Source organism: Rhea pennata, chromosome 12 (genome assembly GCF_028389875.1).
Source record: "Rhea pennata isolate bPtePen1 chromosome 12, bPtePen1.pri, whole genome shotgun sequence".
NCBI classification, from domain to species: Eukaryota; Metazoa; Chordata; class Aves; order Rheiformes; family Rheidae; genus Rhea; species Rhea pennata.
In genome coordinates, this window is record NC_084674.1 from 17,564,978 (window position 1) to 17,637,066 (window position 72,089).

General features: G+C 40.1%; 2 protein-coding genes and 2 long non-coding RNA genes across 6 annotated transcripts in view; 3 read left to right on the top strand and 1 right to left on the bottom strand.

Moving 5' to 3' along the window:
* Positions 1-320: 320 nt before the first annotated feature.
* Positions 321-21,699, top strand: PTPDC1 (protein tyrosine phosphatase domain containing 1). Of its 2 annotated transcripts, XM_062585689.1 has the most exons (10): positions 321-351; positions 10,463-10,555; positions 13,351-13,522; positions 14,302-14,382; positions 14,605-14,723; positions 15,481-15,618; positions 16,370-17,580; positions 18,353-18,538; positions 20,160-20,270; positions 21,111-21,699. In XM_062585689.1, the coding sequence occupies exons 2-10, from the start codon at positions 10,471-10,473 to the stop codon at positions 21,225-21,227; spliced, it is 2,220 nt and encodes a 739-aa protein (XP_062441673.1). In that variant the 5' UTR covers positions 321-351; positions 10,463-10,470; the 3' UTR covers positions 21,228-21,699. The 2 variants fall into 2 exon arrangements, with proteins under 2 accessions (XP_062441673.1, XP_062441674.1); XM_062585690.1 differs by lacking the exons at positions 321-351; positions 10,463-10,555 and adding an exon at positions 12,579-12,792.
* On the bottom strand, positions 9,804-12,774 carry LOC134145800 (uncharacterized). The gene is made up of 3 exons (XR_009959690.1): positions 12,592-12,774; positions 10,899-11,014; positions 9,804-9,979 (listed from the first exon to the last, which is right to left on the bottom strand). It is a non-coding gene; the product is annotated as an uncharacterized LOC134145800 (long non-coding RNA).
* Positions 21,700-40,256: 18,557 nt separating the features above from the next.
* On the top strand, positions 40,257-48,022 carry LOC134145901 (uncharacterized). Of its 2 annotated transcripts, none has more exons than XR_009959708.1 (3): positions 40,257-40,318; positions 40,777-40,877; positions 47,969-48,022. It is a non-coding gene; the product is annotated as an uncharacterized LOC134145901 (long non-coding RNA). The 2 variants fall into 2 exon arrangements; XR_009959709.1 differs by lacking the exon at positions 47,969-48,022 and adding an exon at positions 41,584-41,599.
* Positions 48,023-68,901: 20,879 nt separating this feature from the next.
* Positions 68,902-72,089, top strand: part of WNT7A (Wnt family member 7A) — a 34,263-nt gene continuing 31,075 nt past the window's right edge. Inside the window, exons 1-2 of the mRNA XM_062585486.1 lie at positions 68,902-68,972; positions 69,729-69,955. Coding sequence (XP_062441470.1) covers positions 68,902-68,972; positions 69,729-69,955 — 298 coding nt within the window. The remainder of the gene's footprint in view (positions 68,973-69,728; positions 69,956-72,089) is intronic.

The following is a 72,089-nucleotide window of genomic DNA, read 5'->3' on the forward strand; positions in this document are numbered from 1 at the left end:
CATCACAAATTGGATTACTATATGGTAGCTCATCAGAAATTATAAAATATATGAAGGAAGGATTTCTTCTTAATTTCTCCATTTCCAAAAACCTGACATTTGCTGCCTACTTCAAAAGCAGTGCTTCTAGCACAAAATAGACCATTTCTGGATAAGGAGTTTGCAGCCACACGGACACCACTGTGTCATATAGTCAGAAAATGAGGCATCTGAAAGGGGTTCCTACAGCTTTACAGCATCTCTCCTTTCCTTTTAAAATCTGTATTTAGTTGTGAATTTTCTTTCATTTCTAGGTCTGTGGCTAAAAAGTGAAGTTCTAGGCTATTTTCCTGGGCTTACAGTGAACAGCTTGTAAGTAATATTTGATACAATTCTTCAGTTTTAAAACTGTCTTTTGAATTGAAATCTTTGTAATTATGCTCCCTCTTCCTAAAATGTTACTACCTTTCCATTTTATCCTTTATCGACAGTTTTAACTAGCAGTGGAACAAACAGAAGAGGGGAATAGAGGAAGTACAGGTGACAAAAAAGGAGAGGGATCATAGGTGGGCTGTTGCTCTGGGATCTCATCAGGCACCTAAACAGCACACATTTAATCTCACAACTGTAACATAGTTACATATAACTAGTTACATAGTTAACAAAGTATATACTATGTTATACGTATAACTGTAATGATTACATAACTATCAATGTAGGCTAGGACTGGGAACCAAAGACAGGCTTAAACGTTGCTTTTATGATTGATTTGTTGTGTGATACTGCATTATATTTAAGGGACAGGATTGTCAAAAAAAAATCTAAAAGCAAAACTTGTAAAAAGTCTTTACTAAAACTTCATACAGTTTTAAAATTACACATTTATATGTGTAATTTTATTACATATTTATACACACTATACCATTCCCTGCAGTGTTTTAATGTAAGCATTCGGGACCTGAATACAGAGCAACATTAAAAGATTTTTATTACCTAAGCTATGAGAAGCGCAGAAAGCAAAAAGTAAAGATGGAAATGTTCAAAGCCAGCTAGGAGTCTAAATACATAGTTTGAACTAAATTAGCATAATCCTTAAAGTAAATCAGGTTTTAGTAAAATTTAAATTGTAGTATAATTTCAAGTTCCAATTCTATCTATGTAGCAGTGGAAACAGTGCAGTCTTAACAATGGTCAAACTTTTTAATTGCATTCATCTTATTATGAGATGTAGTTTTCTGCCTGCCTAATTTGATAATTAGTACCTAAAGCAATGGGACAGGTGGATTTACTAAGTGCAGTGTAAGGTAGCCATGAGATAGCCCATACAGTTCTAGGGAAATACGCTGCCAGAAGCCTACTGATCCTGTTCTACTCAGCTAAAAAGCTTGTTAAGATCTTTGAACAGCAATGATAGGTCAATAGAATTTTCCAGAGGACTTGCAATTCTTCATTTTGTTTCAATAGGAAAATGCCAAGCTTAAAGATATAAAGACTATTAGTCTAGTCACTGGCATCCCGCCTACTCTGCGTATTCTTTCTTTGAAAATGGCACGTTATTTTAACCTAGTGGTTAACACCCCCAAAAAGTCACACTCAGTTAACACAAAACCTTGTCTTGATTAAAGTATGATGACATAGCCTATTTGAACAAGCATGGTTGGCACAGCTTCCTGGAACTAGCTAAACTTGGCAGATCACTAGAAAAAAAAATAGTTCTTTAGCTGCTCCACTTCTTGTCACATATGGACCCTTATGGACCAGTTTTTCAGAGATTCTGAGCACTGCAGATCCACCAACAGTAAGGGGAAACTGGGGTGATCGACACATTTAGAGCTGAAGCTTAAACAAACACATTAAAGAAAGAAGTGCAACACAGTATTTCAAACTGCACAATCTGATCAGGTTTTAAATAACAGAAGGGGAAAATATTCAGAATTTTAAAAACTTAAATCATTTTGCAGTTGGAATAATATATAATCTTAGTATTTAGATGTTGTTTAAATGGCCAAACTTAATTTTGCAGTACAGCAAGTCCTAAATTTCTACCTTAAAGTTCAAAATAATGAACCTGATTTCAGTCACATTTTTAACAATATATATTCGCATTACAGGTTACCAAAACAGGAGTATATGGCTACTTAGATACACCTTAATTAAAATGTTTGTTCCTCAACAAGTTATTCTGCAGCTTATATTTGTAGCTACAGAACTCCTTCAGTCCTAAAGGTGAATTTTAATACGCAGGTTCTATAAGAAACACTGCACTGGAGAAAAATGAAATTACATGCCCTCTGATACCTGCCTGTTGTAAATAACAGACTTACAAGTATAATACAGCTGAGAGGGCAATTATTAAGGCATCTCACAAAATTTTTTGATTCTATTCAAACCCTCCTTTAACAGCAAAGACTCACTATCCAAAGCAATAGCTGTATTTTGCCATACAATTAAAAATACTTACAGGCTTTTAAAACTTTTCCATTGTATGTTTCTATTAATATATTTTTCAGCTAAAAGATAATCACTTCAAAAAAAATAAATCTATGTTATAACTCTGGCACACAGTTCACCTTGGGTTCATACAGTACTCATGTAGGATGGTGAATGTGTTTGAAAATTAAACAGGTATTGAACATGGAAATTCTTGGTTTCTTCATGAGACACACAGTCACAGAAGGAAACTGTATTCATCTTTTCTCTTTGTAATTAATGCACAAACTATGTGAGCAGACTTTTTAAAAAATAATTGCGCTCACTTGAAAACAGCTTATTTTCCCCAGAAAGAATTTTTGTGTTTGGATTTTATCTCACTTTACATCCACTCATGACCAATTACTAGCTTTCTAAGAAGATATATTTACCATGGCACGTGGCAAACAATGGCTGTAAACTAAAACGGATACTTGTAGAAGAGGGATTTTGAGAATAACCATGATTCTAAGCTACTTTAATATGTTTTTCAGAATTGTGCACAGATCTTTTGAAGCCCAGTTTTTTATATAATACTTTTTTTGCCCAAGTGTGCATAAATGCATGTATATGATGTATGCTGTTTACTAAAATGACTGGAATGCAGTTTAGTTCATGCACAGGACTTCTTTTGTCCCTGCAAGATTATTAAGAAGCTAGACATATAATTTTAAGGATTACTTTTGTAAATTTGTCTCTGTTCTCAGTAAATGAGTTTTTGTATAAAGGAGTATTTGGATTCTTCTTCAATCTGAATTTTATTAGCAGTACACAGCACAAACACAGTGCAATCTGATTATAAAATTGTTTCTGAAAACTAACCAAACAATTTAGTCCTGCTACACGCTCCATTTCTCTGCTGGCCAAATTAAGGCAGGTGTTTAGCTGAGATAGCATCTTTGGAATTAATGAGGTTGTTGGCATCAGCCTTTAGAGAGTTGTCGCCTGTAGCTCCTTGCTTGTTTAAATAAGACACCTATCCCATCCATAGAAGTTTGTACAAATATTTGTTATTTTGTTTTTAAATAACTGGGAGGAATTTTTAATGATGATATTTTACTTGATTACCTCTGCTTCACTTAGAGATATTTATTTTTTCTATTTTCTGATATTACTTTTAGTCCAGTTAATTTCTACTACATGTAAATACTTTAGTGATATTCTATGCTATATTGGGTGAGAAAGGAAATTCTTTGTTCAGGATGTAACTACAAATATGAACAACAAAATATTTATCCATGATTTTCTTTTCATGCTGTTTCAAAGTGAATTTATTAGGATAACTTTGTTTAATATAACTTCACAAAATTATTTCTGTAATTATGTGCTTAGTCTGACACAGCTGGACATGTATATATATTTACTTGTGGCTAATAATACGAAAATGAGGTGAACAGAAAGAAGAGATGCAGGATTTAGCTATTAAAACATCAGACTGGTGTGGCCTGTTTGCCTCAATCCCTTTAAAATCTAGACAGCAATAGAAAGCAGTTTATGGGATGATTATCTGCATAGTCCGTACGGCATTCCACATACAGTCTTAAGTTAAAGAAAAGATAGTTACTGGCTCCTCCCAGATTACCATCATGAATCCAATTAACTACAGGAAATACTGTGGCAACATCATTCAGCTTCTCTTCTGTAAACGTGAATTTCCCTAGAACATACTTCTTGTGGTTAATGCTGCAATAATGAAGGGATCAACAGTCACTCATTCTTTTTGCTGGGTAACAGGTAAGAGGTTAAATTGAAATTATTGAAAATGTCTATTAAAATGCATGTAAATTTACTCACTATGGTTTTGATTATTTGATATTTAAAAATAATCCCTCTGACTTGCAGAAGTTCAATTTTAAAATTTTTCCACTTCTGAATGCTATTAAAATTCCTTACTGACAGTATCTCACTCTTCTGTATATAGTCAGTCTTACAAATCAGATAGACTATCTTAGTAAACATGCTATTCATGATCAAGAATATATGAGTCACCAGTTTCGTTGGTAGAATGGTTAATGTATTCATTTTTATACCATCTCCTTTATAATTCTCAATAGTAATTACTAGTTGCCAGCCTGTTCAAGGTAGTTTAAAGTAACATCTGTTAACTATTGTGCTAACGCTACTACAGAGAGCTGACGTGACTGAAACAGTATGAATCAAGTCCATTGACCTGTCCATCAGTTTAGGTTGCGATTTCTTACTATTTATGTCAAAAATCTATTAATAGCAAACACTGCATCACCAGGCCAACACCTACATAATCTTCTAATGAATTATATTCTTTTGTCTCTTTAAAATGTGTGTAAGCAGCTGCATTCCTATGTAAATACCATGTTTAATGATAAAATGACATTCACGTTTTATGAAAACAGATGGTGAATATTTTTTCCCAAAGGGGAAAAACACATATAGAAATAATAAATTACTGCTGGTTGTGTTCCCAGTGAAATCACCGGAGTTTTACAATAGCTGTAGGATTGCCCATGTGTGTAAATTGCATACAGCTAAACTATCTTTATTTAAATTATAACCTTATCCTCTCTCTGTCCTATATCTATGTGTTATTTACTTTTTTCCTTTTTTTTTTTTTTTTTTTTTTTTTGGTGTTAGCTCATAGGTAGTAAACATTTCAAGTTTCAAATGAGCCTAGGGAATTGAGATGTGTGCCTACTGAAATGCATTTGCTCCATGCTGAATACTGCCTCAGAGTTTTTTGCTAATTGTACCTTAAATATTTGTGAAATATTTTATATCAATACTTTTTACTGTAATGTATGTTAAAACACCATTTTCTTTCATTATTCATATAAGCAAATTTAAGGAAAAATAGTTAGCTACCACTTTTACAAAACTTTAGAAATAAATGTTTTGTTATTTCTGGCAATGTTAAAATTAGATAGTCTATTGTAGTTTGAAATGTGATTTCATCTACCAGTGCTTCCTGCAGAAGTGACTATCTCTTAACATTTTTTTGTCAAAAACTTTCATAATCTGCCTATCGTAAAAGAAAGTTAAAATCTGAATTTAGAGAGCAAGTTAGAATTTAATAACCATTTTTGTATATTCTGTATTTTTATATTTTAATAATCTCTTTCAAATAACCACAGCCTTTTACTATTTCATTAAATACAAACAATTCTCATTACACTACCATATATTTGCTTAGTTTTAGTTATCTAACTAAAAATCAAATTTAAATTTAACAGCAACAATTTAAAAGAATTAAATAAAACATCTTAATTACTGCAATTTCCAGAAGTTTGCCTTCTGGCAATGAAACATTGTCCCATATAATTTTCTGTTTAGATAAATATCCTGTTGACTCTGTGAGACTACCCACAAAATCAGAATTTCCCATATAGATAAGTTCTTATAGAATCAGGCCATGGACTAAATTTTAGTGTACTCATACATGGAGCTAACTGAGTGATTGGTACTAAGCTAACCTAGCCTCTATCTACATCTGCAGTCAACTATGTTCCTTTAAAATTTGGCCACTGGCTAGTTACTTATATAGGAATGCAATAGGGAAGAGAACAAATGACTTTAGAAAGCAAGAAAATAGTAAAATAAACCCCATATTTTATGTGACAGGTGATGACAGGTCATCAGCATTTGCCTATATTGTACGAATATACTTGAGTTTTAAAACAGCTTTTCTTACACGTTGATATCTTAAAATTGACTGCTTATCAAAGTTTTTTTCACGTTAATACATGAAAGTAATTTTTTCAAATGTGTGATGTGCTCTCGTATTCTAAATTACCCAAATGCACATAGATCTGGAGAAATGGAATCTCACTAGTAAGTGAACTAGTAGTTTCTCGGAAATGCGGTGAGAAGCTTTCACAGGGGATTACTGCTCGTGCTGGCAGCTGAACTTGCACAACTGGAGTCATTCCAGTCTAGAACGCAAGCTCTACTGTCTGTTTTGAAAAATGTGTTCTGAAGTAAAAGATAATAGTTACATATATTAAATAACTGTATTAATTGCTAGAGTCAAGTGTGACCAATGTCTTGTTATTGCATCACTTTTTGGCTATATAATTCTTTTTCTGGCTGCTAAAAACCTTTGATGTTATTCCTTGCTCCCATTTCAATCTGGTGCAAAGATCGTGCCCAGTGATGGAAGCCAGGAAGACCTTCCAGATCCTGAGATAGTAGAAGGTCACCTTCCTCTTTGCAAGGCAGGGTGATACCTAAGCCAGTTTTGAGGTGTGGAGTAGTTTCTGATGTGGTCCTTCCTTCCTTCTACCAGATAGTAAAGGAAAGGCACTACCAGCACCTAATCCTATCCTAGCAGTGGCTAGTCTGCTCAGTCCGTACTGCAGCCTGACCATGTGAACCAGCAGCAGAGCTCTCCTCTGTGCTCTTTCTGAGGAAACCTGCACCACAGTTAGTTGCAGAACCTGTTTCACTGTGGACCACTGATATCCCAATTGGCCTACTTGCTGCATGGCATTTTACTACTCAACCTGTATCTGTGCAAAGAGAAGCGCTCTTATTCCAGAGGAAATCATGACATGAACAAGAAACTACTTCGCTCCTGTAAAGTGGATGCACAAACTGAATCTCACCTATGACAGCACAGTATGACTACACTAGTTCCTCTGCAAAAAAGCCACCTCTCTGCACGTATGAAGCAGTGAGTAGGATCTGACAACTACTCATCTGTTATCAAATGCAACATGTGAATCAGTGGTGCAACTAATGGTCAACAAAACCAGTATATCCTTTCTGTTAGGAACTGGTTGGCTCAAATGAGGAAAAAAAAAGCCTCAGAAATGCATACAGTGGGACAACAAAATGAATACAAAAAACACACTGGAGGGAGAAATAAACCTTTTGAAATATCCCCTTAATGCTTGATACCATGATTTCAAGAGACCCTTTTTGCCTTGGGCAATAAGATACTGCTCGTTACTTCAATCAGCCAATAACACAGATACTATTTTCACTCTTAAGTTACACTACCTGTGTTGTTTATGCAGGCTTAATAACATTGCTTCCTGTGATAAAATACAGAGATGGAACATCACCTAAGATACTGTTCCTTTTTTTAAGATTGTGAAACCAAGATTAAAAGACCAGCTTCTTTGCTGTCATGGCAATAGAAATGCATGTCACACAGATAACATAGTGAATCTGATTAAGGTGATACGACTGCCACAAGGTATGTGACTCAATTCCCTTAGAGAGCTAATAAGGAACATGACCTAGAATAAGATTTCAGGATTCTTGCTTTTTTCTGTAGCATCTGAGAGTATCAAATGTGATGAACAAAATGCTGAAGAGACTCTTTTAAAAACTAAAAACATACGATACATAGAAGAAATGAGAGTTGTTTCTTTTTCTCAAGCACTTGTTTTAATACTATTTTGATCTGCGTACAAATATAATAACCCTCTCCAGTAACATCAACACTGAAAGTACTTCCTGTCCAAAGTTATAGCATTTTACTTCTGCCTGAGGGAGTGCAATATTACTCTATAAAAAGTTCACAATTTCCCTCCAACCCCCCCCACCCCCCAGATAATTACAAAGAAACACTGCTTACATTGTGGAATTCAAAATACTTGTCAGGCAGTAAATTTAAGGAACTGAAAAGCATGCAGACAAAATATTTAAGTTAGTCGGAACTATACTGGTTGTATAGAAATGGAAGTATGGATTTAGTATATCTTCTGAAATAAATTTGAGGAGAGCCTAATTCATTAAAAGGCAAATAAACACATTGTTTGTCTCTGACATTTAGAACAATATTGCTTGTATTTTATAAAACTACAGGTACCTTATCTTCTGCATTAATCTGCACCTTTTCTCTTTTCAGTTAGGCGATCCTGTCAACCTGAATTCAGGTTACTTTAAAAAAAAAAAAAAAAAAAAAAAAAAAAAAAAATGGAGAGAGCAAGAGAGAGAAAATAGTTTTGGATGACAGAAATACTCTGACATTTTGACTCACTTTTTTGTACCACTTTCATGTGGGCAGTACAAATAAATAAGTATACAGAAACATCTGTTAAATAAATACAATAACTGACAAAAGCTGTTTGCTTTGATTTACTCACTTTCAATTATCCTTATTTTATCAGTAAGTTGTAACAAAAGCAGGCAATGCTGTTGCAGAAGGCAACATTTTTGAATTAAGACTTTCTAGAATACAGTATTCATTCTGACAATGTGTCCTGTAATGTACATCTGGAAAAATAGGCATTTCCCACTATTTCAGATGTAGAAAAGACTGGAATTTTAAGTTAATCTAAACCAAATTTATATTCTTTATTCAGTATTCCAAGAGTATTGTACTTCATACTCTCAAACTTTGTTTTTTTTAAAAAAAAAAAAAGGTAGTCAAATACTGCTATGTTAGGAATGTCGGATTTATAACTTGACTTGAACCATTAATTCTGGCACATTGTAGAAAAACATTCTGGATAGAGACTTTTCAGGATATAGCTGTTTTCCCAATGCAGGGTGTGGGTGGGTGGGTGTTGCTGCCTATTTATTAAGTATTTGACTTTAAAAGTGCAGAGTTGGGTGGTTAAATAGCTGAGTAGAAAACATTCCAGATACTCTTTAATATTCATTAAGATTCATCTTAATTAGTATTCTTACTAATATATATATTTACATTAGAAATGCATTTCTTGGCATCACTGAAGTTTCAAAAGGCCACTTGTTCTCACAAACAATAGCAGTGCCTGCTTTTCTCATTGTTTCGAGGCCATTCTATACTGATGCACCAGTTTTAAAGGGTCACTGGTGAGTATGTTTATTCTGTTCCTACCATAAAGTATCCTGGAAAGGGATACTAAGGGTCTTTGAGGTAAATGGGAATGAAGTCTACTAGCACTCTTGGAAGAATAATCTCAATTTATTCAAGTATGTGGTCAGATAATGTGATATCTGAATAACCGAAATTCTATTTGGATCTATTTAAAAATTATTTTTGAAAACAAGCAGAATTATAGATGAAAAGTGGATATTGAACAACAAACAGTTGAAACCTCTTTTTATCGCAATTTAGGATTGTTATACCACCTCATCTCCATAAACATTTTTTTAAGCAAATCTCCTGTCCTTTAAAACACTATTTATGCTGCTGAATCCTAATACCATTTTAACAGAATGTGGGATCTGAGTTTTTTCTATGTAGAAACGTTTTACTAGTTACGCATATAGTGTAGCCATTTTGGTTTAGTATGAGAATGATGCTGCCCCCCCCCCCCTGTTTTTTATAAATGCAACTATTTTTCTATTGAGGTAAGAAATTGAATACTGGGTAAGAATTTCCACACAAAATCCTTATAAATGGTTTATTTAAACATCACTGTGATGGATATGTTCACCCTTACTGCTTTCCTTTAGCTTTCTTTTTGTCAGGTGTGAGGTCTTCATGGCAAGGCATACCTTGTATTAGCAATCATATTAAAACATCAGAAGAACTGTTTTCTGTTCAGGCAAAGACTTGTGTTTGGATTTCTCATTAGAGAAGGATCTTCATATATGTGCTTTCAAACTTGTCAACGTACTAGAAACGAGTGGAGGAAAGAGAACAGAGAACACATATATTTTGGGGATGGTCTGCTTGGATATTATAAACTAAAACTATAAATGGTCTGATCTAGAAACAGTGCTGTCATAATGATACCATTAGCATCATCGAAACTGTCCCCTGCAGGATTTCAGTTCAAGATTTCCAGTCATATGTTTAAGGTGACGTTACCTTAAAAACTTTTAAGTTGAATGACTGTCCATATAAAGCACAAATTATAAAGGCCATGCTCAGCTAAGCTCTAGCGCTAGAAATACACAATCTGCTAAACTTCAATTGTGCTGGTACAGACTGCCAACCTCTTTTAAGATGACTGTACACCAGAAAAAAAAATGCAGTCCATGTCTGACTGCCCAAAGAACTTTGGACAGTTCTATGATCAGTGACAGGCACTCACCTTATTTTCCATTTTTGAACTTGTGCTCTAGATTTACAGTAAACGTATTACTGTTTCAACAGGTACTGCAATGGCTGCAGGAGTTTTGCTGCAAAATGAACTACCATATTCTTCATTGCTAGAAAGCAGTGTGTACCTTGCAAATATGAACTCAGGTAATCATTTCCTCTCATATGTTATTCATAGAAACCACTTAGAGAAATTCTGAAAAAAACACATTTCTACAGATAATTAAAAATAGATATATTATTCACCAATTATAAGCACAAAATGTCTATAACATAAAAATGAATTGCATTACTTAATCATCACCACAATGCATTATTATGCTGAACTTTTCTGTAGCTTTCATATTGCCAGGTATAACCTCTTAAGCAAAAGAACTATGTCATTTTCACGTTCAGAAACTGCCTAGCACTCTGAACAAACCTTCACCACCACCACCAACAAAAATCTAAGAAAATACTTAAAGTCTTATGGGATATAATTATGACTTACTAATTTGAGTGAATACTTGCAAGTCCTACTAGATTCAATGGTAAAATAACTGCATGTAGCATTTTATCTTGCTCATTTCTGCCTCCACTAGAATTTGATACGTACTGAAGAAAACACTGGGAAGAGAAAGAAAAAGAAATAAATATAAGAAAGCAATATAATTAATTAAAAAACATTTTTCATGCTCATGGGATATAGGAAGCTCTTGAAACAGCCTTTTCATCTTCCTTTCTTTCACCTAATCCCTAAAATAAAAGCCCATTTAAATATTCCCTCAGCTCTTGATATCATCATTAGTGTTGAATCAGAGTAGTCAGAATTTTGAGACAACAGCTAACAGTATTGGCTTTAATATTTCCTTTTCTCATATGACATCACTACTAATGTTTCAGGCCTAGTATCTACAGAAGACCTTACTATGTCTTCTTAATAGCAGGGATGCAGTATTAAAAATTCAGTTACTTAACTCCTGTTCAGTACCTAGAAGAAACAGTAGATTTTTGCCTTAAAAAAAAAATCAGAAGAGAGCTTTCTATTATGATGCAAATTCCTCTTAAGAGGACTGCTTTCATAGTACAAAAAGAAATGTCAAACGCAGGCTAAGGATAGTATATATGCTTAGGAAAATGCAACAGGATTAATTTACTTAATGAACAAAGTTATAGTTTTTTTTCCCCCTTTTCCCTGCCTCAGAATCTTTAGCACCTAGTCTAATGTATAGACAAGGGATGTTTTAACGTAGATGTTCTAGCCCTTCAATAGATGTTTCTAGACATTTAATTATTTTAACATTGCTACAATCTGTTCTCCATATAATTGCCAGCATGGGAATTCTGTGCTTTTGAGAACCTTGCAATCTTTCTGGCCAGCTCATTCTCCTCCTTAGCACACTAGAAGCAAAGTAGGAGGAAAATTGCCACCTAATATCTACCTTCAAAAGCTTAAAGCACTCCACTGATATGTCTTCTTCTCATAATCTGCTTTATCTCAGTCTGTAGGGCTAACAGCTTTGGTTAATAAAATAGCTGGGCCCTGACAAAATAAGCCTTTTGTTTTGAATAACAAATTGTGTTTTGTTAGAAGATATGAATGGTCCAGAGTGAACAGTCTACAATTCATCATGTACTGAACCATTTCAGTAGGAACACACTAATCCCAATCATTACAGAACTAATGATGCATTTTGGAACAACTAAGCAGAGGGAGAGAGGTGGTTGTGGAATGTTAAACCAAAAGGTGGGGGAGTATAATGTTCCTGCTTACGGATTTCTCAGAAAGCAGTATCCAGCTACATTTTGATTGTTCTTTTGAATATCGTATTTTATGTCTTAGCAAATTCTGAATGTGTGTAATTTACATACTCACATTGTTTATAGAAAATGTTTTGGTTGTTCCCAGTCCATTTTCAAAATTATCTACTTGAAATGCAACTGTTTTCATCAGCAGTGGAACAGTTTGTCCCAAACAGAATCAATTCATATAGAATTTAGCTGCCACAAGGATAGCTGGCATCAGTGGTTCATTGTGTGTTTCTATGGAGACAGCTCAGCCTATCCTGAAGAGCTGCCAGATCATACACAAAGATGCACAGCTCTGTGCAACTTCAGCACTGAGCAACTTGGCTTTCGTATCAGAGCATCTTCGGCAGCCCTTCTGAACTGTAGCTGGTGTGGGGCAGTCATGCAGGACTCACCCCGAAGGTGGTCAGCGGCAAGTATTTTTAGCAACTTTTTCCAGGGTCGGAGGCATTCTTCCTCTGATCCCCTTCTTCGCATAATCCAGAGGCGCCGGAGCTCAGTTGTAGAGGTACTGTCATCATCAACTCACCGGGTTATGGTGGCCATATCATCTCTGAGCCCTGAGGAGCTGAATGCAACTTTTCCTGAAAAAAAAAGTAAAGTACTTTTCATTAAGACTGTAGGCAGTTCTGTTTCTCTTGTGTGTGTTAAATTCTTGTACTTTTGTTCTGTCAGCTATATTTTAGATATATTTGTAAAATAGGGATTTTTAAATGCTTTTTGCTGTATTTTATATTAAATAGTTGCTCTCTGTTTTTTTTTATTCAGGGTTTAATATATTCTTTTTATTCTAACAGCTCAGTTACATAGATAAAATAAAACCCAGCAGTATATGTGTGAAGGTGTGCTAAGTATTTTTGTTTTCAGATAGATGATCATGACATTTGTTTCGTTGCAAAGGATATCACATACCTGTAAATTCATCAGAAGAAAGAAAAGTTACTGTGAAAAAAAACCCAACTTCTGCAGTAATTCAAACAGTTTTTCCCTAACAGTCCTTACTAAGTCTGTATTGAAAAATGAATCTTAAATATATATTTCATATATATTTATGCTGTTTATAACTTCATCAATTTAAGATTGAATTGATAACTTTTAAGATGGAGATGAATTTGTAAGCTTCCTTACTAAATCTGTTTTTGCCTGTGTTCTAGGGAGTTCAAGGCGTCCAACGGCAAAATACACTAAAGTAGGCGAGCGCCTTCGCCATGTCATTCCTGGTCATATGCAGTGTTCAATGGCATGCGGCGGCCGTGCTTGCAAGTATGAAAATCCTGCTCGATGGAGTGACCAAGAGCAAGCCATTAAAGGGCTCTACTCTTCTTGGTAATATGCAGCATTTATATTCACTATGTGTAACTGCATCCATTATATTTATTAAAAGAGAGAATTCAATTAAAATAAGCTTCTACTTATTGCTTTTTAACTCAAATATTACTAAGTTAAGTAAAAAACAGAACAATGGGTTGATTCAGAATTACCACTTAGCAATAAACTATAGCAGCCATTGTACATAGTCCTGTAAAGTTATTGAAGGACTTCTATTTACTTCAAGAGTTTGGTTCAGATCCAAAAGAAGAAATACCTATGATAAATTAAAAAAACTACATTCTGAGTTATAGATAATTCTTCCTAAGACTTAACATGTTCACAACAGAACTCGAAAGTGAAAACATTATTAAGGTGAAATAATACAAGGCATGTATTTAACAGAAGCATATTCATAATTAGTAGCATTCATATGAAATGCATCTTTAAATTATTATTGATTTTTGGTAACAGTAGCTGCTATTGAGAAGTATACAAATCTTAAGGGCCAAACATAGATCAGAGTCCAGATTTCAGAGGAGTTTTCTAATATGTTAATCAGTTTGGCACTTAAGCATTTCCAATAATGATCTTTTGATATATAATATCTGTATCAGCTGAACAGGATTTATCACTAACACTATATATGATAGTAGAATTTTTTGAAAATAAAGTTTCTACTTAATCAACAAGGTATTTCTGTCTTTTTTGAAAATGAAATGCTGTTCTTATTCAAGTAGACACGTACTCAAGAAATTATGATAGTGACATTATTATCTACCTTTTTAATTTCTCAGGATAACAGATAACATATTGGCTACAGCTCGACCCTCAACAGAATTAATTGAAAAGTACAACATTATTGAACAATTTGAAAGGTAAAAAAGTTAGTCACTATTTATTGTAGGTATTACTCATGTAATTCCTGATCCATTTTCTCTTTCAACATAGATTTGGATTGTTGGTAAAGATCCTTTCATTTTAACAATATACAGGTAAAAATTTATTCTCCTCTAAGAATAAATGTGTGTTTCACAAAATATGGAATAATGAGATTTTGGCTGCATATAATACTTTGACTCATCTATTCCTTGCTTAAGATGCAGCATAAAAACCATAATTAACCTTCAGCGTCCTGGGGAGCATGCGAGCTGTGGGAATCCACTGGAACAAGAAAGTGGCTTCACCTACCTTCCTGAAGCTTTCATGGAGGCTGGAAGTAAGTTAGCTCCTGCTGCCGTTCCTCATTAATTATTGATTTTGGCATTTGAAGGTATTTTGACATGATTTCTTGTGTGTTAGAAAAAACTATATAAGAAATATTGCACAAAAAAGGATATAAAAATGAAAAATGGCAAATATAATCAAGAGTGAATAATGCATTATCCAAGATTGTGTATATTCAAGGTTAATATTCAGGTGTTTGGACTAAAGAAAACATGACAGCTAGTTAATTTTTTTTTCCTTCCTAGTTCCTAAATATTTAAAATATTATTTGTATTTCAAATTCTGGTGCATATTTTCTTATCTAGACTATAAAATGGTCATTCCTTTGATTTGAGAATATTTGTATTGGCAATATTTTTGTATTTTCATATCACAATGAGATGAGAAAAATTGCCTCTGTATAAGAAACAGCTTATAACAGGAGTGCTTTTATTTCTTAAAAAAACTGCTCTACCTATATATAGCTCAGTAATTTTAGTATGAATCACTCAGTTTTTTATACCATTTACATTCCAGCTGAACTTTAGTTTTGACAAGTCTTTACCAGTTTCATGTACATATCAAATTTTCATAGCAAGAGTATTTTGAAATGTGAAAATAATTTCTTTCAGACATTATGTAGTCAGATTTTTCTAAGATCCTTTATGCCATTTTAGTACTACCATTTATTATTGGTCATCTCTTCTCTTCATACAGTATTAATTCATATTCTGTACAACTGAAAATAATTCTCTCTCTTTTTATTTTAGTTTATTTTTATAATTTTGGATGGAAGGATTATGGAGTGGCATCTCTCACTACTATACTTGATATGGTAAAAGTCATGGCTTTTGCCTTACAGGAAGGGAGAGTAGCTGTTCATTGTCATGCCGGACTTGGTCGGACAGGTATGTGTCCTCTACCCCAAAGATCAACAGAATTATATTTCTAAAGATGCAAAAGAATCTCTGGTTGTATAGCATTATTCACTTGTTTAAATTTTCTGTATCACTACAAGACGTGCATCAGTGGTTAAAAAAGCTAAACAAATTTATATATGAAAACAATCTGTCACAGACAGAAAGAGATCAGTTTTAGTAGATATCAGTTAGAAGATAAAAAACAACAGCCAATAAAGTTAGAAAAATCTTTGAAACTAAATAATAATTCCCCGTTTTATTCAAATTGGATGGCTTCCTTTTGATGGGAAAAAATCACTTAGTACACTTTCATTTTTGAATGTATTTATTACATGTTTATCCTTACAGACCTACCTATCACTGATTGTTAAATCAAGTAGGCTTTTGTGGAACAGCTGAAATTTAATTTACTTCTGGCCCTTTCAAGACCTATCTTGTTGCCTGAGCCCTGCCTATAGAAGCCAGCATTGCTCCTGATTTTGTGTTAGTATTCAAAAATGCTGCAATTGCTAGAGATACGGTGGTAAGAAATTAGCTCTCATTAAAAGTGCAGTGAGAATGCCTTTACTATCTTGCAATCCAAAAAAATACAACTGTACTTACTTAACAGAAGCATCACATAACAAAAGGTATAAATCTTGTATTTTTGCTTATATTCATTTTCATCCTGTACATCTTTACTGAATATTCATTTTAATTTGATAGTTCCTCAGCTAATACTTGCCTTTATATTTTCCAGGTGTTCTAATAGCTTGCTATTTAGTTTTTGCAACAAGAATGACCGCTGATCAAGCAATTCTGTTTGTTAGAGCAAAAAGGCCTAATTCTATTCAGACTAGAGGACAGCTGTTATGCATCAGAGAGTTCACGCAGTTTTTAATTCCTCTGAGAAATGTATTTGCTTGCTGTGATCCCAAGGCACACACAGTGACACTGTCTCAGTACCTGACCCGTCAGAGACACCTGCTCCACGGTTATGAGAGCAGGCATCTCAAACATGTGCCAAAACTTATTCATCTAGTTTGCAAACTGTTGCTAGACTTGGCTGAAAACAGACAGGTGATAGAGGCAGAACTGTTAAATATACCAGATCTCTCAGCTGAAATTGAAGAGACTGTTTCTCAGTTGGTCTCTACACAGCTAGATAAAGAGCTAGAAAGACAGGACAGTGATACATCTGACTCGTTCTCCCAAACTCACTCAGCTACTTTTGAGACCCACAATGCTCTTTTCTCCTTGGCACATGCATATGATCCTCTTTGGAAAAGAAGGAATGCCGAATGCCTTCAGCCGTTCACTCATGTGAAAAGGCGTCTGAGTTATAGTGAATCAGATTTAAGGACAACTGAGTTTCTCTTAGAACAAGGAGAAACTGCATGGACAGTACCTACTCAGATATTACTGCACAACAAATTTCAGCAGAACCGTGGCGAGGAGTGTTCTGCTGCAGGTGGACAAAAGCTGCAGTGGGATTTAAACAAAGAAGTCTTAGTGCGTAATACATGTACATTCTGGAGTCAAGGTAAATTTAATTTGGATGGACGAAAAGATGGATCCTCGCTTTATCACAGAAGGAAATCTGCCAAAGAAGTACAACGCAGCAGAACCTTTTCTTCAGGTCTGGCATCTATCCACAATTCCAGGGAACCTGGAACACCAAAGCATAATTTTGCAAAAGAGATTGGTCATAGAACAGAATGTGAGACTAATATGTATAAGAGAAGAGTCTATGCCTCTCAGGACTCTGATTCTTCTTCTTCTTCTAAAGCAAAGTTTTCTATGGGATATGAAAGCCAGACAAGCAAAGATCTGTCAGAGGCAATTCCACACATCGTTTTGCAATCAGAATTAAGTTTGGAAGCCCGAAGAGTTTTGGCAGCTAAAGCACTTGCAAATATAAATGAATTTCTGGGAGAGGATGAAGTGAAGCAGAAGGTAGAAATGTGGCAGGTAATTTTTAACTTGATTCAATGTTGTGTGTTCTGCATATTTCACCTAGGTCAATCCCTGGAATGGCAAAAATGCCACCAGTAGGTAAAGGAATCTTGGAAACCTTTGAAATGACAAATAGGGACACAGATTTATGTTCTAATTAAGTAAATGATTGTATTTGTCAGTTATGAGCTGGTTCTTTCAAAAGCAAGCAAAACAAACATACGCATTTTGGTCTCTTACATGAGGTTGGAACATTGTTCTGGTCATGTTCATTCACTTTACTAACTAATAAAAATTGATGCTATTATCTGTGGTTTTAACTTGACTATTGCTAACATAAAAGTACTAATGATTTTTAAAGTTAGAGCTATGTTGTTTTTAAGCTTTTAAAAGCTTTAATTTTTTTAGTTAGCTTTCTCACAGCTAATCAGAGGATTCCATGTGTAGAAGATTTTAGCAGAAACTAACTCCTTAGCCTCAAACTCAAATCTTCCCAGTAACATTTGCTTTGAAGTAGGAATCCAAAACTGTTTTTTGTATTCTAGTAGATAATTAGGAGGTTTTGAGATGTACTATTTATGTCAACCTTCTCTTTTAAAGAATCACTTATATTACTGCTGATTAATGTTGATGCTTTGGGAAAAAACAGAAATTATGTATATTTTTTATAACTGCTAAGTCTTTTTTTTCTTTATGTTGGAGCATAAGCAGTCAAGTGCTACTACAGTCAAAGAGCATGTTAGCAAAGTAAATAGATGATGCATTTATTTTATTTATTTATTTTTAGAAAGAACTGAATTCTCGAGATGGAGCTTGGGATAAAATCTGTACTGAGAGAGATCCTTTTATCCTCTGCAGCTTGATGTGGTCCTGGATAGAGCAACTGAAAGAACCCATTATATCGAAAGATGATATTGACATGTTGGCAAAAAATTGCACAGAATCACAAGAAGCACTTTACTTACTGAAAAAGGTATGCATTAGATATGTCAAATCATTATTTTACTGCCACGTCTACTTTTTTAATGTATGTTAAACACTTCTGGCCTTTGGGCAAGGGAATTGCACTTTTAAAAGGCAGTTTCGATCTTTAAAAATCAAAATGATGGTTATTATGGTAAGAGTTATAATCAATGCCAGGATGATGAATATTTTAAGAAAAATCTCAGATACTGTCTTTGAACTCTATTCAGTAGAAGCTCAATTTCAGCATATTTACCTACAAATTCTGCAGTTTGAGATCCAGAGACAAAGGCAAGAAATTTTCTCCACTGAGCCCTCTGTATGGCTTTTGTTAATGTCGAATCTGGCAGCTGCGCTTAACAGTTGTCATATTTGCTGTGTAAACATCTTAATCCATCAGCTTTGGCAGAGCTGAGACAAAGAGGAGGAAGTATTTGCCAATTCATGGAATCAGAAGCCAGGCCAAATTCCATTACATAAGTCAGAACTGTAGCTATGTGTTTTCTGAAATCCTCTATGGAAAACAGGTCCTTCTGATCCAAAACCATTAAACTGTGTTTTCTCCACTAGATCTCCTGCTAAATGCAGGATAATTATCTTTTCTTTTTTTCTTTTTCTTTTTTTATGTCTATTCTAGATCTTTTAATTACACAAGTTCACTTCCTACATCTTTGGGCATTCTTTGCTTCTGTAGTATGGAGAAAATAGGACCCCTTTTAACAGCCTTCCAAAGTCCCAATAATACAGCTTCTAATCAACAAGTGGTCAGAACTTTCTGTGCAGTTGCCATTTTCAAGACACTCAGAATTCTCAATTGCATCTCTAAATGCCTTCCTGAAGAAGGCACAATATTCTTCCACTCTGTCATGGTTTTTCATCTTTATATTTTTTGTCAAGTACTTGAAAACTGTTCAAAGTTGTTATAAATGTATGGGAAAGGATTTTTTTTTTTTTTTAATAATTACTGATTTTATCTCACATTATCTTATCCTGTATTATTTAGCTTATCTTCCCAGAAGTCCCTGAAGTTCTAATTTGTTCTTTTAACTAATTTAACTTTACTGTTAAGTGACCTCCAATGAGGAGACCTGTCTCCCAGGAAAGCGTATCTCATAGTAATTGGAAAGATCCTATTGTCCATTTATGCATCCTTTCTAGCACTGCCCAGGTGTCTTTCTGCAAGCTTCCTTTTATGGTGAAGGAGACCTGCTACGAGAGAAGGAGATGCAGATCATCCTACCTTAGCTGAGGATAAAAGTCTTAAACATGCACAGTGCTCTGGGCTCATGAAGTCTAATCTCACCTTTATGGTGCAACTTCACATGCGTGCCACTGTGTCATGGGGGGAAGCCTTGAAAGTCAAGACTCCAGGTAAATGCCTGGCCTCCCAAAAATTTCCAGAGCAGTTTATGGGGTGTTCTGCAAGAGAAGACTTTCTCCCATCACGACTGAGAAAATTATGTAGACTCTCTTAAGGCTTCTGAAAATTCCCTCCCCAACTCCTACACCTGAAAGTTTCAATACAAGAAGGCACAGTCTGATATTTAAACAGCAATTAACAAAAATTGAAAGTTAAATGTTTTTACTGAAAAGATTTCTTCTAATGAGCTGCTGTTCCATTTATTCACCAGGAACAGTGTCAGACTATCCTTTGTATTTTACATTGTGTGGTGAACTTGCAAATGCTACCAGCTGATGTGGAGGAGGCCTTACTTGCTCGTGCTATTAAAGCTTTCACTAAGGCAAGTAACCACTTGTCCATGACTTTGTATTTATTCATTATGAATTGTGAAGGGTAGAGCAATATTCTATGTTAAAAATTACAGCAGTTCCTTCACAGCTATTGTACTGATGCTTATTTACTTCAGAGTTTACATTTTACAATAATCAGCCTACACAGAAGATTGGAAATATTCCCAAGAAAGTTCAGTTCTGTCACTAGACCTTTGGACAATATGTCTTAATCCTTTAGTATCATTTGTCTATATCTAGATTACTTCCAATTCATGGACTATTTCAAACTGGGAAAAAATCATATTTAAATGGTGAGAATAATTGGCCACTGCAGTAGCTTACCAAAGGCTTTGGTAGATTTTCTACTACTTTTCTACTGCTACTTGGAGCCTTACCATCAAATTAAAGCATTTGCAAAATTATGCTGTAATTCAGTTACTTTTTGGAACCTGTAATGGATATGTGTAAATAACCAGTATCTGTGCTTTTGGAGTCATTTAGTAAAGATGACAGGTTAAGCTCTGAGCAGCTCAGCTCCTAGCTGCTTTCTTAGATACAGCACGTGAAATTATTTAGAAAATAGAATAAAATTCATCATATTGCTTCATAAACTCTTGTAAATGTACAGATTTGCAACCTGTTAAAAAATCACATTTCTCCTTTTACTAGTTTATTTTACTGTCTAGTTAGCATAAAGTTGAAAATAGGCATTAAGCACTCCATTATAAAATGCATACTTTCTTTAGCGTGTTTGAAAACTAAAAAATTTTAAGTGTTGGTCATCTACTTTGTATTTTGCTATAGGACATCTATTTAACAACTGAACTTAAATTTTTTCCTTTTTTTAGACAACCTTTGATTCTGAAAATGGACCATATGTTTACAATACCCTGAGAAAAGTATTTAAACAAACACTGGAAGAAAAAAGAAAAAAGTTCAAAGAAGGAACAGAAAATCCTACCTGATTTCTACACAGCTATTCTGAAGAATTCGATGGGCCTACCAAATTGTTTTTCATTCTTTAGCTACTGTATTTTGTGCTATTTGGCATGATTTACCTAACTTTAGATAATAATAGTTATTAACAAACATTTTAAGTGAGTTTTAGTGACAAGTGTTTTATCTACACAATTCTAAAGAACAGCTCATATGTAACTGTACTGTAGCATCTGGTTACAAGTATTATGCTTGCATATTGTGAACTGTTCTCTTCTTTTTAAATGTATTTATTGATTTAGGAACCTCTGTTATTGGCATGCTACATTATTTGCAAGTTACATGACTGCCATAAAATCAGTGCCATGGTACACAATGGATTGAGTTTGTATTTATATATTAAGTATGTTTACATTGAAGTTATTTGATTTTACTTTGCAGAAAATAATACTGACTGTACTTAAACTCCTTTTCTTTTAGAAATGTTAAAATAAAACTAAGTGTAATAATGAAAGAATTGCGAGATTTACTATTAACAGCAGATGATAATTATTTCCCATAGATATTTTAATCATGGCCACTGATATGTTTTTAAAAGATACTGCAATGGAGAAATAAAATAAATAAAGTAGCAAGGTCTTAATTTAGAGGTTTTGCCAAAAATGCTTCTAACATGTTGTTTTTAATGAAAAATTGGTTGTGTCATCTTAACTGCTTTGAATAAAAGAAAAATTTTTACCTTATTAGCTAAATTCTTATAGATCTTATTTTAAGTGAAAGAATATTTAATTATCAAACCTTAACAAAGGTATTATTCTGTCTTCCTTAATTACATTGAGTAAAAATTATTTAAGTGTAGTAGAATAATACTCAAAAATAATTGATGAAGATCTTATCTGCAATACACTTTATAGAGGTATTTTCACCTAATGAGACAGAAATAACTGGGATATCATCATAACTGCAATTTTTGATTATGGGCTTCAGATGCAGACTAGTATGCCAATTTTCAGGATAAACTGTTTATCCAGTTTGATATATTTAAGTAGTTAAACGAAAATCTCCCCTTTTCCAAAATATTTTTGTTCTGCAATATAAATGACTAATATTCAGAATTAAAAATAGACCAGTTTAATATGTATGTAAGTTAGACATGCTTCAACTGTTAGATGATTACATATCAAATTCAAAACCAAACAAATACTTTAGCAGAATCAGCCTAAAATAAGCATATTTGGAGGTCAATTACTGCATATGAATCACAGAGGAAAGCAGTCTGGTAAAGAGTAAAAAGGCAATATAACATGCAGTACAACTTTGGCAGTCAGGCTAGGGAATTCTAAGAGACGTTTGCAGGTGTCTCAGTTTCATAAGAAATTATTTCAGTCTACTACAATTAACTCAGAATAGCTAGCACCAATTCCTAGTATTATATACTAAGATTGTAGAAACCAACTCAGAACTGTTTAAATTGCATTAATTAACAAAGGCTTTGACATACCATTCAACCTAGGTGTAATAATCTTTCTGTAGTTAATGGCAGGTGTTGGTATTTGAAAAATTACCCACAGGCTGTCCACATAGATAAAGACTGTAGAACTGGCATGTTGCAGAACTTTATTTATTTATTTTAATTCACTGACTGATGCGGTTGCAATTACCTCCAAACCAGCCACCACTTCTAACTGACCTCATAATGAGAAACAAACAAAAATAGCCCATCTAAGTGAATAATCAAACCATAAATGAGCAGCAGGCTATTAACTTATTTCCCCTTTAGGGGGTATAAATGCTTAATCAGCAAATTTTTACCACATCACTTCCTTGTGCACTAAATCTGATTCACAACTTTGTGCAACAGCTTTGCAGCTGTAGGGTTACGCATGGGCAGATACCTCTTTATGCTCATCAGGAGAACACCTGGTCATGTTAAGACTGCCTAATCTTGCTGCAGCAAACTGGCCGTGATTTAGTGACATGATGGGACAGGTGGAACCAAGCTTCTAGAGAACCAGAGAACTCAGTAAACAGAAGATCCCTCTCCTATTAAAAGGTCACATTAGTATCAACCTCTCCTGGCTGTGCTGTGATTGCAAGTACAAACTCTGTTATCTCCACAGATTAATGGACAAGATGAAGAAGACAGCCTTAAAGATGCTAAATTTCTAATATGTGGTCGTGGCGAGGTGTTAGTGGCAGATACAGGGAGGCCAATCAATTGGTGCATGGAAGTGCAAAGCATGGGGACACAGCAGAAAATGAAGCATGGGGATAAGGAAGGGATATAACATAATAACTAGCATGATCTCATCTGGTTATTTGGTGTACAAAGGGGATTCCAATCAACTCAGGGTGCTGGGAGCATTGACTGCAAAGGGTGAATTGATCTGAATATGAAATATGTCATTAGAATAGGTCAAATGGTTTCGGCCCCTGAAAGCATGTTGCAGAGGAAGATGTAATTGGTCTGAGTGGTTATGGTAGACTGCAACAGGAGTTAATTGCTCATAGTGCCTGACAGTGTTTGAAAGTCCCACTGCTACCACAAATTCAATCAAAATGAAGGACTTACCGGTTATGCATACTCATCCCTATCTTCTGGCATTAAGTTTGCTAACTCTTAGGACTGCTTTCTCCACCAGCTTTGTTCAAGTCCTGGTACGCTGGGAGTTTTTTGCTGCTCTCCAGCCCTCCAGAGGGGAAATGGAAATGCCCTGAAAAACAGCAAGCCAGCTGTCAGTGAGGAGTGGAACAACCCCTGCAAGCAAGTAATCCCTGGAAAGTCATCATGAGGTCCTGAACAAGACACCAGCGTTCTTCTAACTACACATTGGCAACCCGGAACATGCACACAGGAAAGCTGTATTTTTACCTACGGCTTTTCCATATGGAGACAGCACTCATTACTTTGGATAAGATGTGAATTTCAAGAATTTTTACTTACAAATGTTCACAACTCAACAGTTTGCTCCTGTGAAAAATACAGAGGAAACTTTCCTTCATTTTAACTCTTGAATGAAAAGTGAGTCCTTAACTAGCAAACAAACCTCTGTTGCCACTTCTTTTACTTGGTTCCAGTTGTCTCCTGTGAACAGAGTGCTGCTCTGAGGCACTTGAATTTTTGTCTCTTCCATCCACACCAAGTAGTGCAGAGTGAAGAACTGAGATTTTCCTTTGATATCTATTCATTTCCAGCCTAGGTCTGTCAGCATGTTATTTGTGTACATTTGCCTCTGGTAATAAAGAATAATCTGGTTTAATTCTCCTGTATTATTCTAGATACGTTTGAAGTATAAGAAATTCACACAAATCTAGCTACTTTTATAATCCCTTCAAGAAGGCCAATTCTTTGATGACCAACGGCTTTATGGTGCAATACTTTTTACATTCTTGTCCTTTAGGGTTGCTTTGCTAAGATTTATTGCTGTTCCAACTTCTCCCTCTCCTGCAATGCTACAGAGCCAGACCGAGATGGAAACCATGGACAATGAAGAGGAGCAACTCCCAATGGAATATGGTGCACAGCTCAGTCTTACTAAGGAAATAACTCCTAGTAGAGGTTAAACTGAGTAATTTACTTTGTTCCAGTGGACATAGTATAAGAGATTAAGGGGCACTCCCTGGCCTACACTGTACATCTATTTTCTATAGATGAAAGCACAGTCAATGTATTTTGGAGTTATGTCATATGGTCAAGTAGCAGATTAGTTAAAAAAAATGACAGGACATTTTTTTCAACAAATTTAACTAGCAAGAGATGCTTCCTATGTTTGCCAAATGAAAAGCTGCTCCCCAGAAAGGAAGCTAGAAATTTGAAGTCCTGCAGGACAGACTTTGAGATGTTTCTTTCTAGTTTGATGAATACTCCCTTTAAGCAAATGTGGAATTTAAGAAAGCAAATTAAAATCCCTACTGCAGACTTTATATTCTCCAGTGAATACATGTAAAGGGTCATTCTCTCAGTCAAAATGAAATATTAAAATATCAAGTATCAGAAAAAGAACCTAACATTCTGAAGGACATAAATTGTTTGGGTATTGGAAGCAGATAGATTAGCTGGGTGATACGTTCCAGCAGTAGAGAATGGGCTAAGAGGGAATTTTGTGAAATAGGTATTTCTTTACCCATGAACCAGTAAAACAAAAATAAACCCAAGTTGTTCTTAGTTGTTATATCTACCAGTGATTAAATTCACCTCAATAGTAGTTTTGCATCTAAGAAAGTAGAAGGAAAGATGCAAAATTACAGATGTATTTTTCTGTGCAGCTGTGACTTAGAAACATGAGAATGTACGTTACCACAAACCTGTGTGGAGCTGTCTCACAGCCAGATTGGACACCCTATACTGAAATACAAAACTATGGAAGCAGCAGCAAATACTAACCTGCTAAAAACCTGCAGCGAATCTAAGATAGTCTCTGATGGCAGGTAAGGAAGTGCTACACACTGTCATGTGTCAGCACTTCATGCTATCAAAAAGCAGAACTAGGGAGCTGCCAACATCCCAGGTCCAGCTAAATAGAGCAGAGTGTTACTGAGAACAGGAATGAATGTCCATTGCTCTTTCACAAACACCACGTGTTCAGTTCGTGGAACTCCCCTGTCGTCGCCTTGGCCAAGTTCCCACCCACTCCTGTTTTTCCCAGACCTTCACTACAAGATGGATCCTCTAAACTACCACAACAAAATTAGTGAGAGCTTCAAATTAAAGAGTTGGTCTTCATGACAGTGCTGAAAGGTCCCCAGTTTGTTGCTGAATGAACCTGGGCATAGCCAGCGCTGTCTCTCCTTCAAGGCCCCAAAGAGAACAGCTATGCACTGCACACAAACGTGTTTCACGTGCTCTCCTGCAAAAGACAACAGGAAAACAGATCAGCTCCTGGGTTTAACTCCTGCCTCTGCCTTCATGTGAAGGAGGAACTTTTTCCCTTCACCAAAATTTCATTAGCAGCCTCACCCCTGGTGACAGCAAAGAAGGAAAGCAGACAGGATTCACATTCAAGAGAGCTCTCTTCCCTGTTACCTCTTCTGCTCTCCAAGGCTGGGAAGCTGCAGATGCTTCAGTCTCATCAACTGCATAAAAGCTTTTGCCTCAGCTCATTTAGCTGCCACTGGGAGAGCAACTACAGTTGCTGGATTTTCAGAGCTGTAGTCAGTCTGGACCACCGGCCCTTCTGGAAGGGACTAACCCTCTTCCTAGTGTCTTCTAGGAGAAAATAAACTGGGACTGACCTATTGCAACTAGTGGTAAGAACAGAGCTCTTCACAGCAGGAGACAACAAAACAAGCTACTTCTCTTACCTTAATTAAGCTCACAACTTCTATGCTCCCTCTGCTGGTTAGGGACACATGCCAGCTGCAGTACACTTAAAATTACAAACTGCAGTTTCCAATGCAGTCTAAGGCTCTTGACTAATCCTTTTAAGGATTACACCTATTTAGCTGTTTATAACTACGTTTTTAGTAATAATTTCATGTTGGACCAAATTATCTGTAAGCACAAAAAATCTGAGAAATCTGATACCTGTATCTGATTTGCAGGAGATCCATTCAGCTGCAGAAAGTCAGGCTTAGAAAATACAAGTGGACAAGATTCACTTGCCCTTTAGTCTGGATCAAAATGGCACTAAACTTAAAAAGGTGAGGGGGGGAAGATATTATATATATAAAATCTATCACCAGAATAATCTCAAATATCCTAACTTGATCTACAATAGTGGGTGCTGATATGAGTGTATTTCTCAACAAAACAATTGTTGGGCCACCTTCCCCTCCTGCTCCAGTAAACCCAGCATTTTGTAAGAAGATAATTTGAATATTTATCTCCACATCCTCAGATTACTTAAGCCAAATAAAACTGCAAGCCAGCACAATTTGACATACCCTGCACATCACAAAACCAAATAAAATACAGAGTCTACCCAAAAGGTCTTAAAGCATCTAGTATGCATCTCTATGAACATTTTGTCACAGCATATAAAGCTAAGATTTTTTTCCAGGGTTATATATTCCAGAGGTTATATATTAAATAATAAACAATAAATATATCATTTTTTATTTCTATAAGCAATATTATCTACACTTCAGAACCGAACAATATTAATCAATGCATCTCTTCAAGAAAGAGCACTTGTTGGTAGCTTATTTACTCTAAAGACGAATAAACTAAGGCCAGTCAGTAACAAATGCATGCACAATGACTGTAGAAAGTCAACGGCCAAAGTGAGGATGGAACCTAAGTGTCCTGTACCCATGGCCTAAGTAGCCAGAATACCTTCCTGAATCCTGGCTGCATTGAATCCAATCATTTCTTCTACTGAGGGGGAACAAACATACTCTGAATCAAGATACTAATTCAGAGCACAGAAAATTCAAAAGGAATGTTCCATATAATCAAATGAAACAGAAAAGCATTCGGTGCTGGCAGTAACACTGGCTGACTGCGGTATTGAAAATAACACTGCACTTCCCACATAAGGTTTCCACACACTGCTATTGATACTTCCCCTCATGTGCCGATTTTTACACCTGCACGTCCCATCTCAGTTGCAGAACACACCTCCTCAGACACCCTATCCTGGTCTGCAGACCACAAGTCACAGGTCGCAAAGATTATGGAAAAAGGAGAAAGATTAAAGCTGACAACAGCAACAGGCTGCTGTTGGAACAAGAGAGATTACAAATTATTTTCCAAACGTACCAGTGGCTATAAATCTCTGACTACGATACAATCGGACGAAAGGTTCTAGCAGACGTTCTGTCTTCGGTTCCCAGCATTGTGCCTTCTATTTACTCCTCTTGCTTTCTCTGGGAAAGCTCTTGAATCAGAAAGATGGAGGAAGAATAATTATTGGACTTACTGCTTTCCAAATGCACACCTGATTTCTAATTTACATACTTCCAGTAAACCTAAGAACATCTATGCATGCTTGAAATGTGAATGTCAAATCTTGAATCTAACACTGTAGGAATGTCCAAATTAAGCAGTGTGCAGGACCAGTTTACCTGAGGCCAGCACAACTGCAGTCAAGTCTGCAGAGAGCTGTAGTTGGACTAGCAATAATAAAAGATGAGACATAATTGGGATGACAGTCATGAATTAATACTCCAATAAGGCACTGTCTGCTCACCCTACCCCTAAAGTGTTTATATTTATCCAAGTTACTTTTTATCATTTACCTCTTTACACTGATTTCCTAGCTACTGTTGAACACATGAAATATTTCTGTAACAAATACATATCTTTCTGCTTTAGAATTTTTAAATAAGCATTTTTCTAGGTTATAGGAATTTAACAGGTGATAAATGTTTTATAGCACCTTCTATGTCTTTGAAAGCAATGAGACAAAAACTGCTGTTTTGGTAAATACGCAAGTCTTACTAACAGCAAGAGGTCAGTTGAAGTCTTTCAACAGCAGATGTAGTCTTTAATAAATTAATATATTTTATATAAATATATATATTTTATATATAAATATATAAAAATATATTTATATATAAATGTTTTAGTCAATATATTTAATAGAGTAAACCTCTAGAAAGTTGTTATTGGAAAGTTCCTTATACAGATGCTATGCTAGCTTTCAATGTCAAAAAGTACGCCATTCTCTAAAACCCGCTTTTTAAGGAAGTTAATGATAACAAAAGGAATATTGCTAAAAAGATATAGGCTGATTTTTTGAAGAGGATCTCAGCACAAGGTAATGAAAATGTAAACTGAAATAAGCGAACAACGAAAAATTATAGGTAATTTACCACCCACCATAAGGAGCTTTTAGATGACATGCAAACCTCTTCTAATTACAGCAATAGACACTGGACTGTTTCAACACTTACGAGTGTTAATCACCCCAAAAAAGTGCTTAAGTCAAGACCAAGGTGTTCCAGCAGAAGTTAAGAACGTTCTGGTATAGTACAGTGATTATGTACATGTGCTCAGAGTGATCAGAGATGCAGGAGATCCAGTCAGAATGTCAGCATCGTAGAGAAGGGATCTATTGATGCTGCTGCCATGGAGTTGTTATTACAGACACCGGAGACGTGTTCCAGAGCTCTGGTGCTGATGACTGCCGGCAGAGAAGGACTTTTCCTGATAGTGGCCAGAAAAGGGTCTTCCTCATGAAGTGAAACAGCACAATGGAAGCTTTAAGAGAAGTGCTCTCATGCCCCGTGTGTTTAGATCTGTTTACCCCACCAGTCCTGGTCCTGTCCTGCGCACACAACTTCTGTAAGCAATGCCTGGAAAAGATCCTGATCCACCAAAACTGTAGCCACGTCAATGGGCATTTTCACTGCCCTCTCTGCAGAAAGGTAAGTAGGAACAATCCCATATTCTTTGTAGTTAGAAGTTGGGCAGATTTTGTAGTTGGGAAACTTCTGTTTTAATGTGTCAGGTTTTCTGTTTTAAAGTGTTCTCTGTTTTAAAGTGTCAGGTCTGCCCCAACTTTCCAGTAGAAGATCACAGTTCTTACAGGGAATACTGTGCCACAGTGTATTTAAAAGAATGCAGTAAGTTGTTTGCAATGTGCCTACCTTTTTTAAGAACAGCGTGGGATCCACGTTGTCAGTCTCAGACCACACAGAAACCTGGCCTCACAATTCTTAAACTCCTATACAAGGAAAGTAGTGCAAATGCTATATGCTATCTTTTTAAAATTAAACATTTCCTTGGATTCTGACTAAACAACATATTTGCTTACTTCCTCCCTCCCCCTTAGTTTACAGGATGTATGCTTATCACATATGTGAATCAGCAGATTTTCATGACTTAATTCAGAACATACTTGTTTTAATATCCACATTTTACAGACTTCTCTGACTACAAGATCCACTATGAAGGCCTTTCTTAGGGGTAAATTCTGCAACCATTAATACAGTGTTATAAATTTTCTCATAGTCTTTTTGGAGACAAAAACAGAATTCAGTAAGAATTGAAAGCATCTACATTCCTTGCTGTACCATGCAAGTAAATATACTGACTTCAGAAGGTGGTTCAGGAATGGATTCTCATAAAGCCTTTAGGATTTGCCTCTGAACATGAAAGTTTAAAAAATATACTTTTTAGCTGTTAACAGAAATTGAGATTGTCTATTTAATTTGCTGAATTCTGTACTTCAGAATAAACAATGCAGTTCCTATTAGTTTAGGGTAAGCTCTTCATACCCAAAGGTAAAGTATGAGCAACTGATACTCACGAGCCTTAAATCTCTAGATCAGCCAGCTTCAATATTTCATCTCAATTCCAATCACACCAATATAAATACCAACTAAGTAAAAATGATTCTTTTTTCTACATTATACTGAATTGTCAGAAAAACAAAATCGTCCTATATTCCTCAAACTATTTTACTATTTTTCTCATTTATAGGTCATTTACCTAAGGGGCAGAGGAATAGTCGGATTGCTAAGAAACAGTCTGGTTGAAAGCATACTAGAGAAGTTTAAAGATGAGCTTGAAAAAATCCATGCTCAAGAGAAAAAACAGTTGTCCCAAATGTGTGAAGAACATGGGGAAAACATGAATTTGGTATGAATTTTCATTTATTCTTTTTCCTTTTAGTAGTTTACATTCTCTCCTGTAAGCATTAAGTATATATTGAGCACAAAAATATGTATTGGAAATTCTAGCGAAAGATCAATACTTTTTAGTGTCCTTATATATAACAAAGTCCTTATAACAACAAATTATGCAAAATTAAACTACACCAATTTATTCAAACTCAGTTATTGACTTTTTACGATTTTGGAATAATTTCTTACCCAGGTTAATTTTATCCATCCCACAAATACGGAATTTTCTGCAGCCACTAGCAGGCAGTTTTATAAACTTCAAAAAAGCTGTAAGCTTTCATAAAAGTCAGATTCAGACCTTTAGACAGAATAACCACAAAACTAGAACTATTCCTAAAAACCATGACCAAGTGGTATAAGATAAGCATCCTGTGGTTTTTTTTTTTTGTTTTGTTTTTTTTTTTTTTAAGTATTATGCTAAAATGATTAAAAAGGGCCAGAGTTCCCTTCTCTTATCCATTCTGAATACTCCATTTCCAAGTAATCTACAGGTATTTATGAGGCTAGTAGCAAAAGCCACCTAGGCACCTCTATAGTAGCCCCACTGAAATCAATCCTTTGCGAGGTTCAAGTTCTCATTCTGTAGCCGAAGAGTTGGATCCGTCTGCTGCCATTACCACAGTAAGCAGAGACCATCATTCGCACATCAGCGCTTGCTAGAGAAAGCGTCATCATAAATAATCAGAAATAGTTTAGCTGAAAGGCACAGGAAACCTTGCTTCTCTGTAGGAACTAGAAGATTCAGTGACACAATGGTCATTAATCGTCACTTGTTAGGCACATTTTAGACGTATATTGTCCATTTATCTTTGAAAACCACATATTATCTTTGAATCCTTCTGACTCTTATTTCACCGCACTTAGTTCAAGCTTCTCATTCACAAACTCTTAATCTTCTACAAAACTACATATGCCTTGTTGTCTACTCTTCTGTCTTACTATGCCACTCCACTATGTACTCCTGTTCCACCACTGGAGCCACTGTTAGATTGCTGTTCATCAATTCTCACAGAATTTTTTCTGTGCCATCATCATTCAGGCATGAAACGCCCTTCCTAAACTAATCCATTCTATTTTCGCTGTAAAACATTTTTGCGTGTGTGTTAGTGCACATGTGCATGACGATACTGTCCAGCACAGAAAAAACAATGTAAATATAGAAAAAATATGCATTTATCTTCCTATAGATATGACTTATCTCCTTCATTCATAAGTCTTCCAGGTAATGACTGTATCTTCACCTGCAGTCATGCATTAGTTTCCTGATGCATATATCCCTAATTATCAGTGGGGTTTCTAGTACTATATATCACCAGGATGTAAAATACGTAATATGTACAAAGGTGCTGAAGAAGCCAATAATATGGTTTATTGAAGGCAAAACTTCCTTATACCACCTGATACCTCACATAATACTCACATAATACAAAGGAATCTTTTTTGGTAAGCAACTAGTAAGCATATGGTTTGGCAAAATTCATATTATCTAAGTTCTACTACACATGTCAATAGAACAAACATAGTGTAATAACAATCTTTCTTTAGAAGACAAACACTTCAGCTTCACCAGCAACACTCAGTTTTGGCAGTTCTAGCAGTATTTAACAGCAGACAGAACAATGAGCTACTTGGTTGGCATTCCTTATGTATGGATACTAACTCCCCTGCATATTCTTTTTCTCTCAGATGTGCATGACTGATGACGAGCCAATATGCGCAATCTGTAAACTCTTTGGAAAACACAAGCATCACAATGTTGCGAAAGTATCAGAAGCTTATGATACCAGAAAAAATTCATTTATAAAAAATTTACACTTAGTGCATAAGAAATCTGAAGAAGCTAGGAAGGTATAGTATAAGCAACTCTTTTGAGATCATACTAACAAAATTACACATATGTTTGACAGCAGATTAGAGCTGCATTTTGATTCTGATACTAGATAGTCAATCTGTAGATTTTCAAAAGAGGTTTAAGCTATACATGATAAAATGGCTTAGCAGAAAGAGAATAAGAAAACATCCCAATTCTGACTTAGATTGTACTACAACCCTGGCCAAAACATGTGCTTTCTGTCTTTTGTTCACCTAGATATAACCTACAGTATCTGCAAAATTAATGTTCATTAAGCAAATGATGAAATATGCTAAAATATATTACTGAACGTGGGCTTGTGAACTTGAATTGCTCTTCTCTGCAGAGGAGGTACATGAAATCCATCATCCCAAACACCTGTATTAACACATATACAGAGTACCAACATCTCCCATAAAATACCAGGCAACCAGTCTCTTTACTACTTATGTAAGCAGGCTTAGGTGGAGACACTGAACAGTTGGAGGAAAAAATTGGCATCTCACCACCCTTGTACCTTCATCCAAAAGCATCCTGTGTATGAACAGTTCCTAAGTCTCAAAGTAATCAGCTTATTCTTTGAGAAGAGCACCTCCAGTCTCTGTTAGCATGGGCTCAGGAACATGCCCCACAGTTACAATTTACTGTCATCAAATGTAGTGTCTAGTTTATAGCCATAGCTGTTACACAAAATCACTGTAAGGTACCCAGCTATCAAGGAATGCATATGTGAACAGGGACACTGCTGTCTGTTACACACCTTCTTCAAGCCTGACAAGCAGACAGGATCCAGAGATGGGTATGTCCCAGGCAGCACAGATATACTCTGCTCTGCTCCCATCCTGCTCATTGTCAGGATATCCCATTTTCCCAAAAGTGTTGCTGTCTGCCATATGACTGATGCACTAACCTTGGCAAATGTGCATCTGAGCTTCATTCCCAACTCCCTTCATGAAAGGGTTACTGAAATACAACCAAGCTTTTCATTTGCATTACAGAATGAGCAAATAGGCTGCGTCTTGCCTGGAAAAAAAACATGTAAAATCCAGTTCACACAGCTTCTCTCAGTGAGCTGACTGCAGAGTCCTCTCCTCTGCTCAACTCAGTGCTACGCTGCAAAGGAGGCTTGAACACAGTATGCATTTTTCTTCTAGAAATTTTCAGAACTTCCTAAAGGAAAAAAAAAAAAAAAAAAAACAACACGTTCCTAAAAGACGCTTCAAGAGATCAATTTTGAAAAGTGGCCTGCAGTTCAATTCATTTTCTAACCTAGAGCCAAAATAGCAAAATGTTTCTAAATGTATTTTCAATTATTTATATTTTGATTTGGTTTTCAGCACTAATGGCTCCACAAAATTGAAAAGCTTAAAAAGTACAGAGCTTGCACTATATACCTAGGTACCATCTTCCTTTGAAAGTTAAATATCTCGTGCACTTAATTATTCCAAATACTATTCATAGACATTATGATGTGATACCTAACTTTGATTCAATTTCACACAGGAAACCGAAAAACTGATTAATGAACTAACAGCTGATGCTACAGACACCAGAATAATGATCGACACAGTTGGAAACGGTTTGCTGAAAGGGATAAGGTACAGAATGGCAGAACTGCAATCAAAGTTACACAATGACTATTCTACAAAACTGGAGAAACTGCAAGTAATTTCAAATGAAACTGAAGCTCCTGGACAGCTTTATCAGCAAATGAAAACTCTCCTGGAACAGCACTTAAATTCTGTACAATTTCTACAAGAGGACAAAAAACTCAGGGAAAAAATAGAAAAAACGATAGAAGGAAAAGCCTCATATCAGCATCCACCAAAGTATAAAATTTCAGTGAGACAGTATTTTGAAGAGCTGATCAAAGGAATTAATATTAAGGATTATCTCTCTACCACATGTGAGGAGATGTCTGCAAGTACCACTGACCTACATGAGACATGCAGTTCAGAATGTCCTGCTTTTGTTTTCTCAGGTCAGAGTCCCGATCAGTTCTTCTGCAAACAAGTACTGCGATTATTCGAAAAGTCAAACGAGACAAACCAAGATCATTTTGAAAATATAGCCCCAACCACATTGTGGCACTAATGCAAGTGCTAGCATTGAAAATTTAGTTTTTTAGACATTTGTTGAAAGGACAATTAAAGCACTATCTCCTGAAGTTTAGTGTTAATTTCCCAGTCATATGTGCTGCCCATATAGTCCACAAAACAACTAAAAAAACCCTTAAAAAGTAAACAGAATGAGATGTATTTAACATACATGCCTTGCTGCATACTCTATTGCACTGTCACAAATCAATAACTGTTTGGAAGGCAGGAGTAAAAAAAGCAGTCTAAGACAGAATAATCCAGACCAGCTCAAGAGGGTTGGTTCAGATGAACCTGGGCAAAAGGAGATCATGTGCAGTGTGCACCATCAACTGAACTTCTCTCATATGACTGATTGCTGCAAGTGCTTCAGATTTCTTCACTTTAAGAAATGCAATTCACATCCTAAGCACTAAATCTGAGCCTTAAACCATGTCCAAACACAGCTAACTCTATATAAACTTATCTGCAGAGGTAAATGAATAACTTTGTAAGGAAAATACAAAATAATTAAAAATTCTTTTAGAATCATAAATACTAGGCAACAACACCTCTTGTATTTGGCAATCTTTCTGATGATCTTTCTTCCTGTGTTGGAGCAGAGAATAGTCAACAATACATTGATATGAATGTATCTTTTAAATTTTTGACAAGTACTGAGCCTATTGACCAGTTTTTTCCTTACTGATTCCTCTAAATTGTTTTTAGCTGATTAACACATTAACATGTTTGCTTCTCAGAGCAACATCTTTTCATTCTCTGCACATTTTAACTTTGGGAAAAAAAGAACATTATCGAGCTTATCGGTTTGTTTTTCTTTGGGCTACTGAGTTTTATTCACAAGCAGACATTCATTCACCAAAAATGCCATTTGAGTATTTCTTCACATTTCAAGATTTTATAAAAGTAATTTCTATGATTCAATTTCTTCTCTTACTTTGGCACTTCGTTATCTTAAAAGGGAGGACAAGAGCCAATTAGAATTACCATTCTGGAAATCAAACAAAGGACAACGTCAAATAGTAGTCATAAGAAGAGGATCCTAGAGAATTACAATGATATAGGAGGCTTTCCTTACCAAATACCATTTTGAATTAGGCCCAAGATTGGTATGTGATCAAAGCCCTGACTACGAAGGTTATAGGATCAGACCCCTTCTGCCACAGTCAGCACCAAACCTGCTCATACGAACACAGACACTGCTTATGAGGATAACAGAAGAGACTGGGTCCAAAGCTGTTATTCCTTACAGCTCCTTCGTATCCTATGCGAAGGTGGGTTGACAGGCGTAGTAGTGGAATGCAAAAGCCAGTTCTAAAATAAAGACAAAACATCTCTGACTTGCTATGCATAAAACTGACCCAAAACTTGCTTTCTTAACTGGTCTCAAGATGAATTTGAGTTTACATGTATCAAAAGTTTTGCTCTCAGTATCTGTCATACTGTACCTGCTTAATGAAAACACAGACCTTGTATCAAATTCCATTTGATGCTTTCAGTTTGCTTTCTAAGGTATATGTATGTGTCCATCCATCTTCCTCTAATTTCTTGTGAATTGATTGACCAATTTCAGTCCAGTTTAATTGAAAGATAACACCCATAAAGAAAGTAAGTTCCTACAGGCTCCATGATAATTTTCTATTAGTGCTTCCTGTGAAAAAAAGGGTGCATTGTGCTTTTTTTTAAAAGATATCATAGGATTCACTTGGAAATGGTGGAGAAATGTGAACGACCTAATTGTGAAAAAAGCATCAACTGTCACTTGTATATTACTAGATAACACACACACAGAGAGAGAGAAAGAGAGAGAATAGGAATACTGGTTTTGCTAGTTCCATTGCTATGGGATCATACATTTCCATATTCACCAAGTTGAGGGGCCTCTATGCCATGTTGCCAGACCCCCTGGTATCTTTCTCTTTATCATTTTGACTATCCTTTAGTTTTGTATAATTTGCAAATACTTATGTATTGGCATTTTTTCCCTCACACGTCACTTGTATGCAGAATGAATAAAACTGGGACCAACCACAAACCATCACCATTTTATCTATTGCTTTTCCCTTACAGCTTGTTACGGTGCTGCCAAAAAATGCTGTTAAGATGCTTTGCAATTGTAAAGAAAATTGCATTCAAAAGGTAAGCAGAGCTTCAGAAGACTGAAGTTACACCTTGTTATCATTTGCTGCTATGCTCAAGCAATGATTACCTAGTCAACTGTTCAGCGTTCCTTTGTTGTCATTTCTATTTTTTTTCTTTTGATGTAACTGAAGCTCAAGTTATGCAGAAATTGTCAGCAGCTAGTGTCAACATACCAACTCGCATCTGTTTACCAGTCAGGGTCAGAACTCAGACCTTCTGCATTATCGCTTTTTCAAAGAACTTAATTTGATAGATTAATCATAAAAAGCAATCCACACATCTGAACTCTCTTCTTCTGAGCTCACACCAACCACAGTGTGTGCTTTCAGCCTCTTCTGCACTATGATCCACTCTTAACTGAGTAAAAGGATTAAGCTCTCCAATTCTTACCTGTCATAAAGAAATAAAGACTAAAGAGAGCAGGACTGTCTGACACTACTTCACAACTTGAAAGACTCTTCCTAGGAAATTACATTTCAAGACAGATAGTTCAGTGTCCTTCAATCTGCTTTTAAAATAATTAGTGCTATTGAAAATGGCCCTTTAATCCAAAACTGTATACATTTACTATCTATAGTAAAACAGATGGACTGGCCTTTCTTATTAAAATACAAGACTTCAACTAATCAAAAATCAAAAAGTCTGGTGACTGATTGGAGAGAATATGGAATTGTTCTCTTCTCTAAGCTGAAAACAATATGACTTTCCAGTTATGAGTATAATGAGCAATGGCCACCAATGAATCAGTGTGCATCTGGCAAAGTGGCAGGCCTGGAAGAACACCATCACTGAATAAGTATTTCCTGCTTTACAAATAAATGTGTCATCTACAGAATGCTTCATTTTTGAGGAATGCTTGTGTACCCCTACTCATTTATCTAATAGCTGGAATCAATCTTCTTATTTTAGCTCCATCAGCATATTCAAGTGTTTCAACACTCTCCAGTAATACCCACTACAGACACCGTAACTTACAAAATGCTGGAAGTGTGAACTCAGAGTTTCACATGCCTCTTAGAACTCTTCTGAATGTGACTCATGAAAAACAACATGCAATAACTACTACTTCTAATAAATCTTACCTCTGTGTCAGTAAGAATTATTTCAGTGCCTACGCAAAATACATGGTAATATGGTATTTCATTGCTGAATGTTTTCATGGACAGGCTCTTCCCTGGGTATTCATACCCCATCTTGTGACCGACAGCAGAACTGCAGAAGCTACCCCTAGACGTGCTAGGCAAAACTTTCTATCCTGAAAAAAAAAACTGACAAAACTTTCTATCACTGATGCAGACTAACTTCTGCATTCATCACAAAATTTGTAAAAGTACACCTACGTGTAAAGACAAAAAATTAATTTAGCAGCTGGCAGTATTTCTGTGACACCTGTGCAAGGAAACAAACTGCATTTGGAGTTGCCTTTTGGCTGTTGAGGCATCATTGCTGAATTTGTTCCACGTGCAAAATGGCTGGCTGATTCACAAAGGTGTCAGGTCAGACCCTTACATCTGCTTGTTGCTCGGATTACCCAAAACAAAATATGTTCCCTTCTAGCATTGGTAATAAAAATCTTCTACTCATTAAATAAGACAGAACACCACATACAAAAGGAATCTAGATTGTAAACATTTACAAAATTGTTAAGAACTCAAAAAATCGATTATTTCTAAAATTCTTTGAAAGAAGAAAACAGAAAACCCTTATTCAAAAAGCCTGGCAAGACTTCTTTGTGCATTCAGATACTTATTAAGGACAGGTTTGCTCTACCTGAATAACCTTATGAAAATTAAGACACACAGAAGAGATACATGAAATTCCCTCCCTTACCTATTACTAGTTGAGAAGACTTTGATATTGAAAACATACTGAATAAGCTGAAAGACCACCACTCCTATTCAAGAAGACTTCCATGTGCACTATACCCTCTGGATATCACCAAAACTTTAAGAAATCCGTTAGGAACATAACTAGAAAAGCTACTTTGATTAAGTCATCAACACACCAGCACAACACTTTCAAGTCATATTGCTTCGTAAGTAGAACTGGATAAAATTCAAATACAATTCCACATAAATATAAAATTCAACAGTAGAGAGAAAAGGACGTAGACAAATATCGCCAAAAATTCACATTACTCTAGAGCATTAGAAACATGCTAAAGGTTTTCTCATCCAACTACAGAGACCAGCAATATGTAAATAAGAATCACCTACAAGGGTGGCTGGTAGAAACTCCCCTGTTTGCAGCAAGAAGTACAAGTTCATTGCTTGGAGAACTCATCCAGGTGGTATGAACAGGTAGGAAGGTGAGAAAGAGCAAATGTGCAGTGCTTCAGTTGTTGCTTCCCAATTAAAGCAGATTATCATCTGTAAGAGAATGCTATTAAAGCAATCAAAACTCCAGTTCTGTTGCCCATCCAATCATCTTTATAAATAGACTACAAAACACGATGAGAACAAACAGATCAACACCCTGACGGTGAAAAGCCACTCTTTAAATCCAGGAAGTTAACAGGAGTTCTGAGAGAAACTGAACGTTCACGTACTGTGTTCCCCCCAGTCTGTCACTCTTTATGCCCTCAGGATAGCTTGCTAGGAGACGCTGTCAGCAATCATGCCAGTCATTCTGGTTTTGCTACAGCTGATGTTTCCGATTTACACACTGCAGCACTACCTGACCATTTGCCACAGCCTGGATGGCCAGGGCGGCAGCGAGGCGTGCGCTATCATCACTCGCCCCTGGATCTCAGCCACCAGCCCAGCCCGCTGCTGCCGCGGGAGGAACTGAAGAACAACGGGGCCCAGCCCAGCACACTGCAGAGCCCTGGCCATGCACCTTCCGTGCTACACGCGCCAGCGAGCCACCGCTGCCCACAAGGTTAGAAACTGATGCCAGAGTAACCACGACGTGCAACGCACCCAGGCGTCGCGAACCCCTCGGCGACGTCCAGGACGCGGACCCGGACCCCTCCGCGAGGCCGAAGGGCTCCGACCACGGCCCCCGGCACGGCGGAAGGCGCCGGCTGCCTAGGACAACGCCGCCGCCTCGACGTTTCGGGACACCGAGGGGCTCCCGTAAGCGGGCCGGGCCGGGCCGGGCCGCCGCCACCCGGCTGGGCCGCCACAGGGTGGCGCCATTTCAGGACTCCCCCACAGTGAAGGCTGAATAAATGGCGGAGGGGGCGGGCCCGTTTCTCCCGCCACCCAGTGAGGAGAGAGAGTGCCGGGAGGAGGCGGTGCCCCGCCTCCCCAGACCAATCAACGGGAGCGCTCGCGCATGAGCGACAGGCGGCTCCCCGCCCAGCAGCACCGGCGGGCGGGCCGCGGCGCCGCTCCGCCAATGAGGCGGCCGTTGGCGGGGCGCGTCGCCCCTTCCCGTGGTGCAGCGCGGCCGGCGGCGGCAGTAGCCGCCGCGACTCCATCCGGGTCCCGCGCTGCTCCGGGTCACCCTGCGGCAGGTAACGGGGCTGCGGCAGGTAACGGGGCTGCGGCGGGCGCAGCCCCCGGCCGGCGCCGCCATCGTCGCTGGGGGAGGGTGGCGCGCCGCGCCGCAGGGCGACCGTGCAGGGCGCGGCCGCCGGGGGCTGCCGGGCCTGCGGCTGCGGCGGCGCCAGGGCGCGGCGGGGAAGCGCGACGGGCGGGGCGTGGCGAGGCGAGGCGAGCACCCGGGGGCGGCAGAGCGCCGCCGCCTCCCGCGGGCCCGGGCGTGTCCCGGCCGGGCGGGCCCGTAGTGGGAGGACGGGATCAGGCCGCTGCACCGGCGGCTGTAGCAGCGAGGCGCGGCCGGGCCGGCCCCGGGCCGTCCTCCCTGCCGCCGCGGTCGCTTTCCCTTTCTCGGTGCATTTAGGCCTTTCTTCCTTTCTTCCTTTTTTTTTTTTTCCCCCCGTTTCCCTCCTCTTCCCCCTCTTTTCGCCAGACTAACTTGAAGGCCCGGAAGTGCCGCCCCCGGGCGCTCCTGAGTGGCCGGTTGTCCTCGCCGCCCGCGGCGGATAGGCCGCGGATGCCGTCAGCGCCTCGGTACGTCACTTCCGCTATCAAGTGTGTGGGCCGGGGAGACCTTGGCGGCGGGGGGGGAGGGGGAGGCCGCGGGGCCGCCGCCGCCCGGGCCGCGCCGGCATCGCCGCGCCGCGGGGCCGCCCGGCACCAGCCCCGGCCGAGCGGCGGCCCGCGGAGCAGGCGCCCCTCGCTGGCCGCAGCGTCGCGCGGGGCTGCTCCCGCCGTGGCTCGTGGCGCGCGTCAGGCTTCCGCATGGAGCGAGCGACGGGCGAGGGGCCGCGCTGCGGGACGAGCGTGAGCGGCGGCCGCGGGGTGAGTAGGGGCTGAGGCCGCGGCGCAGCGGGCCGGAAGGCGTTAGGCCTGAAACGCCAAGATCTTTGGCCAGTATAGCCGGCGACTCCTGTAGTCCCTTTACGCGCAAAAACGGAGAGGAGGAAGCAAAGCAAAGCAACACTTCACGAAATATTTCTCACCGTAAAACTAAGTGTGCTGTAAACAACACAAACATTGTAAAGCGTGAGATCACACGAACTCCCTCATTTGTCAGTATATGCTGTTCTGATCATAACCAAGCATTTAGATTACCTTTCATTATGGTTTGCACACCTTAAAACCCACTATTAATATATATGAGTATCTGTATGGTGGCTACCTGTCTGGCACAGCATAATCAGTTTTACAGAAAGACTGTTCAAATTATATTTTTTGTAAGACCTGCATCTTTCAGGAATGAAAGCGCAACACACTGTTCAAGGTTAATAATAATCCTCACTTGCAAGTTTGCCTATTCTATATGTTTTATGCTGCTCTTGAAGAGTATTATTTTGTTAGGTCATTGTGAGAAAATCATCTTAAGTCTTAAATGAACTGGCATGGAGAAAATGCTTCAGTTAAAAATGTACATAGAAATCCTGCAGAATGATGCTTAATGGTAATATTGGATCAAGTTTAATTCACAGTTGAGAACTTTTGAGAATGGAATCTTTCAAAAAGAAGATTTCTTTAAATTAAAGTAACTATTGTAAGAAGTATTTCATAAATAGGTCATCTTTCTCTTTCCCAAGTAACTGTTGGAGCGCTTTACTGAAGCAGTTTGCTGGTATAGCTCCTGTGGTCAAATTTGATTTGTTCCATTCACAGCAACATTCCATTGCTAAATAGTCTAAATCTATGCAAGGAGTTATTTACAGTTGTTGTTCCAAATTTCCTACAGTCTTTTCAGCGTAGTCAAGTTTTAATAGTAATAGATTTAATAATAATTGCTTGTTTTCTTGAAGAGAGACTTACTAATAGCAATATTGAATTTTCTATTTTTTATAAAATGGAAAATGCTTGGTGTTTTTTCCCCTCTGGTGATACTCTAACTTAAAAATGCAGCTTCAGTTTATATCAGTTGTGTTAGGAAGTTATCTTACATAGTAAGACTAGAGAATTTGCAAAAGAGAAAAGCATTGAGAAAACAAATTATTTTTCTACTATTAATAAAAAGCAATATCCTTATTTTCACTTTACCTTTGATAAGAGCCTATGTTTTCCTCTAGTGTTACTAGTGGAAATATTTCTAAAATATTAAAAGGCTTCCAGTATTTTATTATAGGCAATAGAATTTTGTTGCCAATTAATGACATAACATTCTTAACATTGCTTTTTTATGAACACCAACTTAATGATTTGCTGAATTTATGTAAATACTAATTATACAAATATGCAAGTTTCATGCATAAGAAATTGTCAACATAGCATGATGTGTTAATAGGTAGGATGGCTTTCCTAGTCAGCTGCAGTTCTATGAAAGAACACAAATGTTAAATTTTTTGGTAAATTTAAATGTTATCAGCAAGTTTTCATCTTCAAAAAAAATCCATGTTTCTTCCACTTTTATCAGTCATCTATATTCTGAAAGATTCAACTCCTTTGTAAGAATAAAAACATATCCCTCTTACTAGTAGACAGGTCTGGGGAGTAAATGTGTTTGAATCAGGGACACATGACCAAAATGAGGATTTCCTTTGAGAAAGGCATTGAGATCTTTGTGGCATTTGAAATTCTAGCTAAACAGAAATGGGTTTATATATACATTTATACTGACAGTGAACTAATGGAGACAATAGAATGTAAAAATTGGATGGGTTTTTTGTGTAGTCATTTTTCTCACTACAATATGTTATCTAATGCTAGGGTTTTTTGCCAGCATTGATATTTTATGCTCAACCTGAAATAAGAAAATCAGTTCCTTCTGTTAAGTGCTATATCTCAGTTAACAGGGTTCAGAATTAACAGAATTAACTGCAGGGATAGGTGTAGGGTTTGAATATTGAACACTAACTCACTAACTAGATTTAGCACTATGTTTTCAACAGTCTATACCTCCAGAGTCTTTTATGTCTATGTATGTGTGTACACATACTCAAAGTATTTATACAAGGTTAAAAACCTCCGGAGACTATTTTTTTAAATTCTACTTTGTCAGATGAAATTATGTAGGTGCATTGCTGTTCTGTAGTGATGCAGTAGTAGTTACTAGACACCCTGGATTCTGTTCTTGAACACTTGATTATGCACTAATTTGGACCCTAATGCAGATCTGTTTGTCTATGTCAAATATTAAATTTTTAAAAATAATGCACATATCTTATTGGAGAAAAGTTGCTCATAATAGATACAACAAGGATCAACTTCTAACATATACATTACTGAAATTTTGAATAGCATAGAAAGGATTAAGTTCAGAATATGCATTATTCATCTGAAGTCCTGCTTCTAAAAGTAATCAATCATAGTGCATTGATTATATGCAGATGGCTTAATGCTAAGATTGTAAAGTCAAGTGCACATACAGGAACATGCTAGAATTCACCTCATTTGGTCCTTTTTTTCATATTAAAAATTACTACGATCACATACTTGGCTTTTCTGCAGCAGATCTGCTTCATTCAGTGCATCAGCGGGCAGTATTGACTGTAATTTTTCAGACCATGGTTTCTGTACACTTAAGTTTCTTTGGATACTACGTGGTTAGAAAAATAAATCAAACATTGAAAATGTAACAAAAACGGTAATATTTCATGCTATGATTACTTGGAATCAGAATGCTTTGTATTAAAACAAGTACATGTAAATCAGATTTAGATACTGCGAAAAATTGAATTGGATTGACACACTAGATAAGTGTGTTATTGGTTAAATAAGTATGTTATTGATGACCATCAAGAGTATTAATCTTCTGTTGTGTGAAAGATACTTAGAACTTGTAAACGCTTGAGGGACACGTACATCGCCACCTAGTTGCATGGACTTTGGAGTTAAATTAAATCTATAAATTTATATAGCATCATGGGCTGAAATAGGCTTGTAAAAAAAAAAAGAGAGAGAGAGAAAAAGAGCCAGCTCAAACATGCATTCCAATGTATTTCAGCTGAATGGACTACCATGTCCATGCAGAGATACAAAAACTCAATTTTTTAGGTATTGGCAGGGGGCTTTATTTATTTATTTATTTTTGAGAGAGTCCCCTGGACTTCAAATCGCAAGCCTTACATTCTAAAGAATTCTCACTTTCTTTGTCTGTGCATCTTTTCAGTGCAGGTGTGTTTCCTTGGCATTTAGCTATGAGATAAAGTACAAGATCTCCGACTGTTTAGTCTTAATCTTCGTATGTTGCTTAATAACTTACAGCTTTGAGTTCTCTACTATAATTTTATGCACTGATTTTTTAAAGTTGAGTTTAAGTATTAAAGAAAGTCTTTTTGAATAATAACTGTTTACAAATTTACAATGCCAAAATGCCGAAGAGTTGTTTGTTTGTTTTAAACTGAAGGATGTATAACAACATGACATATATCAAGTTAAGGTACCTTTCTCCACACCACAGTAGTTGATGTTGGTAAAGCACAGTTAGACAATGTAGGAGCTACTGCTTCTACAAACTCACCTTCAGCTTCAGTTGCCTTCTCCTGTGCTTCAAAGGGGACAAAATCAACTGGGAGAAAAAGCATTTGTCTTTTTTAGGATCACACTAAGATGAAACAGAACCTTTGTTATTTCCATAAATCTGCATTTTGTTCCCTCAGCAGAGTAATGAATAAAAATTGTAACCATCATTTAAACTATTTTTTCCTCTTTGGTTGGAGAACAAATTAAGAGTACTTGATGTACTGTGTGCTACTAAACAAAAACATATGAATCCTAGAATTTTTGTATACAGTTTACGACGGTTTCAGAGGATTTAAAAATCAGGAAAAGCATGAAAAAAGCATACTTCAGAAAGCTAGAAGTCATTTAGATTCTGCTACTGTCACTTCTACTGGAAAAAAATTAGGAGCAAGGCTCTACTGAGATCAACACTGATTATAAAAAGGAAGATACCATCCAAAACAACACAGAACAGGAAGAATTATTTATTCAAACGAATTAAAATATTCATGTCAGTAACTTTATACATACAATTTTACTGAGTATCACTGGAAAAGAGGTCAGGAGGTACGTGCATAGTTCATGACGAAAGACAGCATATGGGACAGTGAGTGAAGTGAGGGGAAGTGATATGAAGGATGACTAATAGTCTGCATTAATAATACTGTTCCCTCAACCCCCTGACAAAAGATCCCTACAACTCAAACAAAACCTGCTGACTGAGCAAACCTGAGTTTGTAAGTCTGTGTGTGGTCATTTGTGATACTCCATGTATAGCTGCTGCAGGTATCCCTGGAGGAGACTGTTGAAATGTGTTTCATGAAAGCCTCAGTGGGAGTCTGGAAGTGCCATGCCATTACGGATGGCCTAAGGGATAAGCAGTGAGGAAGTGCTGCTGGGGCTGCTAATCTAAACCCCAGAGCTCCATCTTGTGGTCAAAGCTGCGCACAGGCTGAGCCTCAGCCTTGGCTGTGGTAGGCAGCTTCCTGTGAAGTAAGAGATTTGGCAGTAAACTCATTCCTCTGTTCTCAGTGCTATGCAAAGTTCTACAGTTGCACAATTAGTATCACTGTCCTTCACTTTCATTGCCTTGGGGTTTATTAAATACAGACTTACGGGTGACTGAAAAACAGTACTTTGTGCTCAGCTTAATAAGGAAACCACATTAAAAACATACTACTTAAAAGCTTAAAATCTCATCATTGTCTAGTGTTTATTGTTGAAGTAGAGTAAGTGCAGGCAGGTGGCACTGAAACATTATGCTTTACTATGGCATGATACCAGACTTAAATTGCAGGGATATATGCAATAGCAGATTCACTTGAGTGGCTAAGAGATACCAAATCAGTAGAGGCTGTGCCAGGAGCATAACTTACAAGCCTTCTCTGCTTTGGTGTGTACCAAGAAGATTTAACACATAGTATCAGAGAAGAAGCATACAGGTAGACCTCCAAGGAGGCCTAGCAGATCTCATTCTTTGAGAATACATTGCAACTTAAGTATATGGTTTTTAGAAAATACAAGAAATGACCCACAAGTACATCTCTTAAAAGCTGCCAAACTACAGAACTACTATAAAGCAGAACATGAATTAAGCAGCCTTTTCAAAAAAAGCTAATTTGAACTTCCTTCAGAAGAAGGTTAATAACAGAAGGATTTAGAACTAGCAGTATTAGAATTCTAGTCAAAAACTGAACAGAATTCATATCAGGTACCTACCTGGTTGCTGTAGCATGCTGATAAAATTATTACTTTTCTCCAGTAGTTAGAAGATGGGATACACTATGGAACTTTACATAGTTTACAGAATGAGGATTTCCTAATATATTGAAGCGCTTTATGACCTCGGAGCAGATCAGTTTGTATAATCGTAGGGATAACAATTGAAGTCATTCATAATATTTTCTTCAAGGACATTTTTGACCTTAAATAATAAATATCTAATGCACAGCTGTATGAGATAAAAGACTTTTGCTTTAGGAAGTTGAAAGCAGATAGATTCTTATGGATTGAGGAACAGCAAATACTTATCAGGAAAATCAAGTTATGGTGGTAGAAGATTTGAAATTTCTTATGTATTTCAAAACTTCTCAGGGAAGTCTTGCTGTCAATAGGAAAAAAAGGGTACATCTTCTCAAGTTGTTTTTTTTTTAAGATAAAAGTTATCTAGATGTGGTGAAATGCAAAACATTGATTTCTAGGCTTATAAATCTAGTACCCTCAGGCTTTTGTGTAAAACAGCAAATTTGCAAGTATTACCTTTAAATATTTTATGGTTTATATTTCTGGCATACCCTCTTGCTTTGTGCAGTAACACCTATTTGTTTTTTCAAAGCCCTTAAACAATTTTCAGTACATCAGAGAGTCAGCAGTTTCATCGTAAAGTTCCTTCTGAAATTAAAACCTTGGATTTAGACAACAATTCCATGAAGTTAACAAACTGACAAACTAAAGATACCCACTTGGCTCTGTCTGTCACTAGACTCACTGGACAGAGGCCTTGGTGGGCTATTTCTTTCATTTTGAGATGAGATCTTTATGTGAGTGGTATCTGGATCTAATTCTAAACCAGTGAAGGTTGGGATGCAAGAACAAGGAACTATGAAAGGATTGTCAGCTTCCCTACTGAATATTTCTTTTTCGACAGCAGGACCTTTCCCTGAACTAATTTAAAAGATGTGATGTGTGCCAGTGCTTCATAATGGTTTGACTTTGTCCCAATGCTCCTGTTCCAATTCAGTTCCGTTTTCGGCATTAGCACCAACTGCTTTTGTCCATCTGTGCATGCTAAAATATATGCTGTGATAGTTGTGTAAGTTAAAAAGCAAATAATAGGGTTTATACATACTACGAGCAAGATTAAGAATGATTCACCAAAATTTCTCATCAATATTTGTACAAAGAGGATTCTAGAGTAAAACGTTGAAGGGGTTGAAAAATACTTCTTTCTGCGCTATTCAAAGAATAATGTCATTCCTTCATATATTAATGCATTGGATCATGCATTTTGTTTTTTGGCAAGGTTATTAACATACATTACAAGCCCTTGTTCTATCAAGACTGTTTGAAAACTGATCCGAAAATCTCAGTTTAGAATTAGGATGAAGTATTAGTCAAACGTGTTTAATGTTTGAAAAACTGTATTTCTATAAATACTTTCAGCCATCTTATAAATTCAGTTGACAAAACTTCCTCTCCAGCTCTGTTTTCAAGATGTCTTTGCTAAGAAGGGGACTGTAAGTCACATCTATCTGGCAAGTATTTAGATTTCTTTTTTGGTTGTTGTTTTTTAACTTCAGGATCATGTTGATCTATGTTAATGTAGAAACTGATTTTAAGGTTACTATCAAGATCATATGGGAGAAGCCCATTTGTTTCTGATCTAAAAACAATGTATGCTTTAAGTGGCTTCTTGGCAAAGCAGGTGTAACAGTTAAGTGGTATAGAGCATAGGACCTAATCTTGATGAGTTTTGTCTATAATAAAACAGTCCTAATGCAAAGAGCTTCATGTAATTTCAGACTAACAAAAAGCACAAAATACTATGATGATGATACTTAATTTTTCTTTGAGCTATTAACATTTATGGTAGCTGAAAAATGGTATATGTATGATAAAAATATATATTTAATCAGTTATAAACATCAAGGCCTCATTATGATCTATGTAAATAGCTTGCATTGTTATGCTCTTAGATTTTGTTGTCACTTAATTCTAAAAGAGGAAAATTTAGGTCTGCCTATGTTGTTTCTGATAGATTTTCTTCTAATTTCAGATGAGGTTACATCTGTGGACAAGAATAGAGCTTTTAAAGAAAAGTTTAATGATCATAGTTGCTATGTACGACTACTACAACTTGCTAACTGACTAAAGATGAAATGTGTTAAGACCTAAACAATTGGTAAAATTTTGAAATTGAGGAATCTTATTTCTAAAGTAAATTTAATTGCATGTTTGGGGAGGGAAGGAATTTTCTTCTTTGATTTTTTTTTTTTTTAATACTGTAAATGGTGCCTTGCAGCTAGCTTGACTTGATTTTATTAAAATCATGTTCTTCCTACATCACCTCTGAAGATGCCTGCACTGTGGGATGAGGTAGTAGGTTGTATAGTTTTAGGGTCATACCCACAACTGGGAGATAACTATACAATCTACTGTCTTTCCTAAAGCAGCAGAAAGTCAACAGCGGAAACTTTCCAATTTAAGCTCAATGTCAGATTCTACTGAGCTCCTGTACTTGTAATGTTTATAAATAAGGTATTTTAGGAGAAAATATTTTTGTAATACCTAAAAATAATTGCATTTAGATTTTTCTTGTTCTTGGAAAATCCAGGTTGTCATTTTACATTATTTTTTCTCCTCTAAAAGGATAAAAAGTTATACTAAATTTCATATGTGTATGGTGGAGTAATCAAATGCAAATGATTGATGTTCTAATAATTTGTGTTGTTTACTGTTGCTAATTGAAATATCAGGTATAAACGTTCTTCAAAATAAGAGTGTGGTTAGTTACTTCAGGAAAGAGCTTAAATATATGCTTCTCTGTCAGAGTGAGGTAGTAGATTGTATAGTTGTAGGGTAGTTATTTTACCCTGTTCAGGAGATAACTATACAATCTATTGCCTTCCCTGAGGAGTAAAACAAACTGCGGTCCTTTGCAGTCATTCACATCTACGTTGAATAAGAGTACATGTCAGATAAATTTTGGGTTGTAGAATATCAAATGAATCAGTGACAGAATTTGCAGAATTAGTGTGAATGGTACAACCCCAAATGATATGTTTGACTACTGTGACTTTTCTTCCAAGGTGAGTGGCACGGTGATGACTGGATATCCAAAGTGCATATGTTACTAGATACAGAATGTAGTGGAAAGTCCAAAACAAACAGTTTGTTTTTGAATCTAAAAATACAGTTGGCTCACACTTGTATATTATGGCTTAAACTGTTTTGAGACCTCAATTTCTATAAGGTATTAAAATGCCACAGGCCCAATTGATTAGTAAAATTGAGAGGAAAATTTTCAATTATGCTTTATTAATGTATGCTTAATTTTTTTCTAGTTCTTCTAGCAAGTGAGACTTAAGCAATGTAATACAGCATTAAAATGTTGGCTTGAATGGCCAAATCTACATTTTAAAACAAAATCTAACACTTTGGATATGTGTGTGTTTAGCCATAGAATTTAAGCACTCAAGATGCAGAAGTTCAAATTTTGAGGTGATTACTGTTTTTATAAACAGACAGTGTAATCTTATTGTGTGCTTTTTCCTCTTGAAATCCTAAAGTGTATTCAGTTTAACTCTACTGTCAGTCTTGTAGAGTAGACTGAAAGATAGCTTCTTGCTGTAGTGACAGAGAGGCACATGCAGTGGCTTTTTGTGACTGAAAGTTTAGCATAGTAAGTGAGAATGAAAATGGAGCTGTTCAAGAGTGTTTAAGCCAGGAATGTCACTATTTGTAACCAATTCAACAGCAGTGTAAAGTTGTATTACGTACCCAGGCCTAAGGTGCAGAAGATCAAAAGCAGCTGGTAAGCTAAACTGGCTTCAGAGAGCTGCTGCTAAGTAAGAAGAACTGCAAAAAGGAAACATCGGGCTCCTAGGAAGAGGTAGTAGGTTGCATAGTTTTAGGGCAGGGATTTTGCTCACAAGGAGGTAACTATACAACCTGCTGCCTTTCTTAGGGCTTTATTATAACAACAGGACCATTTTGGCTCCATCTTAACTTCTGCAGCTTTGACATGTGAAAAGAAATGACAAACTATTCCTAAGCGTATTGAGGCTTATTGAAACTGATATGAGAAGACTTGGTGCTGAACTCAAATTTAGTACTGCTAGTTGGAATTAAGTAAAATGCTGCATTTGAGGGTGCCTTGCCATTTTGGTGACATTAGTGTTATGATACCCTGCAGGGAAAAGGCTATGTTTGGAAGGTAACTCCTTCAAGACTTAAATCTTAAGTTCCCTGAAGCTGCATTATGTATATCTAGAAGCTCAGTTGAGGTACTAATACAGTGTACCTACAGACAGGTAATTAAAATACATATTCCTTTTGGCTTTGCATTTCAAGCAGGAAAAACTAAAGTTTCACTTTCCCAGAAGGATCAGCTGACAGCTCATCAGAAAGCAGTGGTTTTTCTACATGTATAGGTACTCCTAAGAAAACAAGCTCTCAATCATGGATTAAATGAATGGTTGCTTAATGCCCTCTCTTGTGGGCTTGTAGGTTAAGAAAGTAGTCCATAATTATTTTGTATAGGGCTTCATCTTGATACCTTATACTATGGGACATGGAGACTTATTTTAGTGGTTATTGAGGTCTAATGTCTTGTATATACACTAGCCTGTACTTTGACAATAAGACACAATCCTTCCCTAGATACTATATGACATTGAATATGCTTATACTGAACCTGTTCCATGGATTTAATTGTACACATTTGACTTAGTTATTGGCTTAATAAACTATAGTGTTTCATGCAACTGTTACAGTGAACTGACTTTACTTTCTCCAAAGTAGAGGTGGATTTTATAAGAAGGCAGTACCCACATTATTGAAAGTAATCAAGAACATGTTATAAAGAAAAAAATGCTAGTGTTTGCTTTGACTTTTGACAAAGGTTTCTGCTACATACAAGACTTCTTCACTGGTGGCAGGGGGGAAATCCTCTCTTAGAGGCTTGATGATGAATGTCAGGAACCCTGCTTGCTCCAGAGCTAGTTTGTGAACTTAAGTTTAAGCTGCTGAATAAAGATCTGGACTTTTTGAAAGGGTGGGCGGTCTAGTCTTATTACAGCTTAGTTTCTGTATAAATGCAGCTGGTATAAGTGTTAATAGACAAGATTTGGGAAGAGAAACAGACACCCATAAGTTTGATCTTTAACACTGCAAGACTCATTACAAGCTTTAATATACTTAGCATTTGATAAGTTGAAGGAATATGCTTGTAAAAAAAAAGTGCCAGCTACCACACTTATGATATATATAAGCAGAATTTGGATGCTACGTTAAAAAAAAAAAGCTTTGCTGTATAAAGTTGTTTAACATTAATTTTGGTGTTATGTGCAAGCTTTAGATTTGATGTGCAGATTATCACCCTCTGTTACTATAACATTTCATACTGTTAGCTACATGTAGTAGATCCAGCTTTAAATTTAGTCTGACTGAAGTTGTATACATTTAAACATGTATCATCAGAGCCAGATTTTTCAAGTGTTATAGAAAGAGCTCCTCTTCAACGTCCTGTGTGCTGCTTAGGCTAAAGCACCTAAGTTTTGAGTAAAGTGTTTTTCATATACTTTCAGTGTATACTGATAACCGGACAGTGTGGAGAACTACTGCAGTATCTGTTCTACTGCATCAGATATAGTCCCTATTATGCAGTACCCTAAGTGGCCTTGATCATGTCTTCACAGAGGAAGGCAGTAATGCTTGGTTTATTTTTTTTAAATGGTTATTTAGTTCATTGTCTAAGGATGATAACTGTAATTGACCTTTATCTGAAGATTACTGATGCTGTCATGCTTATGATTTTACAAGCATTTACTTTCTTAAAACTGGAAGCAACTTTGTGAAATAAGGTTTGAACTAGAAAGGAAGTATGTTGTGGTTTAATCATCTTATCTAATGATTGGATTATTTCTTACCTTAACTGTCTGTAGGGTATACCTAGTAAATGGCATCTGCTCAGCCAAGCACAGGATTTTGTTTTTTTTCCCCATATGTATAGTCAGAGGTCCAAGGATGAGGTGACAACACAGAATCCTTCCAAGCAAAGAAACAGTGGTTAAAGAGCACACAGCAAACAGCACAGAAACAGTGGTTAAAGAGCACACAGCAAACAGTTTGCACAGTAGAGACATGTTTACTACGCATATTGAATTATACCTGTCTCATGGTAGTCTTGGAAACATTCCAAGAGAGTTCCAAAAATAGAATACAGCTTCAGCTCTGATCAATATCCTGTGAGAATTATTTCTGTTCTGTATCCCTCTGGAAGGTGTCCTCTGAAATTTTCCTGGTAGCGTGAAATTTGAGACCTCTTGGATTTTTCTATAAGAAAAAACAGTACTTGTAAATACTGTGCTTCTGAAGAGTACTCCTAGCATTTATGCTAAGTCTGCAGCATATGAACTTTCTAAACAAGTCACCTGTACTGTCTTGCTTTGAAATCTAGGATTGTAGCAGATAGCTTATTAAAACAAGCATCTCACTGTGAAGATTCTTTCCTATAGTTTGCACTCTGCAGCAGATCCTAAAGCTTCTAGAGAACAGCTGCAGCCGTAAGTACCTCATCAGAATTTTATCCTAACCTGTAAGATACTCTCTACTGGAGTTTCTCAGGTTGAGAAAGTGTATTGTGTTCCTAACCATTAGTTCTTCTATGTGCTTTTATGTCCAGCTTCCTTCCAGCCTGTGAGGACAGATGCAAAGAAACGAACCTTTAGCCATCACGTGTCTAGAGAGAAGTCAGCAAATACCTACCTAGAATTTCAGTTTTATATTTGGATTCTTGATTGCTAGATCTAATAGTATGATATTCATGAGGAACTCTCATCATTCTTGTGCCAACAGCTGTTCTTGCTGTCTTGTTTGCTAACCATCAGGCTGTGCTGCACTCAATAATGCATACAGGTGGTTCATCTTCTCAATTAAACAAGCAATCTCTATCAAATACCTGATATACAGAGGGGAGAAAAGGAGAGAAGAAAGTCTGACCAAGAGTGTCAGGTTCAACTGAAAATTAATCATTTCAACCAGGATGCCCAAACAGCCAAGTCCCTCAACTGTAAAGAGCTCAGCACATGGTGTTGCTTCCAGACCCTTGCTAAGCTTTAAGGAGAACCAAGAGTTGGGTTTAATTAAGAAAGCAGCTTTTCACTAACAGCTTAGTGGTATGTTTTATGTTCTATAAAGATGAAGAGTCATGACAGGAACTACTAGAAGCATAAGGTGTCAGTATATGTTTTGTTGCAACACACAAAAATCAGAAGTGCTCTTTGTTCTTATTGCCTGTATAGTCCTGACATCTTGAGTTTTATATAAAAGTTTCAGACACTTAAAAGCACTAGAGTGAAGAGGTCTTTTTATGCATTGAAAAGAAAACACTGTTCTCTTTCAGCCTGTTGTATTAAAAAAAAAAATCAAAATAAAGCTATTCCAAGTCATAATGATACTAAAAATTGTATTTTTGGTGATTGAAAAGTGTTGTTTCTGAAACAGAAGAATGCTACTGAAAAAAAGAAAACTTTCTTTGACATTAAAATTCTTCCATATAAATGATATTGTAAATTAGCTAAACCAGCACAATATTAAAACAGCAAGGAGAAAGATCAAATCATGCAGTTCAAAGTCCCAGTTCTGCAAGCAGATTTAGCAGCGTACATTACCTTTAGAGATGCACTTGTGTTCTCAATATTCCCAGCAAGTAGCTGTAAGTTGCTAGGTGAAGAGAGTAATTAGTATCCTGAAATGCTGTCACATGTGAAACCTGATCCAGCTCTGGAACTATTTGTATGTAAATGGCTGCTTCTGCAATAACTGCCTAAAATGAGAAGGTGGGAGGGGTAGAAAGAAAGATGAAGAAGAAAAATAGCAAGACAGGTGTTTTTAGCTTCAACTCTTACAATGGAAAATGTGTACAAACAGCTAATATTCAAGACTCTTAAAAACATTCTGCCCAGTTAAGCTGTGACTGATGTTATTAGAACCAAGTTTGTAGAACTAAGGCATATTTTATGCCAAAACAAGCAACAACAGTCTTGTCAAAGACTTTCCCTCATACTAACAGATTGAATCTCTATTCTGCTGCTAAAGCCCCCAGTTCTTTGAGCAACGGGGGTTCAATGTTTAATGAAACTGTAAGTAGTGGCCTCTGGGAGAGTTTACAAAAAAGGCATTTTGGTCATTGCTTACTGCTTTTACAAGGAACTGAGAAAAAAAGCCAAAGCCTTCTCTTTCTTTAAAGAAAGCAGTTAAGATGTTACAACACTTCTAGCTATATACCATGCCATGGAAGATGGTAAGGCTATCATCCCAAATACAAAATTAATTTGGTACTAAAAATGGAAGTGTTGGTCCTATGTATTCTACAAGCGATACAAACCCTATTCTCTGTTCACTAGGCATAGTAGTTTATCTCCTGTACCTGCCCTGATTTCCTGGCCAGTGCTTGCTGTAGGACAGCCCTTGAGGACTCACCATGGAGCATGTTACCAGTTTGTTTTGGCTGGCACTTGTGCTGATTTTCAGTTTGTGCATGTCAGTGCTGGGTGTGCTGATTGTCACTTCTTGATACCTAAAGCTATACACCCGTATTTGAAGACAGCTATCCTGCTTCACCTGGATAGGAAAGGCTTACAGGAGTAGTAGTCTACAACATGACTATGCTCATACTGCACCATAAAAAATGCATTGCTAACTTAAACAAAAAGAACCCCCCACAAAAACCTAAGAACACACGATTGCTTGAGGAGTCCACGAGGAGCCCTTCAGTGCTCGAAAAGCTCCAGCTCAGCCAGTTTATACCAAAGGAGCAGCTGGCTGCAGCGAGAGCAGAGCTTCCCATGGCTGGCTGCAGCGAGAGCAGAGCTTCCCACCATGCCCACAGGCATGCGGCCCAGCTGGGGTCCTGAGCCGCCTCTGGGCCCCATGACTGCACCAGGGGCAGCTGCACCGGGCCCAGGTCTCACAGACCCATGCACATTACATTTTTCCTGTTCAGTAAAATTTGACTCCATTTATGCCAAAAAACTTCAAGGTCCCCCCCCCTTATATTTCCTTGAAAAACCACAACCCTGTAAGTACCTTAGAAACGCACCATAAGCACTAAGCCAGCACTGGACGATAAATGAGGCAAATTACATGCCAGGATGTGCTGGTGATAATGTTTTCCACTGAAGACAGGAGCAGTGAAATTTTCCAGCATAACAGCAGCACGGCTCCCCCCGCCCTCCGCGCGAGACCCACCCCAGCTCAGCCCCGCTGCCGTGACCCCACGGGTGCTCGCCGCCGATGCCGCCCTGGGGCGCCCGCCTGCGGACCGCTGACCTCGAAATCCATCTTCACTTGTCCGTGTGCCCAAGAGGAAGTCACATGTGTGGCACGAGCCTGACCCAGAATTATTGCAGGGAGCAGGATATTTTGTGCGAATAAGGAAGGGCAGGGTCCGCAAGATGAATCACTGAAACAATAATTATCCTGAGGAAAAACCTTGGAGGGTGGATTAGCTGCGATAACTGCCCTGTCAAGGTAACAACAATGCGAGACGTCAGCTCTTCCCAGCCACGAGCGGCAGACAGCGCTTCGGCGTAAGGCAGGAATTACGGGCGCTCATATGCAGGGGCTGGCCAAGGGGGCGTCCTTCGCGCCAAACTGCGCCAGCTCCAGCCCGCCACTGTTGGACAAGCCGCAGCAAAAGTTGCCCCGAAACTTATTTTTAGCTCTCAGTGAAAATAAATAAAGAGACAGACAGTTGCTATAAAGACAGGAAATAAACTTTAGAAACTATTTAGCTTTTGGCTAAGCAGGCCAAGTGAGTTACACAGTTCTGAGTGTGCATGATAGTCTCAGATAAGATGAACTCCAGATGATAGCTTGCTTCTCTTCCCAGCCATCAGCACGTGGAGATGCCACCGGGCCCGGAGCGAAACGCCCCGATGCAGGGGCTCCAGGTGCTGTGCACACCCGGAGCGCGCTCCCATGGCTGCGCGAAAGGCCTGCGGTGCATGGGCTTTTGGTTTTCTTGCAAGTTATCTCCATGGAGCCTGCTTTGAACCCAGCGAGCTGCTGCAATGTTGCCTCTGCGGTACCCGCTCCCTCCTCCAGCGCCACCGCGGAGGGAGGCACCTGGTGTCCCGCAAGCCGTGTGGGGGACGCTCGCCGCAGCGACGTGCTCCGGCAAATAAACCAGGATTCAGAGGAGAGACGAGGGCCCGCGGGTAACCTGGCTCGGCTTTGGAGGCGAAGGGGCGCTCCTGCTAGGCCTCGTCCCCCAGCGCACGCTCCTCACCAGGCACAGGGAGATTTTACCTTGCACGCCGGCCGTGCTGACAAGGAACATGCTGTTGGGCTCCCACTGGCATAATATAAAGAAACACTCTTCCTGCTGTTCTTTGAAATCAGCTGAACGCTTGCCAGCCGCAAACTCCAAGATAGCCCTGGAAAGTGAAACCACACTGGGAAGGGGGATAGAAAACCTGGAGAGGGTTCTCACCGAACACTTCTCTCGGGTATTGAAGACCTGAGCTTAGTTACCAAGAAATTATCACGCCCATTGTAACAGAAGGCCAATTTGCAGAGTTATTCTAATTATTAAGAAAAAGAAGAAAAAGCAGCATTTCCTTGTCCCCGTTCCACATAGATACCGTTCCATCTCACTGCTCCTCAGTCATGAGGAAGAATAAATACGATGCCTGGAGCTCACCATTACTAAAGCTGTTAGCTATTTTGTATACCTCCTCCACAATGTCCTTCTGGACTGGACAACTGAGGTCCTCTCACACACTCCGCGAGCTTTCCTCAAGCGCCCTGGACTTCAGCTCTTTGGAGACGGGTCCACCAACACTTGAGGGGTGGTCTAGGGAGAGGTGAGGTCAAATTACTGAAACATCCCACTATTTTATTTGCTTGTTTAGCTGTGCATTGAGTTCCCTCCTGACCACAGTACCATCCCTCCCCTCTGAACCGCTGCTTCCAATTTAAGAGAATGTTTTTCATTTTTTTTATGCCCCCAAAAGTACAAAACAAAAGCCCCCGGGCCTTCAGCTTGGACTCAGCCTCTCACAGTGACAGAGCCACAGTAAAACCTGTTATCAATTTGAACAGATCGGTTTCCTTTACGGTGGAGCTGTTTTCAGTACACTGCTATGTGTATTACAGCAGCCAGAGATATAAATGATCAACTGGAAGCCTGAATTAATTTTTCCTCATGTCTAAATTAGGCGAGTGAGTAATTGCTGCAGTAATCGCGAGCAAAGCCTGTTTATCAATGCCAGTGAATAATTGGCTATTAAACAATAGTGCACTTTGCCTTTGAAAATTCACAACACTCCAACAGGAAGCATGCTGCCAGTTTTATATTAGCTTGATGATTGATGAGAGGAGTGGCAGGATTACAAACGCAGTTTGGGAAAAAGCTTTCTGACATGTCTCCCCCAAAATCTTCCCCGTGCCTAAACAGTTATCCACAACATGAGGATAAACACACAGTGGGCTTAGATTACAGCATCTGAAGTCACAGGGCCAAAATAGCACAAGTCTAATTCTGTAATCAATCACTTGTGATTGCAGTCAGCCAAACGCTGTACCTAAAAACCACAGGCAGGAGCTGCCTCTTGTTTTCTGTTTGGTACATTTGTCTGTCTGCCACTTAGCCACAGCTCTGACCTCACCCTTTGTTCATCGCTGCATCTGTCCCCGTTATCTTACCCTCTCCCATTTTCCGTGCCAAGCCTATCCTTTTCCACCATGCTCCTCTGTCCTTCCCTTTGACGACTCTGGATCAAGGCCTGTCCTCCTGGTGTACCACCCGCTCCACCCAGATATCCCCATCCACACCTCCACCTGCTTTTTGGTGCCACCACTCTGAACTTCTCCCAGCCAGGCTGTTTCATGGCTCTGTGCTTGCCCCAGCCACCCACAGCCCAGTCTAGCTGGCAGCTCCCTGGATCTCATTGCTGCTCCTCAACTCTTTGGAGCATCTTTCTTCCCCTGAGCTGCCCTGCTGTAGGACAGACACAGTGAAAGATCTGGGGGCTTACTCCTGCCCTACTGCTTTCAAATCCTTTCTCTTATTTGCTTCAACTACCATCTGTCTAGCCTATCCCCATACTCCTGCTCTGCACTTGAGTTACAGCTTTCTCTTCTGATTGCCGCATCTGTTCTTGGTAACCTTTTTACAGCTTAGTTTCTTACACTTGCATCTCCTCATCTTGGTGCCTTCAGCTGATCTACAGCCCTTGTTCAGCTCTTTCAGTCACTCCAAAACTGCTAACTACGTTGTTCGCCTAGCACTTCTCTTTCACCTCTCCATTGCACAAATCCCTGCTTTGGTCACCTGTCATCTAGACAATTCAACAAAGGTTTTTTCTCCTCTGTTTGCAAACTTCTCCTCCCTGCCTTTTTTTCCTATCTGAAAATCGCTGATTTTCTGTCAAGCTTCATTTCAGCCCAGTCCAACCTGCCTTTCCAAAGTCTGACCTGGTGACTGTTTTCATTTTGTTTGATGAAACTAATAACACAACCACAAATCCATCGACTACACCACTCACTCTTTCCCATCAGCTTCCCAATCAAGCAGCTGTGAAATCCAGTTCAGTTTGAAAAGTATATCTGCAATGCCAGCTGATGCAATTTCTTACTACTCAGCCACTTTCTCCTAGTGGCTCCCCTGTTCTCCCACGTACAGGATCTTAGCAACGTTTTTCAAGAAATATGAACAGTCTGTTTTTCCTCATTTCTGCAATAGTACACCAGTTTGTTCCTTCTTCTAACAGGATCTTGGTGCGGTGCCTTCTCAAAATTTCCTTCATTGACTTTTATTCTGATTTACCTTAACCCTTCTCATTTAATCTTACTCTTCTGCAATTTGCATCCTTACCAACATCCTTCAACAGCTCCATCCTTTGAAGGGCACCCAAAAGGTCTGTGACTCGACTCCCCCTCTTGCCCTCTCAGCCACTGCTCCAGGTCATAGCTTATTGCTCTTTATACTATCCTGATGTTCCTCTCCAACAGTATGTCCCTCACATCTTACTGAAGCTTCTCTGGCTGAAGCCTCTCCTATCATCATCACCTTATCCAAACTTCAGTCAGACACTTCATCTTCACCTTCCTCATTTACTTTTAAGCATGGTTAACCACCACCTTCTAGAAATCTTGTTCTCTGGCCTCTCTGGTCCCTAGCCCCTCTCATCTCTGACCAGTTGCTTTTAGCACAACTCCAATGAGTCTTCTCACCAGCCCTTGATCATGCATGGTTCTGGACCTCTTCTCCTTTCATCTCGTTTCCAGCAAAAGTTCCCACACACCAACTCAGTGACCACCACCACAGAGATAACTGCAGTTTTACTGCTCTACTCCAGATAGCTCTTCTATTCAAAGAAAGAGCATTATATCATTCTCTAATGTGGCCTCTTACTTAGATCTACTTTTAATTCAAGTTCTTCCTGGCTAAAACAAAGCTCCTTCCTAACCACATCTCCATTTATCCCCATCCTCTTTCATTACTGAAAACATGACTGTGTAAGTCACTCACACCCACAGTCCATCATGTTCTCCAATATCTCTCCTAATGCCAACTTCATGACTCCCTTAATCCAAAAGAAGTTTAAGTCTCTTGAAAGCGACATGAAGCAACAGCCTTTCTCTATTGAGCTCTCGCTATCTGACATCTTGGTTAGATGGCCAGTTTTACTCTTACTTTGCTCACAGCAAGTCAGCAGCCTGCTGCAGGGTTAGTTTCCTCACCAGCATTTTGACACACACTCCTCTTTTCACACCACTTTTCTGACACCTTCTCTTTAGTGTCAAGCATAAATCACTTGACTTTGCTTTCGATGTCCTTCATGATATACTGTCATTCATTAACAAGGAGCAGCTCTATGGCTGGTCCACCACAACACTGGTCCAAACAAAAATTAACAGCCCCAAACCCCTGGTGGTCTAGCACTGATTTGCCACCATGTTACCAACTTCTCAACCATATAAAGTACATGTTAGGGCTTGATTAGTTGTCTTCTATATCATTAGACCACCACAGTTTACAATTACATGTTTGATACCTTTAACTTATTTACTCTGCAATTACAGTTTAGCAATGCATAACTGGAGGTCTGTGTGGATCATTCTTTGAAGGCATTAGCAGGCCCATGGTAAACATGTGCTTCAGGTATCTAGACAAGCAGCATCTCCAAAAACATGAATTTGCTTAGTCGGGCATTTTCCGAGAATGCACATTTGACAGATTAGTTAGTACTCTTTATATAATTTTAAAGTAAATATTGAATACAGGCCTATTTCACCTTAGATCATCACATAAAATGCATCTCCACAAAGGTAGATGGGGAAAACTTCCTAGCTTTGCAAGGAGATAGGAGATTATTGATAAGGGCCCTGATACCTGCAGTACAATACCCTCTCTGAGAGTCCACAGAATTCCCCCAAAGCTTTCTTGTTAGCAAAGATTGTTTGAACAAACTTGGCTGAAAAGCAGAAACAATCTAGTTCAGTGCTTTCTCTTGCTCCTTTTTTTTTTTTTCTTAACCTAAATTGGTATTTTAAGAACAACTTTATGATTACTGTTTAGGTAATGGCTAAACAGAAGGGAAAAAGTTACAGTATTTCATAAAGTTTATATGCCATACCCATAGCTTTGTCTCACCTCCACGATATCACTATGCCCTCCTGGTGGCACCTTGACATCAGCCTTGTAAAACTGCATGTTATACCTTTGGCTAGAAAAAAAAGGAAGACTTCATTTTGGAAAAGACAGCTATTCAATTCTATTATTTTAATTATAGCTATAATTATAGTGATATTAATCTGACTGCATGCAGCAATATTCTCAAAATTTATTCTGCTCATCATCAGATTTGTAAATATATGTTAGTCCAAGGTCAATCTCCATCAGAGCAAGAAAGTAGACCTGTGTCTTTCTGTGCATTCCTCTTCATCATTCCACTTTCTCCACCCTTTCTCTCCTTCCTGCCGTGAACATGAGCTTGCTTCCCCTGATCTCCACATGACTTCCTCATGCTATTTGTTACCCCTTCCCATGCACAATTTTGGTGACTCCGCCCTGTACAGTCGGGGAATAGACAACACCCTTGTTGTCCACGCTGCCGCCCTCCACCCAGCCGCACACACTATCTGCTTTGCACATCACCGTGCACACAGCAAGTTTGGCCAACCCAAAGCTCACGCTACTTTTGCAGAGATCAGGCACAGCTCTGTCTCCTTCTTGCATCATGCCAGGGTTGCCCAAGTTCAGCATACTCTGTGGCAAAACATCAGTATCTAGCACTTACTGTGGAAAGTTACACAGACAGGATTCCTGTATTCACCATCAGCTGGCCAAGGCTTACCAAGATGCATGTTTGACGTCTGGTTTTACAACACATCTCTTCCTCCCCCCCCCCGCCTTGTGCTATTGCTACTCCATCTCACTATAGACTTGGTACTTCCAAAGCTGACAAGTTCTCCCCTACTTCCAGCAGCATTTGTAGCTCTCCGATTGTGGTGCTGCCTGGAAGACTGTGTCATGTTTTCTGGATCAGATCCATGGTGCTTAAGACCTTTCTTCAGCAACAAATAATCTACTTTGGCAGTTCATCATTTCACCTCTACATCCATTAATAAATGTATAAAGGAAACGTCATTTTTTTAAAAGACAAAAATAGTATTTGCTTAAGTGCATATTGTAACAACTAGGGAATATTATTTTTTTTTGCAAATACAACATATTCCCTAGCATGCTTATAATGAGTAGCTTGTTATGGAGTGGCATCACAGAAAGTGTCTAAAGAAATCATGCAGCAAAGGTTAAAAAAAGAAAGAGTCCAGATGAGCAGCATCCCTATGAACAATAGCCACATTTATGCTTGCAAGGGGACAAAAGATCAAGATAGAAGTGAGTCACTGCAGAATTTGAGGCTGTATATGACAGTGCAGTGGGCACCTAGTGACATTCTCACATTGCTTGAGGTAGAGCAGAAGATGCACACTAGTGGGATTTATATCATCAGCTTAAAATGATTGTTGAAAGGAGTCCTGCTTCTCTTAATAGCACACTTGCTAATAACAATATTAAACATTACTATTTGGGAAGCAACATGTTGCCTATATATTAATCATTAGTTTCTTCTACAATACATGCAACAACTGCAGGGTTCAGCTCCTAGCAGCCAAGATGCTACTGTGAGAGCTGCAATCTGCTGAGTTTGACAGTCTAAGGCTGATCATACCATAAATGTAGCTGGTGTGTGCCTGCACTTATCTAGAGGAGCCTGCAAAACCATTACAAGTGCAATGATGGAGCGTTACCTGGTCCTCAAAGTACATATTAGCACAGAAAAAGATCACCACATTTTCAAAGCAGCACATAAATAAGCTGGAGTTCAGGTCTGTTTTTCTGACACACGATAGGATTGAAAATCACATCCTCATGCAGGGAATATTTCTTGGGTTTTGAGACCCAAAACCCACACACAGTTGGTTGCCAGAAACAGAACCAGGTGGAGTTCAGTAACACAGGCTTGGGGGTAGCCTCACCAAACTGCTACTTGTACTTTAAGTTAAAGTATGGCTTTATCTGTACTTTGATTCAAATACCTGGACAGACTCAAACTCAGTGGAAGCCTTGACTCGCAGGTCTTGGTTTCAAAAGCTCCTCAGGCTGTGCCAGCCTCCAGAAGGCAGCAGACGCACCAGAAGCTACAGCAGAGGAAAACCTACCCAGGCATTGATACATGGACAAAGCCCTCTACCAGTTTAGCACAGACTAGCTGCATATGCTCCAGGTCACTTCATAGTCTGTAGGCTCTTAAATCCTAGGAACCACAGCAGCACTTTCTTTACCCTCAAACCTCCCTGTAGCACCTCTCTCCTCATTTAACTCTTCTAGTGCTCCAAGCTCATTTAGTTACTAGCTCAAGCTGCAGCTAATTACCTCCCAGCTGCATGGGCCTGCTTTAACTGCTTCTGCATCCTGACCTGGCGTTAACTGCTGTGATTGCAGGGCACTATCTGGTGGGTTTGGCTGGGTCTCACCTAGAGCAGCACTGGGAGGAGCCCAGGGACCAGTGTTTCCCCACTCAGAGGAGGCAAACCTCCTCCAGGTTTCTCAAAACCCTGTCCGCAGCTTGCTAGACACCCATTTACATCACAAAGTCAATCACAAATTCTGTGTTATTGCCACAAAAGTTCAAAACCAGACAAGACTTCTGGAAACTTGCCCTGGCCTGGTCCTGCGTGGAGCCCTGAGAGCAGCCAGAGGGAGAAGGCGGCCTTTGCCCTTCCTGAGCTCTGACCTATGGCAGCTTCTTACATAATTTACTCATCTCAGAATGAAACTCTGCAGCATGCTATTTATTGCTCATTTTGCATTCCCATGAATACATCTGTAAACGGAGATGTTATTGTGGCTGCTGATGATATAATATATTGCAGGAGGGGCAAGGAAGAGCCCATGAAATTGACTGGCTTTGTGACTCTTCCTTATTTATTTAAAAAACACTCTTTTAGAAGGGTAGAGATTCTTAATACAGGGAGTGTTGGTATATTAACTTCTCATTTCTGCTACTGAAGACTCTCTAGTCTGCCTGTTACAGGAGATATTTTGACAACAAAACAGTGCAGCTACGATTAGCCTGATAAAAGGGAGCCAGAGTTAGAGTATTGACAGTATGTGCATTTAGGATCAAGTTACAAAATAATGGGCTTTTGACCATATTCTCCCTTGCGAATTCCTGTTATCAGAGGCCATCTTAAAATAAATAAATAAATAAAAAGAACTTTTTTGTTTTACATGGGTATGTTTCTTGTGTTTCTTTACGTTTATGAAAAACGAGACATTAATAACCTTGACCAGAACCACACACTGAGTGGACAAGCATTGTGCAAACTTCCGTACTTAGCTTCGCTAACGTACATCGATGCAGTAACCAAGAGCCGCAGGGAATCTCTTTTACCAGAGGAAGCTGTTGGATCAAGCTCTGCGCTTGTGAGGGAGTCCAAAAGGACTGTATTGACAGACTTTTCAAGCTTCTTTCTCGATCTAATTTATTTTGAGAATATATTTTCAGAGCTGATTAGCTGGTGTACTAAATCACCGTGCTGCCTAACCCCCCAAAGCAACCCTGACACACAATTAACAATAGACGCACCATTGTGGCCACAAGTGATGAATGGCCCAAGGGTGTGACTTGGGCCTGGTCTTTGTTCAGAAGAACGTTGCTGCTGCTAAATAAAGAAGTGGGTAGTAAAAGGTGAGAGTGAACAGATTGTATCTGGAATAAAACTACCCTCTGCATGAGTGTGTGTGTTTCTTCAGACCACGAAGCATCTCAGGAGCAATGGAGGAGCTACTGCTCAGAGCGGGCTAAGTCAGGAGCATCCAACCGAACCTCTACCGTGGCCTTGGATGAAACCTTTTCTCTGAGTTTCCCTTATGTTACTCTATGAGAAATACAGCATCTGCCTGTGTGTATGTTGGGCACTGAGGTGGGATAAGCATTATCTTCTAGAATTCACACTCAGGACTTGTATTTAGGATGGAGAACTTCAGACCCACGGAGATCATCTGCCTAGCTTGACCTCTTGCATGCCTGGACTTTCACAAGCAGCCCACCAGCTCTCTCTGGCTCTCTGCCAGGCCATGTGGAGAGCAGTAACGTTGTCCAGCCAGGCTGCACGATCGTAGGGCAAAAGGCTCCTGGCCACGTACAGGGAGGGCTTCCTGTGATGCAGAGCGAGTCCAGCCCTCCCGGATGCCCTGAGCTCACTGCATCCCCCTCATATTGATTTTATTATGCAATAATTAGAAAGTAATGTAAGGATATAGTGCAAAAAAAGAAGCTGAGTATACATGCACTGAGAGGACCACATGGCTAGAAGGGTAACTTCTGTTCTGCAAGCATTTTAAATGCTAATTTAAATGTTTCAGAAACTTTGTGGAAGACAAACTATTCTGTAATCTGCACAGGAGCGTTATTTTATATACGCCTTACATGTGTGCACACACACACTCACATATATCTGGGCGCAAATATTTTAGGAACAAACAGGGTAAGGGAAAGTCACTAGTTAGTCCAGTTAAGTGTCTTAATTTGCTGAGGAGCTTTTGCCATTTTCTGCTCTTGCAGAACCATGAGACAATAGTTTGCTTAGCTTTGACCTATCCCACCCTGCTGTGCTGCATTAAGCAGCCAACCTGCTGCGGTAAGTCTGGCAAAACAACAATCTCTACCAGATATTTCTATCAGAAATACAGAAAAGGCAAAAATGAAGCCTAAGGAGCCTCTGGACTTTGCTTGTCAGCTCACCATAGCAGGGACCAGGGACTGAAGCTCTGAAGTGAATTTAAATGACTTCCCAGTTCTTTTAGCATTCAGAGGTTCACTTTAGGGATAGATTTGTTCTTTGAAAAGCAGGTTTTGTTTTGGGAGGAGACTCCTGGGACTGATGGCATGATGTTTGTGCCCATTTCTGTTCAAGGACTATTGAACAGTAATGTGACCAACTGCACTGGAAGAAACAAATAAAAAAAAAAGAAACAAACACCACCTCCAGCGGGTGTCACTGATTCCTCTTCAGTTGCAGCTCTATTGCTCACCTGCACTGCTTTGTTAGTCTTTTGCTCTGTCCTAGCGCTTAGGACCCCCAGTGGTGGACAGGGATGTCATGGTCCTGGGCTGTGTATAGAGTACAGGCAAAATGCAGGCTTTGGTGTCTGGCTGGGATGATGAGCATGGTCCGAAACCTGGGAAACCTCTGCCTGAAGTGCAGGGAGGAAAGCAGGATGAGCACAGCGATGTGTCCCTACAGACCCAGCATAACGTATGTCACACTGCTGCTCCATGCAAGCCCACCTCACCTAGCCTGAACCATGGGCCAATACGCTGCCCAGGGCCTAGCTGATCACCTAATTACGTGCTTGCTGTAGAAGCACGTGCTGTGTGTGGGACACCACGTTCTCTGAAAAGTTCAGGTTTGTCACACACCTGTTTCCACTGCTTCCCCACGTGCACACCCGCCAGTGGTGCCTGTGCCAGTGCACAGCGCGGGGTGCCTGTCCCAGCATGATCTCCGGGGCTAGGCTCACTCGTAACATCAACACCGTGTGTTCCTCGCTGATCTAAGGAGATGAAAGACAAATGCGATTTGGAATAACGCCTTGCTGCTGTCTCTTAAGGGTGCTTTCGTTTTCGGGGAGGAGGGGAGCGTTTCCTCTCCCACCCAAAGAGGATATGTCCTAAACCTTGAATTTATTTCTCCTTAACAGAGGCCACCTGCATGGACGCGCGCAGGCACGGGGGGGGGGGGGGGGGGCGGGAAGGCCCTGCCGCAGCGCCCGCGCGAGCAGGCGGCGCTTTCCCGCGCCGCGGCCGGGCCGCGGGCAGCGCGGCGACCTCCGCGCCCGCGGCGGCCCCTGCTGCGCCGCGCCGCGCCGCCAGGTGGCGCCGTGGCGAAGAGTTGGCGGCGGCGGCGGCGGCGGCTCCGCGCCCGCCGGCACCTGCCCGCGCCCCGCGCCGGCGCCCGCGCCCCGCGCCCGCGGCCCGCGCTGCTGTCTCACACCCCGCCCCGCGCCGCCCCGCATCGTGTCCGGCTTTCCGCACGCGGCCCCGGCCGGCCCCGCGGGGAGGACGGCGCGGTGCGCGGTGGGGGGCGCCCGGGGAAAAGGTGATGGGAAACCACCGCCTGCGCCGCGAAGCGGGGAGAGAAGGGGAGAGAAAAGGGGGCAGGAGGGAGAAAGAGCCCGGGGGGGGGGGAGCGGCCGAGGGAGGGGAAGCGCCGCTCTCCGTCCTCGGCCCCAGCGCGGACGGCAGCGGCACCCCATCGCCCCCCGCCGCTGAGCTCCCCGCTTACCGCGCTTTCCGAGCGGCACGCGCTACTTCAAACCGGCTTTCTAGTACAAATCCTTTTATTGCGTTTTTTTGTTTTGTTTTCAGAAAAACACTATCAGCAGAACAATTCCAGCACCACACCCCTGTTATCACTTAGGCAACCTCCCTGTTTGAAATATTTTAAGTGGATAATAAAATAGCCAGCATATCCGCACAGATTCGCGCAGCCAGGAGCGGAGGGACTCCCGCGGGAGCGGAGCCCCGCTCCGGCCGCGCCGCGCGGCCAGGGGAGGCCCCGGGGCGCCCCGGCCGCCGCTCCGGCAGCGCCGGGCTGCGCCTCTTCCGCTCGTGGAAACGCTGACCCACCGCGGTCAAGCCCAAAGACACCTGATCTGAGCCCGTTCCCCCGCAAAGAGCCCCGGCAGGGCCCCTGGCTGCGGCCGGCGCGCAGCTAAATGCCCCTATCTATGTCATTAAAAGAATCAATCAAAAACAAGTGGAAAAGGCAATCCCGGCTTGCGGACACCGTGCTTAGGCAACATGGGGCTTTTTCTTTCCCCGCGGCTCTCCGGTGGACGGGCCTGTCCCTACGACCGCCAGATACGATCCGAGCCGTCCCGAGCCGAGGACGCGGCCCGGTGGGGCCGAACAAAGCGCGCTCCGCTCCGCGCCGAGCCGCGCCGGCCGCGCTCGGGCCGCGAGGATGCCGCGCGGTGCGGAGCGGAGCGGAGCGGAGGGGGCTCCTCTCCGCGCCGATGTGTTTGTTAATCGCCACTCGGAAATCGAGAGGGAGCGAAGAAGCACGTTAAATGCGGGGAGGCAGAGAGAGGGGAGGAGCGTCGGGGCTGGTGCGAACGCATAAAACCAGCCCGAGGTGCTGAGCACTCCCGGCAAAGAGGGCGACTCAGCCGGGGTAAAACTTCGGCCCTCGGTGCCGGCAGGGCAGGCAGCCCCGGGGCGAGCGAGGGAGGCGGCTGCGGGCCCCATGCCGCCCGGCGCCCCGGGGCGAGCAGCGGCCGCCCGCAGGGACACCCCGCGGCGACACCCGCGGCGACACCGCGGCGACAGGCGCTGCCGCCCCGTCGAGCCGCGCCGCCGGCCCGGCCCGCAGAGGGCAGGACCGCGGGCAGCCTGCTCGCAGGCAGGTGATCTGTCTGCGATTTCTTGTTACCCTTCTTCCCACCGCCCCCGCCTTTCTTCCCCCCCGGCTGGACAACTCCCTCCTTTGGAGAACACGCCCAAGTATCTGAAGAAGAGAGAAAGGGAGGAAAGGGGGGGAAAAAAAGGCAGAGAGTTAACACTGAACCTGGGGGAGCGCCCGGAGCCGCCGGCCCCCCGGAGGACCGCGCAGCCCATGCCCGGCCCGCGCTGAGGCGGCCCGAGGGGAGCGGCGCGGCGCGGCGGGGCTATGGTGAGCGGCCGCGGGGCGCGGCGAGCGCAGCCCGGCGGCCCCGGGCGCCTCGCTCCGCGGCGGGCGCTGCCCCGGCGGCGCTGAGCGGCGCCTCCAGAAAGCGCCCGCGCCGCGGGCATCGTTTCCATGCTGGTCTGAGACACAGCGAGCGAGGAATATGAACAGGAAAACAAGGCGCTGGATTTTCCACATCTTCCTGAGCCTAGGGATTGTCTATATCAAGATCGGGTAAGTAACTTTTCCCTTTTTCTAACAATTGCTCCCTCGCTCGCTCGCTGCCTAACCTGTCCAGACCTGTTACTATTTAACTCGGGAAGTCTGCAAAAATGATGGTGGCGATCCCGATTATTATTTTTTCGGAAGACAGGTAGAGCCCCCCACGTCCGTAAGCGGCCCCGGCGGGGGGGGGGGGGGGGAGAGAGAGGCGGCAGCGCCGGCGATGCCCGGGGGCGGCCCCGCCAGCGGCGGGGTGCGGAGCGGGGCCGGCGCCGCCCCGCAGCCCCCCGGCCCCGGCCCGGGCCCCGGCCGAAGCTCCCCCGCCCCGGCGCATCCCGGCGCTGCCCGGCCCAGGTGAGCGCGGCGGCGCGGGGGTGCCCCCTGCCCGCCTCCCCCTTCCCCGCCACTGCTCCGGGCGAGAGTTAAAAACCCTCCCAGCCCCTTGCTTGTGCGTGGCCCAGGCACGCACCGCACTTGCATGTGCTTTAATTTACGAATGAGGAAGTGGAGTCCCGTTTTGGCAGGAGCCCACGTGCTCCTTATCTCTGTTTTATTTATGGAGAGAGAGAAAGAGAGAGAGAGAGAGAGAAGCGTTGGCGGTGAAGGGGGGGAGATGGGTGTTTTCCGGGGGCACCTGCCAAAGCTGGGCCCCACGGCGCGGGAGCGGGGCTGCGGTGGCGCGGGAAGGTGGCGGGTGCTGTGCCCACCCCGGTGCCTGGCTCCAGGACGCGCCATCCCCCAGCCACCGCCGCACTCTTGTCGTTGCAGGGGTTTTTCCTCTGTGGTGGCCCTGGGAGCCAGCATCATCTGTAACAAGATCCCGGGTCTCGCCCCCCGGCAGCGGGCGATCTGCCAGAGCAGGCCCGACGCTATTATCGTCATCGGGGAAGGGTCCCAGATGGGCATCAACGAGTGCCAGTTCCAGTTCCGCAACGGGCGCTGGAACTGCTCGGCCCTGGGAGAGAGGACGGTCTTCGGGAAAGAGCTGAAAGTGGGTACGTTACCTCTCTGCTAGCTACTGACCGCCTGACGGCCGCGGAAAGGGCGGCAGACGGGCCTTGCGGGAACGGCAGCCACCACGGGGCGCGGGCACTGGAGCTGGGAAAGACTGGTGAGCGCACACGGCTTGCGCCAGCCAGGGCAGGACCGTCCCCTTGGGCAGGTTTTCACCTGGAGGCTGGGGCTGTCACACTGACACGAGTGACACCTGCTGATCTCCCCAGTAAGACACCTGGCTGGGCCCTTGCTGTAGTTCAGGAAAGCGCTTTCACATTGCTTGAGCTTCCTCTGCAGTATTTCGTTGTCCTGTTCTCACAACCACCTTTCCAAAAGAGGTTTCCTCCGTGTGCACAGGACAACAGCCTTATTCACGTACTAAGGATGAGCAAAAGTTTGATTCTAGTTAAAGGCAGTGGTCAGAGGCAGAACGTGAGTAGGGATAGAAATGCAGTCCTGGGGCACCAAAGTTTCACAAGTGCCACTGGCTTGATGTTTGCACTCTTTGGGACTAGTGTCTTTGGGTCGAGGAACCAGTCTCATCGTTAGAGACTTCTACCACATGAAGCAGTTACTCTGTAGTTATTACCTGTAGTGACCTCTCTGTCTCCGGAAAGAATAGGTGCTTTCCAGCCTGAGACGTCAGAACTTTTTACAAATGGACTATTCTAATCAACAGTCAGAAGAGTCCATTTCCAGTTTCCATTTTTTCAGTTATTGCAACAGTACAGATATATCAAAATTCTTAACTAAAATGACATTAATCATGATAAGCACAAGTATCTGAGGAAACAGAGCTGAGGTTAAAACTCCCATAAAACATACCCCTGCAGTGCAGAACATGCAGGAGTGGGGCTTCTCGTGTTTGTTGAAATACAAGGAGTACGTGTGTACGCTTGAAATACAGAGAGTATGGAAGCGAACAGTATTTTCCAAACACAGGCACAGTGACTTCTTGAGTCATAATTGCAAGCCGGTCACTCACAGGATGGCACCCCGCGCCTGGGAGAAGAAGGTGAGACAGGCGGTTTCTGGCCTTGAGGTCTCTCTGCCGCCTCCCAGTCTAAAATTTAGATGTAAAAATCCAGAAAACCAGTCTAATGGTGATAACATGATAGAAAATACGGATGTTTTGAGAGCGGAGGCACTGAATACAGCCACGCGTAGCTGTACAGCAGCAGTGTCCAGCCTGTTGGGAAACCCTCTGGCCTGGCCTGGCCCCAGGCATCACTTAGTCATCCAGGGACAAGTGGTGGGGTAGAGACTTAGTACCACTTTCCTCGCATTCGCATAAGCTGCAGAGATACAGCATTGACAGTGCTCTGGCAGGCCGGAGGACGCTCCCGCTGGAGCGCCGGAAGAGCCGGGTAGAGACCCGTCTCCGCAGGGCCCCTGGGGCGCAGCCTCCAGCGAGGGAAGGCAGCAGCCCCGGCGGTGCCCGGCACTCGCAGGCTGATGGACTGAACGTAGACGTTCACGTATATTTTCATATACGTGTGCATGTTGATATGTGTATTTTCCCACGTCCAGAGATACTTAAGCCAAGAATAAAAAGTGAACAAAAAGTAAATATTGAAATCAGTGTGAATTACAGGTCTTTCAGCCCCTCGTATAATCATACACAGTGAGTCAAGTAAGGTATGTAAAAACCAAACTGCACGGCATTGTGGGGCACATCTGAGAACGGCTCCTATATTAGGATTAGCTCATTGTTTCTATTCCTTGAGCTGAGCTGTCCCTGCCGGTGATCCGTGCAAGTGTTTGTCACTTAGTCAGTGAAGAGTCCATTTGGACGCCTGACAGATTTGGGCTCATTTAGTCTACGAGTAACATTTCCTTAAACAGAAAACGTGAGAAGGATTTCTTCTTCTCCAGCAAATCACAAAGCTGCAGAGTTACTGTGGTCTGTTGCATAAACATGCACTCAGCTCCTCTACCCCCCCCCCCCAAAAAAAAAAAATTGAATTATTTAGCTAGTGGGTTATATTTAGGTCCTTTTAAAAAAAGTCAATATCAAAGGAAGTAGACTTTGATCTGTCTTTGAGGTGATAACTCTTAATACATTCTAGCTACCCATTATGATGCTTAGATGGATAAGGCAAATTCATGGCTGGTTTCAGAGCCCAGGCAAGC

Excerpts from the sequence above, each read along its gene's own strand:
- PTPDC1 (XM_062585690.1), top strand. The coding sequence starts at position 12,579 with ATGCAGGACTCACCCCGAAGGTGGTCAGCGGCAAGTATTTTTAGCAAC. Across the intron at positions 12,793-13,350 it reads AACTTTTCCTGAAAAAAAAA|GGAGTTCAAGGCGTCCAACG; the intron begins GTAAAGTACTTT and ends CCTGTGTTCTAG. Across the intron at positions 13,523-14,301 it reads AAAGGGCTCTACTCTTCTTG|GATAACAGATAACATATTGG; the intron begins GTAATATGCAGC and ends TTAATTTCTCAG.